Here is a 72,089-nt window from a genome sequence, read left to right as displayed (position 1 = left end):
TACCAATTACCAGGAGAATACATTATGGCAAATGGCCTGCAGCAACCTATAAAGAAATCCTACCTCTTATTTAAATAACCAATTCACTTACTTCTAAACAAAAGGTGGAAAAAGGATTATTAGCCAAACTTTCTACCACTTCCATATTCCATAATAACAAGTAAATATTAGGAATGCACCAAATCCTAGATGACACTGGGCACTAAACCAAGTGCTTGACAAAACCGAATCCGGACCCTTACAATCACGTGACTTTTGGTTGCACAAACAAGGAAACATTTTCCCACGCAAATGAATTTTTATTTGCAATATTTTATTCCTTCCTTGCCATAATTTGCATATTTAACTGCATCCTTCATAAAAGTATTGGGATTCAGCCGAATCTCTTTAGTGGATTTGGCAGATCCCTAATAAATGTACATTCAAATAAATGCTATTGTGAAGGAAAACTTGAGCGCTTATGTTTATTTGCATTTAAAGATTTGTAAAGTTTTTTTTTGTTGCATAAAAGTAAACTTTGCTTGCTGGAGATAGCAGAAGCTGCGGGAATGCAGTTGGTCTAGGTTTTAAAAATCCCACATGTTCCTTAGGACCCTTTCCCCTTCCTTCTCAAGCTGTTAATTTAGATGTTCAGTCACACACAAATGTAAGCTGTGCAGAGAGGGAAACACTTTTTTTAATAGAAATACTATTTACAAACCAAACTTTTTAAAGGAGGGGGCAGTATAGGCTTTTTTCAACAAAAGTTCAATGAACATGCTTCTTGTCAAACATTATAACCAGGAAAAACCTATAGTTTTTGTTATTTTTTGCAAGGTACTACTTAGGGTTGTCACCAACCGAACACATATGGAATCCACAGCCTGCTTGTCTAATTAGCAATTCATTCTAATACTACCCTTCCCTTCCACCTTTGTTGCAACGGTTTGTTAGCAGGGGAATTATCTGTGCCCTATTAATCTAATTATATTCCTCCCAAGGACCAAACATAGAGTAGCTTCAGTTTCCCCCATTTAGCTCAAGAGAAGATTTTTCATGATTAAAACAAGAGGCAAAAAAGTATGTTCACCATAAACCTTATTCTTTACACTTGTGTGAACAAGGGGGTGTACTGCCCCTTTAATTGTATTCTGGAGAGTTGCAATTTCTTTCGTAATGAAAAAAAAAAAAAACATTTATGAAGATAGAGTTCTTTATTATACAGGCAGGCCGAGTATTGTAATGGTTTAATGGCTAAGGAAGCCTTTAAAAACAGAAAACCTAAAAAAACTATTGCAAATGAGCTTTCATTCAGCAGTTTCCCAGCAGGGGCCACTCCGGCATTAAGGCTTTGCTTACACTGGTACATTCCGGACAAAAAGTGACACTGATGTCTGGAATAAGGGGGGAAAAATAGATTATTTCCTGCTCACCTTATGGGAGGTGTTAGAAATATATCTATATATCTATGGGGAAAATTTACTAACCTCCGAAAATTCACCAGCGACCAGCTTCGCTCACATTGCAACACTTCGTCAGGTGTAGATTCACCAGGAGAACACTAATTCACTGAAATCCGAAGTTGCGTCTGGGGCACTGAACGCTGGCAAAGCTGCGCTAGCGTTGCCTAATTTGCATACGGCGGGAAATTACAGTTTAATGGAGGTATATGTTGCAGCAAATACATTACATTACACAAACCTGGGAAACATTAATAAAATAAAATAGAGTTGTTATATTGCCCTACGCATGAGCCCAGTGTATAGTTTAGGTGCCATATGTTAGGAAATGTAGGGGGGAAGCTGGTTACCCCAAAAAAATTTTAGGCTCTTTTGCAGCCTATCACCCTGAAAAAAGGAAAAGACGCCAGTGTTTTTTGTGACTTAGAAAAATGTTCAACTACATTTTTAGGAACTTCTATCTACTCTATTGCACTTCACCTGATCTGAGCTGGCGAAGGCAAGTCAGGCGCAAGAGGTAACGTTCAGTAAAATCCGCATCTTAGTGAATTGGCGTAGTTACGTCCATTCGCCAGGCGTTAGGGAGCAAAAGTACCGCTAGAGTCTATCTCCTTCGCACATTTTCGCCAGTGTTAGTCACTTCGCCCTTTAGCAAATTTTCCCCTAAATCCTGTTCGTCCTCTTTGTGTGTGATGGGTCATTGGCAGAAAACACTTTCAGACTGGACAGTCAAAATGGTCAGTAAACATAAACAGCAGCACCCTGATTCACCAGCTTTTTAATTCCAGTGTTTAGGGCACAGATCAATTAAATCCATTGGAAGGCAGCTCGTGTCTTGGATGATGGATCACCTCTCTTAAATTTTTTTACAATTTTGAATTGCCATTTGTTTTAAAATAAATGCACACAGTGTTGCATAATTTAATTTCAGGAAAAAGGAAACGTCAGGACATAAGCAAAGCTATTTATAAACGTCTCAAGAATGAGGCCCCTGTAGAGCACTCTCTGTTTTATAACAGCATCCACAGACAAAGCATCCGAGGGCTGAACATACCAATGTAAGTTCAAGCATTTCCGTTGGCTATTTTTGTTGAATGAATAACATTTCAGATTTTTGACAGAATTATAGTAATTCAGAAATCTGGAAGAGCTTTGGAAGTAAAGTATGGAAATGCTCTATCCGTGGCCCAAACAGGTGCCTCTGCTCAGAAACTTCCCCTTCTTACATTTGTTTATTTTAACTTTTGTGTCCCCCTTCCTCTCTCTTAGCAGCTCTCTGTGTTCATAGTACATGTGTGAGTGCCACAGCTTAATACCTTGTTGGTTAATGGCAAATACAGTGGAGTTCAAAACCCAGGAACTCTCCATTTTATCCATTATAACAACTAAAACTTAGCTGATACTTAATTTAAAAGACTGCATTATTATAGAAGTTTCAGCACAAACAGTTTTGGATGACATTGATCTGATCAGACGAAATTCAAATGGTAGTACTTGCAACATCCCATTGTATATTGTTGGTCTTTAAAGGGGTGGTTCACAGTTACAGTAACTTTTTTACGATATGATTAAAAAAATGAAGAATTAACCATTCTAAGCAACTTTTATATTGGTCTGCATTTTTTCTTTTATATCGTATTATTTTCAGCCTTTTGACGCTTTTCAGCTTTCAAATGAGGGTCAGTTACCCCATCTTAAAACAAATGCTCTGTATGGCTACACATTGAGGGGCACATTTACTAAGCTCGAGTGAAGGATTCGAATGAAAAAAAAAAATTCGAATTTCGAAGTCATTTTTTGGGTACTTCGACCATCGAATAGGCTACTACGACCTTCAACTTCGATTCGAACTAAAAATCGTTCGACCATTCGATAGTCGAAGTACTATCTCTTTAAAAAATACTTTGATTACATACTTCACCAGTTTAAACCTACCGAGGTTCAATGTTAGCCTATGGGGACCTTCCCCAGCACTTTTCTAAGGTTTTTATGATCGAATAAAAATCCTTCGATCGATCGATTAAAAGCGTTCGAATCGTTTTTATTTGATCATACTAAAAGTTCATTTAAAGGGGCACAACCCCATTAAGCATCCGATACTGGAAAATGACTCAGTGTATGTAATTCATGTTCTATCTGCATTACGGGGGGGGGCTGAGCAAATTCATGCCCACATTTTTAGAATAATAAGGGATGTTGATCACACACAGCCCCCAACTTGACAAAGATAGAGTGCCCCCCTACAGTTCATGCCAGGCCCAACATGCCCCCTAAAATTTCATGACAGATACAGGACAGCCCCTGCTTCACATTTCATCAAGGATACAACATGGCCCCCAGCATGTCATAACAGACACAGCATGGCCCCAGCATTTTATGACGGATAAATGTCACCAATTTTCAGCGTCAGCACTGGTTTATACAATGTAAACTGGAGCAGATATACAGTAAGTGGTGTGAGTATGGCGCTTAGTGATGTCATCAGTTATAGTGGATGCATTTTCACTATAAATATACACAATTGTTCATCCTTTTTTTCTTCTTTATCCTCTCAAACTCTCACTGTCCCCTGATATCATACCCGTAATCTTTTAATTCAGCCCTCTCCACTTATACATAGGTTTTCAGTTTTTTTGCCTGTCCCCTTTACCTCTTGATTCTTTTCCTCTCTCCTGTCATCCTTCTCCTCCCAGGCTTGTCTTGCCGCACCTCTGTTTCAGACTGGATGGGTAACTGATGGGGGCCTGGGACTTGCAGATCTGACAGGACCTGTATAAAGAAGAATCACATATTCTTTATACAGGTCCACTGTTGGTCCTGAACCAGTGGTCAAGTTTCATGTGACACAAGGTCACACACTGGGTTAGGGGCCAGGACTGTGCACTGCTCTGCCTTATGGAGAGTATGTTTTTATGAAACTGGTGGTCACCTTTCCCTTTTCTGAATGGATGGCTGTATCTTTCTCTTGGGAATCTGCCATATATCACAGCAAGCAGGAGAGCAGAAGGTTGGTGGTATTAGCAGAGAGAGATACAGCCGTCCATCCACAGTGCCGTAATATGCAATTGTCACACTAAAGATCTACTAAAGTCCAAATTTATCCAAACTCCATTGCCCAATTTCAGATTATTTATTAATAAAAAAAAAATAGATTTAATCAGATCGCAGGAAAACTCGATACAATCGAGTGAAAAAATGTTTTCAAGCTTTTTTCCTGAATTGCTCTAATTTTTCACATTTTGCACAAAAACTGTGAACAAATCGGATTTTCAGGCTAAACCCAGCGCAAACCGTGGAAAGTTCAAATTGAGACAGGTGCCTTTCCTATTGACTTATACAGGACCTCGACAGGGCTCAGATGGTTGATTTTCGGATTCTGGCTTTTTTGCTGCATCAGGGTATAATAAATTTAAACATGTTGAGTTTTTTTTCCCTCTAAAAATTTGAGTTTTCTAGTGAAAAAACTGAATTTCTTTTTCTCAATTTGAGCATTCGAATTATAATATATAACCCCCTTAAACTTATGACCTCTTCAGCCCATTCTGTTCACTTGCCTTATACTAGCAGATTTTAATGCAGCTGCTAGTCTCCCAGCTTGCCACCTGATAAGGCCTCTCTTCTGCATCACTGCCTCCAGCACATGCACATCCACTCCATTTTAACGCTCCTACAGAAAAAAACTCCATAGTGGGTTACATGTGCGCAGACTTATTTTTAATATGTGTAAGGATGTATACTTTGTTGCCTCTAGAGTGCGCTACAACTTAGTGCAATGTTCTTGCAGCTTGAATGTCTAAATACTTTCATTACCCTTTTCCTTGTGATTATTTAGTGGTCCCTCCACTGTAGATTGATAATAAACAACTAAGTAATTGTTATTCCTCAGTTCATCAGTGCAAAGTATACAATTTCATTATTATTATGTCCATAGTATTGGTATCACAAAATCGAATTAGCTGGGCTCTCTTTAACGTCTTTATGGATTAGTATTTCTCAAATCGAATTTGTACACCTGGTGTATGCACCCTTCTATATGATGTATACACCCTGCAGAATATGTTGGTGCTTTATAAATATGAGTTAATAATACTAATAATGATTGACCAAGCCAAAGCCAGAAAACTCATTTCAACTAATACTTGTGGAATGTAACCCATTGGGGTCATTTCACATTCATTTTAAGGACAAGTTTCCTTGCAGAGATGATTCTTGTTCAACAATGCACACTGGTGAGTATCTGAGAGATTATAAGGAGCATGGGAGTGTACTTTGCTTCCCATGCAGGTGGATAAGTTGCAGTGTTTAAATCACAGCCACATGTTGCTTTCATCACTTTGATTTTTCCGTCTTTCTATTATTATTATGAGGTTGAAAGAGAACTAAACCCTAAAAATGAATATGGCTAAAAATGCCATATTTTATATACTGAACTTATTGCTCCAGCCTAAAGTTTCAGCTTGTCAATAGCAGCAATGATTCAGGACTTCAAACTTGTCACAGGGGGTCACCATCTTGGAAAATGTCTGCGACACTCACATGCTCAGTGGGCTCTGAGCAGCTGTTGAGAAGTGAAGCTTAGGGGTCGTCAATAATTATCAAGCAAAAATGAGGTTGGCCTGTAATATAAGATGATGCTACAGGGCAAATTCTGATGCTAATTGCACTGGTTTCTGTGCTGACATTTAGTAATTATCGGTATTAATTACTTATATTATATGACTTATATTATGACATTTATATTCTTTGTCTAGTGTATATTTTGAGTTGGTCCCTCAGCTCAGTAAGTGACAGCAGCACAGAGCATGTGCAGTGAATCAGCAGAAAAGAAGATGGGGAGCTACTGGGGCATCTTTGAAGACACAGATCCTCCCTGCTAAAGGGCTGTGGTTACCTTGGGCTGGTATAGAAGCCGAAAACATAATGTACAACCTTTCTGCCCTACTTCTTTAGTTACACTTTAGTTCTCCTTTGAAAGAGCTTTGAGAGCTTTTGAGTATCATTCCTTACCAGGGGGCATAATTACAGAAGAAGCAGACCCTGCAGTTGCAGACTCCAGTAGTGTAGAGGGCCCAGTGAAGCCCTAATTAATGATCAATCTTGGTAGAATAGGTCAAATTACTAATATTTTGTGGCCCTAAATTGAAGTTGCTGTGGAGCCCAGTAATTTTCAGTTATGCTAAAGTTCTTTATTGACCTTTAGTAAATGGACCCATTCACTGAGCTACTTTTAGCTTGGATTGCATCTTCTCCAATGGAGGCAATTACCTGCCCCCCAGAAAAAATTGAAACCAATTTTTAGCCAGGGCCATCTTGGTGTTGCTGCCAGCATCTCCAATGATGACTTCTTCAGCTGAGCAAGTGGGCTGCATCACTAGCACAAAAAGCAAAATAACAAGCCAAATTTCTGATAAACGTAAAAATGGAAAAAATTCAGCCTTTTAAGTTTACAGGTTAGAAAAGAGCTGCCTAAGGGTGGAACTCCATGGGCGATTTCGGCACTATCTGACGTAATGCGCAAAAACGCAGGAGTCTCATCGGATGCCACGGAAATAAGGTAAGCAACAGGAACGTCGGATAGTGACGCTTAGTTCGTCAGCCGCAACACAACTGTCGGATGCAGACGATGCGTCCGCATCCCACAGTCGCGTCGCGTCAGATGAATGCTTCGACTTCATCCGTCATTTCCATCTCTTACCTTATTTCCATTGCATCCGACGTAACGCCTGCGTTTTTGCACAGCGCGTCGGATCGTGCCAAAATCGCCATGGACTTCCTCCCTTTGTCAAGGTTCTCAATTTCTTTTGGCTGAAACAGCAATGGTTCTAGCCCAGGGCCATTTTAATAAATAAGCAATAGGGACATTTGTTCAGGGCCCACCACCACAGCAGAAAGTGTTATCCAGAAAGTTACAAATTACAAGACTGTAGGGAATTAGTGCAAAACCTTTGCACTTATCCCTGTAAGCAGAGATCAAGCACAGAGTCTGTGGGGTAAATTTATCAAAGAGTGAAGTTCCGCCACTAGAGTGAAATTCCGCAGCTCTCAATTAATTTCTATGGGATTTTGAAAGGTGTATTTATCAATGGGTGAAAGTGAAAGTTCACCCTTTGATAAATACGCCTATAAAAATCCCATAGAAATGAATAGAGAGTGGCGGAATTTCACTTTTTGATAAATATACCCCTGTGTCTGTGTACTGTAAGCTGTTACCTATCAACCAGCTGTTCAGTGCAGTAGGAAGTGACACAGCAGCTAAGGAGTGGCAGGCAGGAAAAGGAAGACGGGCAAAGGGAGCCACATGGTGGACAGAGAAAGAGGCTGCTGGTGGGCCCAGAGAGCTGCACCAAAATCATTCATTTGGATCAGGCTGGCACAGGGAAGCCAGATACTGTGCCTGGAGAGACATAGAGTGTGAAAGGAATACAGACTGGAGGAACAACCAGCAGGAGATTCCTATCTGAGTATCCAAAGGAGCTAGTAATCACACTTTATGACTGAATGTGCTGTACTCACCTGAAGAGAGCTCTAAAGTATCCGAAGAGGATTTGTGAGTATCCTGGTTAAAGGGACAGTATCCAAAAGAGGCGCTGAAGACATAGAGACTGTTTACTGTGTGTGTGTTATTACTGTATTCCTAGTGGGGCCACCCGTAGGTGCATTCCTGGATCCCACTCGGTGGAGGCACTGCGCTAGTAAGTACCAGGTACCCAGTCTCTCCCCACACCACTGTGGAGTGGCTCAGGTTTGTCCCATGTCATCAGGTAAGCGCCACACGTGGAGTGTAACACAAATAAAGGGGTGTCGAAAGGGTTACAGGAAGGTCATCTCCCAGAGACTCCATTTTAATCAAATAATGCTAAATTTTAAATTTCTTTAATAACAAACCAGTACCATGTACTTGATGCCAACTAAGATACAACTAATGCTTATTGGAGACAAAATAATCCTATTGGACTTATTTAAGTTTAAAATGATTTTAGCAGATTTATGGTATGGAGATCTAAATTACAGAAAAACCCCTCCAGAAAAACCACAGGACCCAAGCATTCTGGATAATGGTCCCATAACTGTATAACTTTTGAGCATCCCACAGATATGGCAGACCATAATCAACTGGAAGAATCTCTGCAGCATGGATATTTAATTTATATTTCTTCTTGTAGCATCTCTATTCTGTCATTTATCTGCTCCCATGGCTGGTGGTCCAGGCGGCACACCTGGGGATCATGTCTGCTCCAATAAGTTCTCATGCTTAATTTCTTGGGGCAGTGTTGTCTCACCAATCAAATATTTGCTCTGGGCTCACTGGTACCTTACAGTGACCCTGTTCTAGCAAACTATAAATGGCAGTTCATATGATATGTTTATAACAGAGCATGCATAAACGTTTAAACTAATGTCTCATAACAAATCTATGCATTTGGACTGATAAACAGTCTGATTAGATTGGCCGGAGAGCTTGCATGGGTTGATATCTAAACAGCTTGAGAATCTTGTGATTGCCTGGCAGGGCTGATACACAACTGCTTTTAAAATGCCGTGAGAGCATATCTTCTTTATATTTTGTGGGAAACTACCAGAGCTTGTAGGCTGCTAAGGCTTTATTATTTTAAATTACAAAATAATATACTCTGGATTGGCCAAGAAAACCCTTTGTTGGAACAACATCTGAAAGCTGCCAAGGTCATGTAAAAGTCAATGGGATTTGTCTTCTAGATAAACCGGCCAGAGCAAGTTTTCTGCCACAACTCTAGGCCATCAAAAAGTATCAATGACTTTCAATAAAGTGAGGATGGCAGCATTAACCATGGGAAGTTCAGGCCAAAAAGTGTAGAGGATGATGGATAACCTTCAATTCTCAAGTAAAAATGGAAGATGGGGAAAAATCTCCCAGTCTCTCAGGTGTGGGATCACACGAAACACGTTAGGAAGATTGTCTGGTAAATAAAACTGTTTTACTTCACCGCTGTCTACTGATCTGTTGAGTGCACGTCGTAAGGGTATCCTATCGGTTATCTTAAATTCTTACAAATGTATCAAAGTGCAGGTGCTAAGTGTTCTGGGCTCTCTGCCAAGAGCCTCTTTTTTAATTAAATTTCAAAAACGTATCTTTTTGTGGTTGTTCAGTGCAGGAGATCAAAGTGAAAGTCGGAACATATCACTTACAATCCAGAACTGCGGGCCGAGCTGTCAAAATTGGGACTGTCCCACAAAAAATTGGACAGTTGGGAGGTATGTATTTGGAGTGTCAGTACCCTCTTCCTCTAACTGTATAATGTATTGAGGGCAGTGCTGTCAAACTTATGTGGTACCAAGGGCCAGCGATTTTCAGGTGCAAAGCCAATAATGGAAGCCAGTGTTGACCACTCCCTGTTTTTAACCACACCCACTATAAACCACACCCATGTTACCACAAGAACTTTTAAGACCATATCCACATTAATGGTTGTTGCACATTATAAAATCAAATGGTTGGTGCTCACTGCATTGCAGGCAGAGTATGGTACACACAGGGAGCATAGGGCAGGCAGAGTATGGCACACACAATGAACATAGGACAAGCAGAGTATGGCACACACAGGGGGCATAGGGCTGGCAGAATACAGCAGGGGACGGGGAAACATATCAGGACCAAGATACATACTGTGTTACATACAGTGACACAATGTTGGTGCCATCCAGCAGTTTGTATGAGGTGTGAACAAGTGAACAGTGTGGACACTTTCAGTCTGGGTCTGAGGTGTGAACAGTGCAGGGCTTTACAAGTGTAAAGACTTTACAGACAATGCCCATTATGTTGGCATTTTCACTGCTTACATTCATCTTACACAAGAATTTCTTTAAATTTGAAAACCATTTCTGTATACAGTGCACAGGAACCGCTATGGGAGCAAAAGTATTACCTGGCTAATGCATATGAAAATGATAATATTTTCAGTCTCTGATTGGGGCTACATCAATGATGTATTATTTCTGTGGTTAGGTACTAAGGATAAATTAGATACCTTGGTGAGAAAATTAAATGAACTGAACAGTGCAATAGAATTAACAGTTAAATGTGATAGAAGTATTGAATTTTTCCATGTTAAACTCTACAAGGATAAGGGAAAACGACAGACATGCATCTATGTGAAACCTATAGATACAAATACATTAGTGCACTAAGTAATCATCCCAAACATCTATTAAATTCATTATTCAAGTCACATGTTAAGAGTTGTTCGTATACAAAGTGACTTATCTAAAAGAGAGGAATACGTAGCACAGATGAGCACAAAATTCATTCAGAGAGGATATCCAAGGCAGTTGGTTGAGGTGAGATTTGCACCTTGATAGAGGAGAGGTTTTATTTAACTAAGAAAAGGGTACTAAAAATAAGCACAATACTTTGGATACAAATATTTATTATTCATGCCAATACGGTCCAAATTCAACAGAGTGTTATAAATGCATTGGTCCATTGTATCAAGTGATGAGGCACTTTCTAAAAAACTCTTTGTGAAACCTAAGTTTGGATATAGAAGAGGAAAAAATTTAAATGAATACATAAGCCCCTCTGATCCTGTGGATAAATATAAAAAACTGCAGGTGCAACATTTTTTTAACGCAACAGCCGGGGGGTTTTAAATGTTCTGCTCCATTACGTGCAGTAGCTTTATCCAGAGCACTTATTTTACACATCCACATTCAGGTAAAAGATATGCTATAAAACAGAGGAAGGCATGTGAAACATCCATGTAATATATTTTAATGTCCATGTGGATTAATGCATTGTGGTAAGACTACAAGCTAAAAGAAAGGATTAATATGCACAGAGCTAGTATTTGGGCAGCGTTAGATCCGGATAAGACTGAGAGAAGCAAGGGCTACAAATGAGACATTGTATAACAATTGGTTGCCAAGCATTGGGCAGAGGCCAAGCACAGTCCCACCACTTATGACCATAGAACATGTGCCCAATAGGGCAAGGGGTGGTGACCAAGATAAGGTTTTATTAAAAAGGGAGGCCTTTTGGATCCATGAACAGGACTGTGTGGTACCTATGGGATTAAATGGACAGCTGGTTCTAAATAGATTTTTGACATAAATTAGGTATTTCTCCTGTATAGGCAGATGTATGTATGATTAAAGAGGAACTCCACAAAAACATAACGTAAGCTTTTTGAAAAGTAAACATAATTTCAAGCAACTTACAATATTGCAATATTCATCAATTCAAATTTTTCATTGATTAAGAATTTTCAGGATTTTTAATGGTTTCTGGCAGTTTCCTAAGCCTAGCCCCCTGCTCTTCTGCTGATCTGTCTGACTACTTTTCTGAGCTGGCTGACTACTGTTACAAATTTTGGTTTGGAAGCCAGAGTTCCCCTTTAATATGGAGTTGAAATTGTAACGTTTGTGACACCTAGTGCTGAGGTAAGACTTTTTTCCGCTTGTATAATAGATATGTGTTGTCATTAATTATGCAAATGAGGTTATGATGATGTCCTTTGGTGCCTTTTAGAGGGGTAGAGTGGTTATAAAACGTGTAACACTGTCACTAATAACTTATCCTTGACAAAGGCCCCAATGTTGGCCTAAATGTTTTTTAAAGGATACACTGTGATGCATTCTACTAAAAGATAATTTTGCACAGGAGCTGGTCCATCTTGCCATTATATATATATATATATATATATATATATATATATATATATATATATATATATAGATAGATAGATAGATAGATAGATAGATAGATAGATAGATAGGACCTGGGGACTTCTGGATTATGGATCTTTCTGTAATTTGGATCTTCGTACCTTAAATTTCCTATAAAAAATATTTAAACATTTTTTTTTTTAAATTTGGATTATTTGGATAAAATGGAATCTATGGGAGACAACTTTTTTGTAATTCAGAGCTTTCTGGATAACCGGTTTCCTGGATAACTGATCCCATAGCTGTAGTGTATTGCTGTCAGCCAGGTATTTATAGCCAAGTGCATATCTTTGCAATTAGTTGTGGTTGACAGCTCTTATTCAGAATCCATTTTTACCTGTAACTGCTATTCTTGCCCTAAACAAACTCTTTCCAGCTTTCAGATGGGGGTCGCTGATCCCATCAAAAAAACAAATGCTCTGTAAGGCTACAAATGTACAATGTGTTATTGCTACACTGCTCTTTCTATCCAGACATCTCCTATTCATATTTCAGTCTCTTATTCATGTCAATGCATGGTTGCTTGAGTAATTTGGACCCTGCAAAACTGGAGAGCTGCTGAATAAAAAGCTAAATGGAATGGTTTACATATAAAAGGATGTTCAACAAGCACACACATAAAGAGAAACAACTGAACAAACACATATTAAACAAAAATATTTATTTAATTATACTTCTTGAGCCGAACAGCACTGGACACAAACAAGGGCAGGGATGGTGCATTGTGGGCAAAACACATGGCAGACAATTTGCATTAGGTCTCCCTCATAATTAAAGAGGTTTTCACCTTCCAACACTTTTTTCAGTTCAGTTGGTTTCAGATTGTTGACCAGAAATAAAGACTTTTTCCAATTACTTTCTATTTTCTATTTGTGACAGTTTTTCTAATAACAAGATCGAGCGCCGATTTGAATCACACGATTGACGGTCAGAAAACCCGACTTTATCGAATTGTCGAGCAGCTAAATAAAAAGCTCAATATTTCAAAAACAATAAACTAAGTGTTCATATCAAAAGTTTGATATTAAATGTTAATTTAAAGGTGAAGTACCCCTTTAATGATATAATCATAAACCCGTTAAACCTGTTTTCTTATAATGTATCTGCTTGGCTAATTGTGGATACAACTTGTTGAATGGAATATGCATTGGTTTTTATATGGAAAATTGAAGATGAACATGGTGGGAGTGGGCTGGATCTGAAGGTTTAAATGGGGAGATCAGGGGCATAATTGTGCAGGGGGGAGGGGAAGGACAGGATATTTGCAAATTTCCCCTTTGGCAACAATAGATGACAATCAAAGCCTGCCTGCTTGATGACATGGTAAGTAAGCCGAGTTAAAACCCCACAAAGTCATCTAAAACATATAATCAAATCTTTCCTTTTGAGGGTTATGATATCCTCGGAAAATACATTGTGATATAAAAAATGTTCATGCTGGAGATATTTCTTTTAATCTTATTATTGTTTGATGTTGGATCAAAGATGAAAGTCTAACCCTAGAATGTGTTACAAGAACCAAAATTGATATAGCAGACTTTTAAACTGCCACCATATGTAACAAGATAATTCGACTATTCATACAAAATACATGAAGCATTTTTTTGTCTAAAAAATGGGTTATTTTTCAAGAGTGGATCTGATATTGAAGTACATAATCACTGACCTATTTATGTTCCTCCAACTTTGTCGTCAGCTTGCCATGTGATGAGTAATAATTTTGGCATGCACGGAGTTGAGGCTCCATTCATTAGGGCACATGCAGCTTTGTTGCACTTTAACCATAAGGCTGGTGATCTCAAGTTTTCACTATATTTTATTTTATGATTATCACATTTTAATAACATTATTCGTAGCAATGCTCATTGAAGTTCACAAAATGTAACATTAAAAATTGAATAGAATGTTTAATGCTACACCTTCCTTGAATGATACAAAAAACACATCAAACCCTATCCAGGTCTGACAATGGTAAAGGCCACATACTGTACAGGCCTATCTAGTCTGGAAGTTAAAAACCACATAGAGTTTTATAGAAGTCCTATCCATGCTGAAACTGAGATCTCAACTCCCCTTTCACTGTAGTTCAAAGGGGTGAGACCTGAATAGGGCTTCATGTGGCTTTATCATGGGCCTGCATGGATAGGACTTCTATAGAACTCTATGTGGTTTTTTAACTTCCAGAGTCTTGGATAGGCCTGTATGTGGCCTTTACTATTGTCAGACCTGGATAGGGTTTTATGTGTTTTTTTAATCATTCATGGAAGGTGTAACATTAAACATTCTATTCAATAATGGATTGAGTAAAGTGAAGTAGACCAAGACACAATATTATTTTTTTAATATTTATTTAAACTGGTAGAGTTTGGAGACATTGACTTAACACCATTCATTCTGTAGACCAAGGGGCTTTTGCATGCTAATTTTTGAACATACACTCAATCAGACCTCTGCCTGGTCTTCGAGAAGAAAGGAAGACAAAGGGTAAGTACCTTCGGGCACTCTCTGCCTGTCTGCCTACCCCTGCCCATTAACCTACTGCCTGCATAGTATCTACACAGCGTATTAGATGGGACATTCTCTGAAAAGCAATTACTACAGATATAAACAAAGGGCACGTTCAGTTCTCATCTCAGTCAGTCTCCACACTTACCGACAACAGGTTACAGTAAGAGATTACATCATTTGGGAAGAAATAAGGAGTTTAAAAAGAATTTGCTTGTAGGGTTGGACTGGGCTGGTAATAAAAAAAAAACCCTGGTGGACCTGGCCCTAGTGGACTCAGCCGACCAAGCCTCTTCCGAAACTAATGGTGATCTTCCTTGATATCCCCCCCCCCGGGGAGTGGTGTCAACTCATGACAGGGGGCCCTGAGGGGTGGCAGCCCCCAGAAAATAAGGGAGTGAATGTAAACTTTAGTCAAAATGCCTAGCAGAGAAGAAATACCTGGGAGTTAAACAGTAAATATGGATTTCAGTGCCTCTCAATCCATAATTAAGTTACACACTACTGGGCAGAGTTACAAAAAGTTGAATATCGTATTTATTTGGTTTCTGATATTTACAAACAAATATGTTACATTTTATTTTTTTACGGCTTTCATTTATTGAAGGAAGCAACCCAGTGGCACAGTCTGGAGATGACAATGTGCCTGATATTTAGACAAGAGTGCTCATTGAAGTGGAAGGTCCTGGACACACAGTGAAGAAGCAAAATCAATATTCGGCCAATGTGGTGCAGAGCAGGTAGTGGAATTAGTAACAGGTAAAATGTTCCATACATAGGCATGCGAACAACGGAGAGGGTTTAATCAAAGCACATTCCAAGGCCACCTGTTTAAATAATAATTTACTCTGTGAAATAGCGGTTTTTAGTTACAAGGTTATGATCATATTTTTGCTGTGCCGATTAAAGGTAAACCCCATATGGTGGCCCTTACTATTTACTTCTAGTCATATTTTTCATAGGCTGACACATGGTTGTGTTTCCTGACTTGATATAACAGGCTGATCCTCCCCTGCTGTAGCTTTTGTAGTAGAGGGATCTCCAAGACCAACATACAAACTTTAAATTCATAAGATACGGATGCATGTATAAAGTGCAAAGCTGCTGAAAGTATGGAGTACATCCCAAACAAGTGAGAAATAAAGGTGTGAGGGAAATACTGGCAAAATCATGAAGAATCATTTCTTTCCTGTCTACTGCAGTAGAGTGGGATAACCTGATGCTGGACTTTTTAGGTACTAAAGTTTTTCCTAACTGCCTTGGATCAATGAGCATCTCAACAGGAACTTTACAGGAAGTTAAAGTGGGTTCACTTGTTTTTATTGTTGGGGTTTCCTGAGTTGTGATGATGACTGTTGATGGTGTTAACACTCTACCACTGCATAGGATAGGTGTATGAGGGCTGGCTTGTGGGTAATTAGCTCTGCCTTACATTTTTTTCAAATAAATCTATCCATTGTAAAAAAAATGTGGACTTCAAGAGACCTTCACTACTTGTCTGACCAATTTAAAATCAAATTCTTTTGGAGGGAGAAAGACAGAATAAATAATGTACTTGGAAAAGCTCACAGAGTTTAAATATATTCACTTTTTCCAACTCAGGAAACTAAGGATATGAAGTTCTTGTGGTTTATGGTCTCAGACAAGTAGCCACGGATGCAGGAGGATCATTGTTCTAATTGAGCCCATAGCTCTCAACCATTGAGAAATCCTTATTCCTACAGGAGATTCAGAGAACACCAGACATTTCCTACTTTTACGTTGATGATGATTTGCAACCTGAGATTGAGGCATATATCACAAGGAACTGGGACGGGGAAAAGTGAGGTGTTGCTTTATCTCCTTGTACTTCACTTGTAAGTTGCCAGAGCAAATCTCAAAGACTTAGTGAAAGCCAAACAAAATATAATGGGAGAGACATAAAATCGACCTTTATATTTATCTCTACTATCTAATTCTAGATTTGAGCCACTTCCTAACATGCAGGTAGGTGCATGGCAAACATTGTCCTGACAATAATTCAAACTGCTGGAAATCCTTCCGAACAAGCAGGTTAAATATTTAAAAATTAAGCTTCATCTTCTGGGAACAAACAATGTCTGTGCATCTGTTCAAGCTAGAATAAGGTATCAGTGGCAACACCATGGAATTTGGTGACTCTTAATTCATGCCAACTACAGCAGCAAACACCCACGACTTGCCCTACATTGAGCTTTCCTGTTGTTAATGTGGGTGCAAATCAAGGCTTCTGTGTGACTCTTGCTGAAATCATCTGCATTTCATTAGGCTTTTGTAATATTTTCTGTATATGCGCAACACTCAATAAAAAACCTGGAAATAAGACATTCTCAAGTCAGTTGTCTATTCCAGTCTATTTTAAGGATAATATGTGTCCTATATTTGAATAAAGATCTACAGTTATTTTACAGTGCATGTTTGTAGGATTCTGTGAGTGCCAGCCCGAAATATTTTGCCTTGGTGCTTTCTCCCAGTGAGTTGCAGGTCTGGGGCATGTGCACCTGGACCCCATATTTAAACTGGCAAGCTTTACTGTTTGGTGAACACTAAGGGGGTTATTTATCAAGGTCCGAATTTATCTCAATATGGGCTGCTACAAACTCCAATCTAACCCGCTCGGATTTTTAACGCTTATTAATTATTACATTTTCCCGAAAATTTGCTTTGCAAGAAAAGATCAGATTTTCACAAATTTTTCATGAATTTTCCCCGAAATCTCCAAAACATTGCGAAATTGCCCAAAACCCCCGACACAACCAAAAATCAATAGGACTGTTCCCATTGACTTTTATGCAACCTTGACAGGTTTGAGATGCTGTGTTTTTATATTCGGGCTTTTTAGCCCTTGGGGCTTAATAAATTCCAAAAAATTCGCGATTTTTATAAAATTCCAATTTTATTTAAAAAAATCACAAATTTTTTCGGATTTCGGGGAATTTCGGGTATTCGGAGCTTAGTAAATAACCCCCTAAAAGCCCTTGTTTTGTGTTTTTTCTATTCCAGTTCTCCCTCACATCTGTGAGTCTTGCACTTTGAACCTAGTAAATTATTCCTAAAAGGAGAGTCAACTGGTTCTTTGAAGAAAGAGGCAAGTACACAAAAGTGGGTATTGATGCAGCTACCTACGTAAATAGCACTTGGATTGAGACCATTTTAGCACTAAGGGGTCGGATTTGGCCTGTGGGACACCGGGAAAAAACCCAGTGGGCCTTGGCCCTCATGGCCCCCCGCCAGCTCAGACCTGCTCATCTGATTGACTACCCCCTAAAAAAAAAAGAATTTAGAGGGAGGGGCCCCGGTGACTGCCAATAGGGCCCTTCATGTCGCAGCCTCAGTGGGCCGCCAATGCTCCAGTCCAACTCTGTCTGCCCCTTATTAATATAAACATATTACTAGTCACACATGTGATACCTATAGTACACTTTAGGGGTCCCCTTAGTGCTCATTATGGAATGCACTCTATGATCAGCATAGTGTCAGGACATACAGCTATCCTGTCTTATGGCAGGCAGTAAGGGCAAGTAAGTAAGTATTTACTAACTGCTAACTTCTTCATGCCCCCCAATAACTAATTTCCCCACAAATGCTGTGTGTATATAAGCAGTACATCTCAATATATGTTATTTATAGCTTTTATACATAATAATGTAGCGGGTGTTGAAAAAGTAATTATTGTACTTACAAGCTTAGCTAAATTATCTCCATCATGATATAAAGAAAAAGAAAAAAACTTGCCAAGCAGACTGAGGGGCAGATTTATCAAAGGTCGAGGGTCAAGCTATTTTTTGTGTACTTCGACTAGAGAATAGTCCAAATTCAATTTGAATTTGAAAAAAATTAGAAAACTCAAATATCGAAATTTATCATGTACTGTCTCTTTAAAAATTTGACTTCGACCATTCGCCATCTAAAACCTGGCAAATTGCTGTTTAAGCCTATGGGGGACCTCCTAGAACCTAGAATTGGTGGACTTGGGAAAAACTTTGAATTGAATTCGATCATATGCGCTATTCGTTCGATTGGAACGATTCGAATTCGGCCGAATACAGACCTATTCGATCAAAAACAGACCTATTCGACAAAAAAAAAACCTTGACTTAATTTCAGTTGGTCTTTCTGAATTCGAATTTTAAGCAAACAAAAAAATTGTTATCTGTAAATATAGAAACTCGCCAGAGAATTTATCAAATCAGAAAACACAGCACAGGCACCTAAATGCCAAGTAAAGTCATAGAGTAGATAATTAAAGCAATGCACTTCAATTGAGCACAGACATAAGGGACCAAGTAAATGAATCTATCACCAGGTGTGGCTAGAGCTACATATCACTGAATATTTATATATTCATGGTCAACATGCTGGCACTAAACAATACACTACTAGCTTTCAGTTCAGGATGTCCTTAAAGGGATACTGTCATGGGAAAAAAAAAAAGTTTTTCAAAACGCATCAGTTAAAAATGCTGCTCCAGCAGAATTCTGCACTGAAATCCATTTCTCAAAAGAGGAAACTGTTTTTTTTATATTCAATTTTGAAATCTGACATGGGGCTAGACATATTGTCAATTTCCCAGCTGCGCCAAGTCATGTGACTTGTGCTCTGATAAACTTCAATCACTCTTTACTGCTGTACTGCAAGTTGGAGTGATATCACCCCCTCCCTTCCCCCCCAGCAGCCAAACAAAAGAACAATGGTAAGGTAACCAGATAACAACTCCCTAACACAAGATAACAGCTGCCTGGTAGATCTAAGAACACCACTCAATAATAAAAACCCATGTCTCACTGAGACACATTCAGTTACATTGAGAAGGAAAAACAGCAGCCTGCCAGAAAGCATTTCTCTCCTAAAGTGCAGGCACAAGTCACATGACCTGGGGCAGCTGGGAAATTGACAAAATGTCTAGCCACATGTCAGATTTTAAAATTGAATATAAAAAAATCTGTCTTTTGCGAAATGGATTTCAGTGCAGAATTCTGCTGGAGTAGCACTATTAACTGATGCGTTTTGAAAAAACATGTTTTCCAATGAGAGGATCCCTTTAAAGAAAGGTCCCAGACTAAACAAGTCAAGTGTAAACAATAAAATATAGGTTTTTCATTCATATAAGGGGTTGTTCACATTTGAGATAACTTTTAGTATGATGTAGAGAGAGATGATATTCTGAGACTATTTGCAATTGGTTTTCATTTTTTACTATTGAAGGTTTTTGAGTTATTTAGCTTTTTATTCAGCTGCTCTTGGATCTTAACCAATCTGGTAAGTAGGGTCCAAATTACCCTAGCAACCATGCACTGATTTGAATAAGAGACTGGAACATTATTAGCTTTATTTGAAAGCTACAAAGCGTTATAAGAAAAAGGCAAATAACTGTAAACCTATAAAAAATAAATAATGAAAACCAATTGAAAAGTTGCTTAAAATTAGCGGTTCTATAACATAATAACAGTTACCTTCAAGGTGAACCACCCTTTAATGGTCATGATCTAAAGTACATTTAGGCGCCCATTTACTAACAATCGAATTTTGATTTTTTTTCAGGAATCTCTAAAAATTCCTGTTTTTCCTATTTTTTTAAAAGCTCTAAAAATTCGAGATTTATTAAGTGTAAAAACTACCAAAACCTCTAAAAAAAACCTATGCAAGGTAAAATTTGTTGAGGTCCTATAAAAGCTGCGATGATCTTATTGGACCATTTTTTTAAATCAATTTGGACTTTTAGAGGATTTCAGATCTTTTTTCTGTAGAATTTTTAGAGGTTTTGTATCTTTTTCTGATCCTTCAATGTTGTTTTCCTTTAGTGCTTTTTTAATTGGAGCTTTTAATTTAGTTGTGGTTTCAAAAACCTCTACAACCACTAAAATCACGACCTTTGATACATAGGGCTCCAAATGTGGCCAACTCTTGAACTTTTCTTATCTGTTTCTACCAAAATGAGTATAATGCTTACCCCTCAATTAGCAACTTGCATTTCAAAAACAATTTTGTTTCCAAAAGGAGTAAGACTGCGCCTAAATTGTCTAAGGAAATAGAAAACTATCTATTTATGGTTATGGCTTCAGCAGCATTTTTCAACTCTGGTTTTGAGGATAAGGTTCCATACTTAGAGAATATTTTGTTCCATTTACATCATTTTTCCCTACAAGAGACTGTTAGGTATAGAACTGGCACCCAAAAAAATTAGAAAATATTTCATGGACATCTGCCATGGATAGCCAAATAATACATAAGTATATGAGTAATCATTTGTATAATGTTAGTGCCCTCTTCTCAAATGATCCTCTATTCACTTTTCATTTCAGACCAATTTATCTAGAACAATATTTCTGCTCTAGGAAAGGAAGCCCCCCTATAAGATATATTGGATCCAACTATCAATGAATATCTGACACCCAACTGTTGCATGATGGTATAATGAAGAGAAACAGAAGCTGAGAGAGGAATAGTGAAGATAAATGTGATTATTTCAGGAACAATGCAAAATATTTAATTTATTGTGTTTACAAAGTTTCTTATTTCAGTATGCTGAAGGTTATATCAATTTTTGTTTTCGAAATAGTTCCCCTTTAGTTCCCCTACGCATATTGGGCATTACACTGTTCAGTAGACCCCTGTGGTTCATATTTAGGGGCAGATTTATCAAGGGTCGAATTTCGAAGTGAAAAAAACTTCGAAATTCGACCAATGAATAGGCTAGTTCGACATTCGAATTCGAAGGATTTTTAAGATCGTACAATTGTACTATGATCATACTACGATCGTACGATCGTACTTTGAATCGAACGAATCGAACAATTTAATCGTACGATTTTACAAAAAAATCCTTTGACTTCTACGCCAAATACTGGCTATAGGTTCTAGTAGGTCCCCATTGGCTAACACAGCAATTCAGCAGGTACTTCGATTATCGAATGGTCGAATAGTCAAAGCATTCTCACTATGAATCGAAGTCAAATTTGGCCTATTTGATGGTCGAAGTACCCAAAAATTACTTTGAAATTCGAATTTTTGAATTTGAACCCTTAGTAAATGTGCCCCCTAATGTGATTTTTCTTTGTACATAAAACATAGTGTGAGACAAATACGACTAATTGCAACATTTTTTGTGATTTTCAGAAATGTGATGAAGAATACTAAGTTTAGGAAGGATTTGCAGTTTGGTAGTTTGTTGTAGAAAGAAGTCTTTACACATGCTGGATTTGTCAGAACGTGTACTTTCCAAAAATATATGGTTTTCTGGAGTCACTGTACATTTTTGCTTTTACCACACATAAAATGGGCGATGTGTTTTTGAAATTATTTAGGGTGATTTATCTTGATAATGATATGTGAGAGATAGGATGCTGCAAAGTGGAAGCTTTGAGGTGATTTTCTGAAATTTCATCAACTTCATCAAATTTAGGAAAGACTTGTGGTTTGATACTTTAAAGTAGAAAGACATATTTACCCATTTTAAATTCAGGGGGAATAAGTATGTCCCAAAAATATATGACTTTATGGGGTTACCACACTTTTTTGCAGCTGTACCCCACATAAAATGCAGTAAATGTGTTGCTTTTGAAGTAGCCGGAATGACTATAGAGATTATAGAGCATATGGGGAGTCTTCCTTTTAGGGGCCCTAGAGGCCACATACTTAGGTATGCACTTTAGGCATCAAACTGTAAATGTGTTGCTTTTGCAGTGGCTGGAATGTCAGAGGATGATAGATCATATGGGGTGTCTTCCTTTTTGGGCTCCTTACTTAGGTAACCTATGCATATTGGGCATCAAACTGTTCAGTGGACCCCTGGCCTTCATATTTAGAGTGATTTATCCTGATACCTAATAGTACGTGGGAGATAAGATGCTGCAAAGTGGAAGCTTTGAGGTCAGCAAATGTTATAAAAACTGGAAAGTTTAGGAAAGTGTTGTGGAATTTGGAATAGAAAGACATTTTTAATTATTTTGGATTCCTTAGAATTTGTTATTTCCAAAAATATATCTTTTTTAGGGTAAAACCACTGTTAGTGGAGTTTTTGGCTTGAAATAAGTATTCAGGTTTCCAGAGGAGAGCTTAAGAAACGTGGTAGTGTCCCTGAGTTTTTGACTCAGAAATTAGAAATCTCCATAAAACGATACATATTTGGCATTGGCGTGTTCTGGAGACATGGGTCTTTCCCATGTAATTTTAGTTGTAATTTAATTTCATGCATTTAATAAACTATGTTTCTGCTATATCTGTTTATATAATGGAAAATATATTTTTTTGACAGAACAGAAGCTTATACAGAAATGGATTTACATCAACATTCTCAAATATTGTGAAAGTTTAGTTGTTTTGAAAAAAAAAGTTATATAGTTTTCCAGGGTAAATCTTAAGTCCCCTCCATGAAAGGTCCCTAAAGTGAAAGAGCACAAAATGTTCAAAAACTATCTGGCAATAAAAGTTTGCAAGTGACCAAATCGACCAGCAGTGAAAAGGTGAGTGTGAGAGGGACGTTTTTTCTGCATGTTGCACATTGCTTAGGAGGTCACAAATAAATCTTTAAAGTCTAAAATAGAATAAGGCTAGAAATGCTGTATTTTGTATACTAAATATAAACATAAACTTACTGCACCACAAGCCTAATCAAACAAATATTTTATGCTTTCAAAGTTGGCTACAGGGGGGTCACCATCTTATAACTTTGTTAAACATCTTTGCAAGGCTAAGACTGTGCACATGCTCAGTGTGGTCTGGGCTGCTTAGGGATTGTCATAAACAAAGCTGCTTGAGTTCTGCATGGCTGGTAAGTAAGGTGGGGGCTCCCCCTGCTGTTCATAAGTATGATTGTTTCCCTGCTCAGCAGTTAGGGTCCATCTGACAATTCCTATCCACAGCAGTAAATGAAGGGAGAATTTCACTGCATACAGTCACGTTTCTTATAAAAACGGTACACATTTTTTAATTAAAGTATATTGGAGATAGGTTTCTTTTTCATTAATGTAAAAATGTGATTCTATTTTTTTGCCTTTACATGCCCTTTAAGTGTTCATATTTTCATTTAGACGAGCAGAAACACTGAAGGAAACATACAATAAAATCACTAATAATCACATAAAGAAATTAGTGCTTAAAAATGACTGAGCCTCTAATCACGCTACAACATAAATATACTGTATAATACATGAGCTGGTTGTATGTGAGCAAATAGTTCACCTGATGGCAGGCGAGGCAGATCTGGTAGCCAAAGTCAGAGTAAAGCTGCAGGCAGCAGCAGGAAGGCTCCAATCTACTTTACAGGCAGCACAGCAGTTAGTGGTGGCCCTTGGGGCTGCATTTAAATACCAAACCAGCAGATACATGGTCTGAGAAGGGTTGTCCTGTGGTCCAAGTTTAGTGAATATATTCACAGGGGGAGGGGGTTCCTAACAGATTGGCACCACTAGTGAATAACATTTTATTTGCCCTTACTCCTTTAAGAGTTTAGGGAACCACTGCCTTAAAACAGCCCTTGGTTCATGGGCCTCCAGGTGATTGTAAAAGGTTACGACTATCCTTAGATGACATTATCATCATTTTCATGTTATTTTTTTCTCACAATACATAATTGTCACACATAATATGGATCAAGGTATCCAGTCTATGAAGACACACCTTAGATCATAATAAAGTAACTTAACTTCCTTGTAAGATTTATTCTTGTTGTACGTTGTTGTATGGTATATTCTGCCAGCTCATATATATATTCTTTGTCAAGTATAAAAACAGGTAGCAGCAGATCAGCTGCTATTGTTCTTACCTATTAATACATTGTTTCTATTCAATCATGCAAGTACACTTGGCTAGACTAATTGGATTAAAGGGATTGTTCACCTTTGAGTTAACTTTTAGTATGATGTAGATAGTGATATTCTGAGACAATCTGAAATTGGTTTTCCTTTTTTATTATTTATGGTTTTAGAGTTATTTAGTTTTTTATTCAGCAGCTCTCCGGTTTTCAATGTCAGCAATATGTTGTTAGGGTCCAAATTAGGGTCCAGCCTAGGAGTAAGTGCCCACCCTTGGAACGAAACACGTCAGGCTTATTTATGTTCTAATAAAGAATTTCTACTTTTTATACATCATCTAGGCTCCTCTTTTTCACATAACAGTAAGGGGCCGATTCACTAACTTCGAGTGAAGGATTCGAAGGTAAAAAACTATGAATTTCGAAGTTTTTTTTTGGTTACTTCGACCTTCGACTACGACTACGACTTCGAATCGAAAGATTCAAACTAAAAATCGTTCGAATATTCGACCATTCGATAGTCGAAGTACTGTCTCTTTAAAAAAAACTTCGACCCCCTAGTTCGGCAGCTAAAAGCTACCGAAGTCAATGTTAGCCTATGGGGAAGGTCCCCATAGGCTTTCCTAAGTTTTTTTGATCGAAGGATATTCCTTCGATCGTTGGATTAAAATCCTTCGAATCGATCGTACCATCGCAGTATTTGTGCTAAATCGCAAATTTTAATTCCTAGTCGAATATCGAGGGTTAATTAACCCTCGATATTCGACCCTTAGTGAATCAGCCCCTAAGTCTCTCCATACTTTAGTTTTTGGTTGACTAGGGTCCAAATTACCCTAGTAACCATGCATTCATTTGAATAAGAGACTGGAATATAAATAGGAGAGGGACTGAATAGAAAGATAAGTAATAAAAGGTAGCAATAACTAAACCTATATGTCTAAGGTCACTTTACCGCTTTTATTATAGTTGCTAATATATTGTCGAAATATGGAACATATTCTGGTTTAAAGGTAATTTGAAATCAAGCCATTATAATGTCTATTAATGGCATACACCACTGAGACCATGCATGCACCATAGCCCTAAGAACTAATTAATGGTGTAAATACCAGTTGTTTACACAATGACCATGCTGCTAACTACAGAACAAGTAGACTCCCTTCAAAACCATCTAGAGAGCCAAGGGTTGCTAACTTATTGCACATAAACAATTATCTGTTGCCTGTTTGACATAGAGCTGTTACAGTGATGAGACAATGCCGTTGTATAGGGTGGCAATACAATAACAGGTTCCACTTTCAAAGTGAAACCAGAGATACTATAGCTTATAATGTAATGGCATTGTCATCTTTGTTTATTGTAGGTGTAGAAAAAAAGAACCGAATTCTCTTATGAGTATTTTTCACCTTGCAAACATGGGATATTGAAATCTACAAATATATAAGGGTTGAATTTAGTGACAGTTTTGTGCAAAGGTCTGAGCAATACATTTTCTGGAAGAGTTTTTCCTGATGGTGTATTCCCATGTATTCTTTTAGCTGGAGGACATTCATTCCCAGAACTGCTTTCACAGCAGTCTCAGTATCAAACTCTACAGCAGGGATCCCCAAACTTTAGAACCTGTGAGCAACATTCAGAAGTAAAAGGAGTTGGGGAGCAACACTAGCATGGAAAATGTTCCTAAGAAGCCAAATAAGGGCTGTGATTGGCCATTTAGTAGCCCCTATGTGGATTGTAAACCTACTTTGAGGCTCTGTTAGGCAGTGTACTTGGTTTTTGTGCAGCCAAAACTTGCCTCCAAGCCTGGATTTTAAAAAGAAGCACCTGCTTTGAGGCCACTGGGAGCAACACCCAAGGGGTTGGAGTGCAACATGTTGCTCATGAGCTACTGTTTGGGGATCACTGATCTACAGCATTGATCCCCAACCAAGGGCTCATGAGCAACCCCTTGGATGTTGCTCCCCGTTGCCTGAAAGCAGGAGCTTCTTTTTCAATTTATGGCTTGGAAGAAACATTTGGTTGCATATAAACCAGGTGTATTACTGAACAAAGCATGCTGCAGGCTGAGAGTCCACATAGGGGCTACCAAATAGCCAATCACAGCCCTTATTTGGCACCCCCCTGAACTTTTAACATGCGTGTGTTGCTCCCCAACTCTTTTTATATTGGAATGTTACTTACAGGCAAAAAGGGTTGGGGTTTGGTACCCCCACAGCTTCATCTCCTTCCTGAAGTTCAGTTTCTTCAGGTCTATCAGGCAAACCAGTTATGTAGGTCACCTTACCAGATCCCATCTTGATATCCCCAAAATGCATTCCGCAACAACAATCTGATTAATGAACTATTTACCAATCTTTGACACATGGCTGCAGTGGCATGACATCAACCAAATATCATTGCATCACTCAAGGGCACGCCACTGACTCTCAGATGATTACTGTAATATTTGGGCTTAGACATATCAATATTTTAATTAGACACCCTGCCCATGCTTAGTGATTTGGATGTTATCTACCTACAGGCAATGATGATGACACTGTAGTGTTTTAATTTATGGTACAGGTATGGGACCTGTTATCCAGAATGCTCGGGACCTGGAGTATTCCAGATAATGGATCTTTCTGTAATTTGGATCTTCATACCTTAAGTCTACTAGGAAATCATTTAAACATTAAATAAACCCAATAGGCTAGTTTTGCTTCCAATAAGGATTAATTATATCTTAGTTGGGATCAAGCACAAGTTACTGTTTTATTATAACAGAGAAAAAGGAAATCACTTTTAAAAATTTGGATTGTTTGATTATAATGGAGTCTATGGGAGACGGCCTTTCCGTAATTCAGAACTTTCTGGAAACCGGGTTTCCGGATATCAGATCCCATACCTGTACCAATATATTTACACACATTTTGTTCCACTGCTTTTCTAGAAAAGTGGTGACACCTGACCGCCTATATGTTAGTTCTCCTGCCGGTGTTTCCGTCTGGGGCATCTGCTGTTTACTCACCTTGAACTTTGTTGGCAGGGGTCTCCTGTCCAAACCAATCCACCAGCAACTCACTTTCTTCAGGTACGCAATAGCCTTACTAGCTCTTCTCTGTACCTGAGGAAGGGGCTTATTCCACCCAAAATGTTGCACAGAAGCCTGCAAGTAAATGTTGCTCTACAGAACTGAGCTGTCAAGAAAGTCAACTCACACTTTACTAATTGGTGTGGATGGGTAATTTATTCAGACTTTTAAAATAGCAGAAGTGAAGAAATTGTTTAGGCAGATGTTTTGAATACAAATCAGAATGCAATTTAATATGAATGCATAATTGTATAGAGTTATGGTGGGTCCATTTGGAAAACATTGATTTAGAATAAAACCGATTCCTTAAAATCCAAAGGCTCTCTCTTGCTATAGTGCTGTAAAGGAAAGGATGGATTTTTCTTACAGAGAGAACTGTCTAGCCTGCTTGCCCTGTACTTCTGGCTGACTCTGTCTCTGTAGAGTGAGATTTTTCTTATATCGAGGTTTTGGACTGGCTTCGGTTATGTATCAGAATCACATGAGATCAAAAAGACTTTATAAAGAAGGGGAAGTAAAAATAAGATAATAGCTGCAATAATCATTTTTAAATCATTTGATTTATTTGCTTATGATTCACTATATATGTAACTTCCGGCTTTGGTTAAAAAAGAATCTATCACAATAACCAAGTCCAGCACATATTTTCTAAGCAAAACTGCATCATCTGTGAAATAGAATGTCACCTTTGGTGTCCATTGATTAAAGGGGTGGATATAATTTAGTATATTATAGAATGGCCAGTTCTAAGCAACTTTTCAATTGGTCTTCATTATTTTTTGTATGTTTTTTTCTGACTCTTTCCAACTTTCAAATAAAAACAAACGTTCTGTAAGTCTACAAATGTATTATTATTTGTACTTTTTATGTACTTATATTCAGGCCTCTCCTATTTATATTCCAGTCTCTTATTCAAATCAATGCATGGTTGCTAGGGTTATTTGGACCCTAGCAACCAATTACTGCTGAATTAAAAGCTAAATGACTCAAAAGCCACAAATAACAAAAAATGAAAACCATTTGCAAATTGTCTCAGAATATCACTCTCTACATCATACAAAAAGTTAACTCAAAGGTGACCAACCCCTTTAAGAGTAACATGACATTCACAAAAGATTTGAATTACATTTTGGATTAAACTTCCCACTAACTGCTGTCTGAAGGGGTTCACTAAAATTTCCAACTGGAAAGACTGTTTGTAATTGTGTATATAATATAGGACAGAGTCCATGCTCCGATCTTAATGTTGCACTTAATCTGCAAGTGCAAAAGATCCTGCCAATTCAGCTGAAAGGTTGGGAGGTATAAAAAGAAAGCATTTACTGAATTCATCCTTCGGTTTTGGATTCAAGCTTTATTTGCAAAATTTGGATTTGGCCAACCCTTCAGTGTTTATTTATGTTGCAATGTGACCTTACAGCTGTCAACAACTAAATGTGACATTTTTTGTTCGCAGTTGATGCAATTTAACAAATGTTAACATCCAAATAAGGAGTTTGACTTGGTTCTGTTTTTGGCCACATCCAAGAAGGATGGAGTCATTAAAGAATTGTCCTACATTATCTTTAGTGTGATCTACAGTGATAATAATTGTATAGAGAAGAGAGTCCTGACACTGTAGAACTTACAAACGTTGTTTTGATTCCATGTTCTCTAGCAGATTTAGTGACTTGCCCAGTCACACAGTGAGTTGATATAGGATCCCAGTTGTCACCAGTGAGCCATTCCTCCATTCCCATGCTGGGATTATCTAATCATCTCTCTGCACAGTGTAAAGGGCCTGGCAAACCATAATACCTAATGCTTTTTGTCTACTACTATACACTGGAACCTTGTAGAAATTATCCTGCTACAAACTGCACCTCAGTTGAAAAATTGCTGCTTAACATTTTTTATTAAAAAGTGTTTACATTATATTTGTCGTACAAAATATGATGTAAAATTCTTTAATAAAAATGTGTGCCTTTGTGAATTTGTGATTCCTTTAGCTGGAGGTTTGGAGCATGTGCAGCCAGACCAGTGTCGGACTAGGCTGGCGGGACACCACGAAAAAATTCAGTGGGCCCCTGATCTCCGTAGGCCTAGACTGGTCCCCTTGTCCAGACCATCCCCTCTCCCCAGTTGGACCAGACCAGACACTGGAATAACTAGATGTAACTGGGCCCCACAGCAAATAAATTTTAGGGCCCCCAAAATATCCAGAGATTGTCCTGTTTTAACAATATATGTTGAAATCTGTCATTATTTGGGTCTCATGGAGCCCCCTATACCTCCTGGGCTTCCCTGCAGCCGAAGGGTCTGCTTCATCTGTTTTTATGCCCCTGAGATCAGGGTAAAATGGAAGTACATGCTACCCCTGTCACAGGGGCTGGCCTGGAAGCAATGGGAGGTTCGGTTAAAGGAACAGTTCAGTGTAAAAATAAAAACTGGGTAAATAGATAGGCTGTGCAAAATAAAAAATGTTTTCAATATAATTAGTTAGCCATAAATGTAATGTATAAAGACTGGAGTGACTGGATGTCTAACATAATAACCAGAACACTACTTCCTGCTTTGCAGCTCTCTTGGTTTCCACTGATTGGTTACCAGGGAGTAACCAAGCAGTGACTTGAGGGGGGGGGCCACATGGGTCATAACTGTTGCTTTTAAATCTGAGCTAAATGCTGAGCATCAAGTGTAAACTCACTGAACAGTTATGTCCCATGTGACCCTCCTTAAAGTCGCTGACTAAGAGCTGAAAAGCAGGAAGTTGTGTTCTGTTATGTTAGACATCCAGTCACGCCAGCCTTTATACATACTTTCTTTATTTTGCACAGCCTATCTATTTACCCAGTTTTTATTTTTACACTGAACTGTTCCTGTAAGTTTACATGGAGAGCCCTGACAGTTGAACTCCTGGTGGGCCCTGGACGCACCCATCCGACCCACCCCCCATGTGGTGTGTTCACCTTTAAACCAGGATTATTTCTTATTTTCATGTCTTTAGTACCATCCACTGTCTGACAAGATCTATACTGTTACAGACAAGGAGTGTTGTGAGCTTAGAGTAAAACTGTATTTCTAGTAAAAACGTCTGTCAATGACAATGTGCAAGGTCACTGTATCTAGACAAAAAAATATTCCCCCTTGCAGAGGCCCCTTACACAACCAGAGAAAATAATCAGAGTTTTACTTTCACTTTCTAACTTGTACTAGACTGTCCAGAGCTAATTGCCAACGGGTTGCTAGTGGCAACTCTGCTTCTGCAATTTAACCTTTGTGTTAGTAAATGCAAGACGCAAAGATTTGAGTGTACGAATCTTCATTTCGTACGATTTTCGGACCGTGTGTGGAGTAGTCTCCCAACATTTTTCGTGCCATGGCGATTGGTCGTTTAGTCGATCAGACAGGTTAGAAGATTTCTGCCAGCCCCATTTGCCACCACCCTTAGGGGCAGAACATTGTCTGATCTGTTCTTTTACTAATTTATTTGATCTGAATGGTTAGTGGTAGATCAGGAGATTGCACCGCACGATCGTTCGTCTAATATTGAAGGTATATCTGCATGTCTATGGCCAGCTTCAGTGCTAAGGCAATAAACAAATATGTTAGCCAATGAATAAATAGTCCATAAACAGCCTCAACTAATCAGCTAATTACGCTGCAGATTAATAGAATGCATTTATGACTCAAATCATATAATTAATCAATCTATTAATCTCTCTGCAAGAACGTAATCATTAAGGAAATGGTGAGAATCTAAAGGGCATTTCCAGATGAATACAAACCGGCTGCTACTTTCTGGCAGAAAGTCTTGGCAGTGGAATTGCTGAGAGCATTTCTGCTACATTTCTGATGCAGCTGTGGTACTTTATCCTCCCATTGCAAGTACTGGAGCAGAGTGTTGATGTTGCTTGCTCCTATTTTGATACATTATAAAGGGCCATACTCAGGCCCAAATGGGCAATCTGTGGGTTCTGGCACATGCCAGAGGGGCTGCTGTAAAATGCCATAGTCAGTCACTGTTTAGTTTGCTAGTGGGGGCTGTTTGGGCCTATTTTGTCTAGACCTGGCACACTGCATGGCCCCAGCCTAAAATGATAGTGTATGGAAGGGGCTACCCCTGACGTGCAAAAATTCCGATTCACTTTGCAATTCAGCTAAGTGAAGTGACTCAAGCTGAAGATTTGTGCCCAAAGCTAGAGAATTTCTGATATCTAGTTAAGTTAGAGACAGACAGTCAGGTCCAGATTTGCAATCTGTGGGTTCTGGCAAATGTCGGAGGGGCTGCTATAAGATGCCGTAGACCAGTTATACCCAACCAATGGCTCGCGAGCGACATTTTGCTCAAAAACTCCTTGGCTGTTACTCCCAATGGCCTCAAAGCAGGTGCTTATTTTTGAATTCCTGGCTTGGAGGCAAGTTGTGGTTGCATAATACTAGGGATGCACCGAATCCACTATTTTGGATTCGGCCGAACCCACAAATCCTTGGTGAATACCGGACCAAATCTGAATCCAAATTTGCATATGTAAATTAGGGATGGGAAGGGGAACACGGTTTTGACTTCCTTGTTTTGTGACAAAATTCACGTGATTTCCCTCCTGCATATGCAAATTAGGATTCGGATTCGGTTCAGCCGAATCTGAATCCTGCTGAAAAAGGCTGAATCCTGGCAGAACCGAATCCTGGATTCGGTGCATCGTTACATAATACCAGATGTACTGCCAAACAGAGCCTCACATAGACTGCCTGTCCACATAGGGGCTATAAAATAAAAGGGATGCACTGAATCCAGTATTCGGTTTGGGATTCTAGCTTTTTCAGCAGGATTCGGCCGAATCCTTCTGCCTTGTCAACTAAATCCGAATCTTAATTTGCATACGCAAATTATGGGCAGGGAGGGATATTGCGTGACTTTTTGGCACAAAACAAGGAAGTAAAAAATGTTTTTTCCATCCCATCCCTAATTTTCATATGCAAATTAGGATTCAGATTTGGTTTAGTATTCGGCTGAATCTTTCGCAAAGGATATTTTGAATGTAAGACCAGCAGGCAGTTTTTCCAGGTCTGGATTTGTGGAGAGGACACACAGGCCTACGGTGGCAGGATTTTAGGGGGCCGCATGCTGCCCAACCACACCCACATTGGTTCAGAAACACTAGGGAGGTGCAGGATATATGATAGTTTTTAACATTTCCTGTACTCTAATCCCCATAGCTCTGGTTCTGATGATGAAAATGTGATTAAATAAAAGGGATGGAACGGGGCGACGAATGACTGTGGGCTTAGGGGTGCCTGCTATGTTAATCCGGCCCTGAGTTTTTCTATATTGAGATCAGCTGACTGAAGGACACTACATATTTTATTAGCTGGGTTGTGCTCTTTGGGAATGCATGGCACAGGATGGTATGGATTCTGTTGGCTGTATTCAGGACATTCAGTGTTGGACTGGCCCACCAGGATACCAGGAAAGTCCCTGTGGGCCCAGGTGCTGGTGCTGCCCTATTTTATGTAACGTAACTAGAGGGGTGCAGCCGGACCCCCCGCCCCCCTCCGTACGCGTATTTTAGGCCCGCATTTCAGTGGTGCGGGCTGCCGGGGGGCCCCGAGGGGGTGTGGGCCCTGGCACGCTCGCACCACCTGCTCCTCCAGTAGTTCCGCCACTGGTCATTCCTTATTTCTAGGAGAACAAAGAGACTAAATAGATGGAATAATAGATTATAGTATATAAAGAATAGAGACTAGAGAATAGAGGTTGAGTGAGAAGAGGAAAGAATGGTACTGAGAGCGGCCCCTGATCTAAGATTACTTGGTTGGCCCCTGGTCAAAGGTATTTGGGGGACCCTGGCGTCCCAGTCCACACTGAGTACATTACTATATTTAATTATGGCTTAGTGTGATCCAGAGTCCTACAGTGATAGAGATTTGATACGTGATGCAGAATAGAATACTGTTCATGTTCCCTGGCATCAGAGAGCGGGGCTTGTGGGAAGAGTCGCTGATCTGCTGCTGGAGATTTAGGAAGGAGCCGCACATCTGCACAGAAGCAGCCAGCTGTGCGCATGTCCAAGCGCTGCCAGTCAGCTCGGGGAGTGGTTACAGAGATAGAGGGGAGAGCAGCGGCGGCGGCTGCACAGAGTGAGGGAGAGAAGAGATGACATGTAGAGGAGCAACAGCATCACTGCTCAAGGTAAGGGAGCAGCAGCCACACACTGGGCTAATGGGCTGGGCCTCTAACGGGACAGCGCTGGGTGCAGGAATGCAGAATACAGAATACACGGGGCTTGTTATGGTGGGGGGTGGCACCTGTTATAGGCAGCGGGGAGTGAGATCTGCTTTATGGGTGAAATAGCAATACGACACCCTTATTATTGTTATTATTATTATTATTAGAGGGGTCGCGGGAGATGGGAGTCAGTGGCAGACGCAATACTAACGATTAGTCTGTAGAATGGAGTGAGTGTCTGGCATCTCAGCCTGGGGGGGGGGGGTCTGGAATGAGCTGCCCCAGTGTCAGTTCTACAGCGATGTCTCTCTAGTCTCCAAAAATTATATTGTCTCTTGTGCATGAACTTCCAACGTCTCCATCACTGGGGATTCCTTTACTTTACACATGTAATAAAGTGACTCGTGTAAGTGCAGGGGCTGCTGAGTTGCAGTTTATCAGAAGAGCGGAATTCGGGTTTTTCCGCCCCGGAGAACTTCGTGCAGTTTCAGTCACTTCTCCCCGGAGACCCCGCAGTCTCAGGAAGTCGCAGCACATTGTAACGGGCGCATAACGAGTAGTTTCTCTTTCACTAGTGTCACTTCACTAGTCACTTCACTAGTCACACCCAGCATCACCAGCAACATCTCGGATCTCTCCTTCTACAGCAACATTCACTTTCCAACACTTTTTTTCAGTTCCGTTGGTTTCAGAAGTTCAACAGTAATAAAGACTTTTTCCCAATTACTTCTTATTTTTTATGTGTGATTGTTTTTCTAATATTGAAGTATAAAGTTGTTGTTTTTTAAGCAGCGTTAGGGAGGGGGGTCGCCGACCCTGTAAACTGTTCTAAATTGATACATTTATTTTATATATTTCTTATCTTTGTACCTGCTGTGCAGAGTCCCTGAGATATATTAAAGGAGAACTAAACCCTAAAGTAGAAAAATCCCTACCCCCTACCCTACATAAACCCCTTAGCTCCTCCCCCCCAGTCTTGCTGCCCCTCAGACAAATGCCCCCTAATAACTCTTTACTTACCCCTTCGTGCAGATTCTGCCCAGCGGAGTTCACGGGCAACATCTTCAGACGCTTCATTAATCTTTGGAATGAGACCGGTGCTTCAGCAATTTTCGTGAGTTTCAGCGCATGCGCAGTTGCCGTGAAACAGAAAATTGCTCCAACTGCGCATGTGGCGCTACGCCAGTCTCATTCCAAAAATCATTCCGAAGCGGCTGAAGATGGTGCCCGTTAGTGATGTGCGGGCCGACCCGATACCTGCAGGACCCGCGGGTCGGGCGGGTTCAGGTTGACCTCACACTGCTCCTCACGGGTGGCCACCTTCAAATGCCGGCTTCCAGGTTCCGGTTTTATAGTCTCGCGTCTGCTCGCCCCACCCCTTTTGTGACGTCATGGTGACGTCCTCGGCGGGGCGGGTCGGCGCGGGTCTATAAAAGGACCCCGGAAGTGCAGGTGCCGGCGGGCGCGGGTTGGAGCAGGGCGGGTTATGGTTGGGTGCGGTTCAGGAAAACCCTGACCCGCACATCACTAGTGCCCGTGAACTCTGCTGGACAGAATCTGCACGAAGGGGTAAGTAAAGAGTTAGGGGCATTTGCCTGGGGGGGGAGGGGTCTATGTAGGGTAGGGGGTAGGGTTTTTTTAAGTTTTGGGTTGAATTCTCCTTTAAAGGCAGCTGTTAAAATTGATACAATAGTTGCTAATATTACCACAGATGCTGCTGAGAAATGTATCAACTAATGCAGCAAATTGTAGCAGTTCTGAATCTGCACCTGAATTACAGAGTTGCCAGACTGAGGGAGGAAGAGTAAACTTCGATTTTGGAAAAACAGTAAAAAATAAATGATGGGAAGCAATTGAGAAAAGTCTTTATTTCTAGTTAACAATCTGAAAACAACTGAAACAAATGTTTGGAAGGTGAACTAGCCCTTTAAGGTTAATGTGCCCAGATGCATTTTATTCTGTGGTTGTAATGCAGCACATTCCAGTCTGTTTCAACACAGACTGCAGGCCCGGATTTGTGGCGAGGCCACATAGGCCTAGGGCGGCAAATTTTCATGCCCAGCCGCATTCTCCTTTAGCAATGGGGAGCCGCGGCTAAGCATCCGCATGCACATGTACACGCTCGCGCTGGGTCTTTGCTTCCATAAAACCACTGCTGAGCCATCTCTTTTAGAAATGTATTGATAAGGGTAACTAAAGCCAGTTTTTGTTTTTCAATTTGGAACTGTAAAAAATGCAGTATATGAAGAAATGCTGATTCATTTATCCTCTGGCCAATGATTCAGAGCCCATGCTTAGTTGGGGGATCTATAAAAATGTGAAATGGCGGCACCACTGCATTCCAGGAAATGTTGTGAACTGCCTCCTTCTAATCTCTATATAATCTCTTATAATTATGATAAATATGCCTCGTGGCAACGTCAGTCATCCAGAACACTCTGTTCATAAATGAAAACAGGGTGAGAGAGGGGGGTGGAAGCAACTTGTTTTGCCGCAGCGGGTGAACTGCAGTCAGGGGCGTTTTTGGGGTTTGTGTATTAAAATTCTCATTTATCATTAATTCAATTGAATGTTTTGGTTTTCTAAAACATTGTTTTACTCGCAAGAAAGGAGAACAAACTGCCAGTCACCCAACTGGTGGGAAAAAATGCTCTTTTGCTTTTACATAGTAACATAGTAAGTTAGGTTGAAGAAAGACACACGTCCATCAAGTTCAACCTTAGGTCTGTATATAACCTGCCTAACTGCTAGTTGATCCAGAGGAAGGCAAAAAAGAAACCCATGAAGCCTCTCCAATTTGACTCAGAGGGGGAAAAAAACCTTCCTGACTCCAAGATGGCAATCGGACTAGTCCCTGGATCAACTTGTACTATGAGCATTCATTCACTTATAACCCTGTATTCCCTCATTTTTGTGAAGATTCTCATTCATCCAGGTAATGGTATATCTGTATAAATAAGTCAAATCAACTGGACTTGCTGTGCTTTTCTTGAAGACGTTTTACCAGTCATCTGACTGACTTTCTCAATTCAAAATACAATTGATATCAATACATGGTTGCTAGGATAATATGGACCCTAGCAACCAGATTGCTGAAATTGCAAACTGGAGAGCTGCTTCATAAAAAAAGCTTAATAATTTAAGAATAATAAAAAATGAAAACCAATTTCAAATTGTATCAGAATATCACTCTCTATATCAGTGATCCCCAACCAGAAGATCATGAGCAACATGTTGCTCTCCAACCCTTTGGATGTTGCTCCCAGTGGCCTCAAAGCAGGTGATTATTTTTGAATTCCAGGCTTGGAGGCAAGTTTTGGTTGTATAAAAACCAGGTGCACTGCCAAACAGAGCCTCAATGTAGGTTGACAATCCACATAGGGGCTGCCAAATGGCCAATCACAGCCCTTATTTGGCACCCTCAAGAACATTTTTCATGCTAGTATTGCTCCCCAACTCCTTTCACGTCTGAATGTTGCTCTCGGGTTCAAAAGTTTGAGGATCCCTGCTCTACATCATACTTAAAGTTAATTTAAAGGTAAATTACCCCTTAGTGGGGGGCAGTTTATCCAGCAGGATTGCTCCTGCACTTTCTAGTCAAGTTGTGATCAGATACCACCAAAATGTGATAGTTGGTGCCCAAAGTTTTCCAGCAGAAGGAGAGCAAAACTTCTGTAGTGTCCAACCAAGCTGAGGTCAGGTATCACCAAGCATGAGTCAGTGCTCCTAAGTATCCACAGTTTCTCCAGCAGAAGGAGGGGGAACTCCTGTATTTTTACAACCAAGTTGTGATCAGATACCACCAAACATGTGACAGGTGCCCACAGTTTCTCCAGCAGTAGGAGATCAAAACTTCTCTATATCCCATTCAAATGCAGGTCAGATACCACCAAGCACTTGCCAGTGATCCTAAGTGTCCATGGTTTCTCCAGCAAGAGGAGGACGTAACACCGGTATATTCTAGCCAAATTTGGGTCAGAAACCACCAAACATGATAAAATGCTCCTAGGTATCCAAAGTTTCTCCAGCAGAAGAAGGGGGTTAATCCTGTATTTTCCAGCAAAGCTGGGTGCAGATACCACTGAACATGTGACCGTGATCGTAAATGTCCCTAGTTTCTCTAGAACGAGAGGAAACACCTGTATCTTTCAGCCAAGCTGACATAAATTAGTTTCTAGCCTCTATAGCATTGTTATATAGACTGAAAAATGATGAGACATGCTGTTTCATACTGAAGCCAAACCTACCTTTATGTGTATCCAAATTGGTTGATTTTGTAAGCTGGCTAACTTTATCGTATTCATTCCTTTGCCAAGATGCCCTAATCTGACCATGGTATCTACTGGACCAGGGCACCTGACAGCTGGGCAAACACCAGAGACATTTGTATGTACCCAAGGAAATGAAGATAACTTTTAGTGACAAATGCTGTGTTAGAGACCCAATGAAATCACTGGGAGGGTTGACGGATAATATTTGACAAATGAAACTGCCACTACTGAGTGTATACATCTAAATTGGATGTGAGAAATATTTAATGGTTAGTGTGCTTTATACATATATTTATGTATCAAAACTGTTCTAGATCAGCAGCAGAACATGGATTCTCTAAAATTCTGAACCTTTTTAACCCATTGCACTCTGTAAACGTGCACATAATATACTCACCATTCTACACCCAGCCACCCATCTTGTATTGCATATACAGAGTAATAATGCAGGGCTGGCAGACATTTACTAAATCGATGTACAATGAATGTATGTAGTTTCTGGATTTTGTTCTCTTCGGTACTACCAGAGATAAAATGAAAAACATTACAGGAATGAGCTTTCTTACGTTATCAGGCAAATATTGCAAGACTGTTGGCTCAGACTGTTGCTATGTTACCGTACAATAGTAATAGTTATTGGTGTAGGGCGTTTGTATACCGGATATCGGACCTGAACAAATGATTTCATTATATATAATTATACGATTAAAGCTGCAATTAGAGGTGCATTGAGGGACATATCCTTTGTCTATAGCAATGTTGTTTGTTTTATTTTAGTGGTTATACAAATCCCTGTACTACAATTGCCAGAATGACATAGAATCTGGGCACGCTGGAATTTGTAGTTTGGGGATCCAAGTTGAAGAAATAGGGGTGTACAGAGGAAAATGGTTACTGTAATGTTACCAGTACAGTTAAGGCGTGCAGTTTTCTGATTTTGTATTACCCCAGTTTTATAAAATGTTGTATTACCCCAGTTTTATATGAAACAGGAAATATCAAATTCCGAGGACAACTCTGAATTTGCTATTTCTTGTTTTATATAATTGGGACCGTCATATACTTTATTGTGTTTTTGCATTATGTTATTGATTTATTGTGTACGTTTACAATGTATCTATATAGTATGTATGTTTCAATGAGCCATCAGAGATAACGACATTTGGAAGCATATGGGCTGGCTTTGCAAACTCCGCCTAAACAACCTCTGATTGGCTCCTTCTCCTTTAAATAGTCTTTGTGTGTCTAAAGCAAGTTAGCCTATGATTAGTGTCTCTTGATGACACAAACGCGTAAGGCTTTTATCCTTTATACATAATGTAAATATAAATATTTTTGTACTATTTAAACATTGGGCTTCTGGGTTCTACTCTTGGATGTTCCGGTTTGGTGCCTGCCTACAACTAGAATTTTTTATGTTTGACCCCCCTATGCTGAAGGTCTGGGGCATGAGCACCCGCACCCAACATTGACAGTGGTAAGCTTATACATTTATCCAGGATTTCAGCTTCAAATGTTTCAGAAATAGATATGTTACCCCAGCTTTAAGCAAATAAACTAGGTTTCAGATGTGCTTTCTATGAGTAGCAACAGAGTTAGCTGCTTCCTCAATTTGGGCTGTAAATTATTCGTTATGAGTTGAATTTTTATAATTTTATTGTTGCTGACCTTGTTTTAGTCATTCTGTATAAAATATAACATAGCCTTGCAGTACCTTAGACTACTTGGAAATAATCTGGTAGTTGTGCCAGCCGGGTTACTGCCTACTACAGCTCCCAGGCTCTTTATTGGAAAATATGTAAAAGAGCAGGTGTGCTGTGTTTCAGCCTGAAAATGCCTACCTGAAAATTTCTGTGCCCAAAAGCACAGTTGCTGTTCAGGCTCATTTCATTCAAGCATGGATCTTTTATACAAGACTTGTCAAGATGATGAGAATGATATTCTGAGACAATTTGCAATTGCTTTTCATTTTTTTTTATTATTTGTGGTTTTTGAGTTATTTAGGGTTTTATTCAGCAGCTCTCCAGTTTGCAGTTTCAGCAATCTGGTAACTAGGGTTCAAATTACCCTAGCAACCATACATTGATTTGAATAAGAGACTGGAATATGAATAGGAGGTGGAATAAATAGAAGGATAAGTATTAAAAAGTAGCAATGGCAATCGAAGGGTTATTTACTAAAATTCAAATCTATCTCATTTTTTAAATAAAACAGCCATGACCAAACTCGTATTTATTATTAAAAAAAGCTCGATTTAGTCGATTCTGGTAAAAACTTTATAAAATCGAGCAGTCACATATAGAAAATAGAAAGTAATTGGAAAAAGTCTTTATTTCTGGTGAACTGTCTAAAACCAACTGAACTAAGGTGAACAACCCCTTTAACACTTGGTTGACAATAAAAACATTTTATAGCGGGTTTTTTAATGACATTTCCAGCACTTCGTTTTCTATAAAAACTATTATTTCCATCCAACCTCTGACCTTCATTGAATTTATGATGAGTTCTGTCATGTGTAGCTTTTTGTGGAGGAAAGGTGGAGAGCAGTAGGTAAATGGAACCCGGCTGTTTTCAAGAACAAGGTTTGAATCCTTTTCACTTCCAATACAATAAGTCAATAACAATGTGTACCATGCTTTGCCTGCCCTATGCTCCCTGTGTGTCCCATACTCTGACTGCCCTATGCTCCCTGTGTGTCCCATACTCTGACTGCCCTATGCTCCCTGTGTGTCCGATATTCTGACTGCCCTATACTCCCTATGTGTGCCATACTCTACCTCCCCTATGCTACTAAAGGTGTTTAATCATGTGCCGGGGGTTGCTGTGTTATCCACAGGGGACGAGAAGGATTATGAATTTAGGGGTACACATAGTGATATCATAGAGATATCCCTGCAGTCAGCACCAACCATTTGGTTTTTTGGTGTGCTACCACCATTATTGTGGACATGATCTTTAAAGTCATTGTGGTAACATGGGTGTGGTTTAAAGTGGCTGTGGTTTAAAAACTGGAAGTGGTCAACACCGACTTCCATTACCAGCCCTCCACCACATACAGTTAGGTCCATAAATATTTGGACAGACAACTTTTTTTTCTAATTTTGGTTCTGTACATTACCACAATGAATTTTAAATGAAACAAATCAGATGCAGTTGAACTTAAGACTTTCAGCTTTAATTCAATTGAACTCCTGGTCCAATTACTTTTGAGCCCCTGAAATATGTCACATATTAGGTGTGTGGACACTTGTACTTATTCCATTATTTATAGTGTTTTTTTTTTTTTAATTCAAAGGTTTTTATTGTTTTAACATTTTCATAAACAGCCTCACAGTAGACACCAGTCAAGCATTGGTGTAACAGAGGAAACAGTTATTAGAGTTGACTTGTTGCTGGACTAACGTCCAACTAGAGGCTGTTAGGATAGAAGAGCAAAGAGTAGAAGAAAGGTGAGAGAAGAAGGGAAAAAAGATTGGGGAGGGAAGGGGGGGGCAATCAAATCTGAATAGGGCCATCCTACAGAAATGAGGCCAGTTGGTCGTCAATTCTTCCTTCTTTCTTTGCAGGGTATGGGTCTATGCCCGTCTGTATATTATCTTGCTGGCAGGGATAGTCTCATGTCTGGTCTTGGAAGAAATAGGCACCTTTCCATCTCTTCCACATTTGCATGGAGGTTGAGCTGAGTTGTAATCGTCTGTTGGATCTGAGCGCCATTTGTTCATATGTAAGATTTGAGTCTATTAGTATCATTAGTTCCCTTTTGCTAGGTACTGCTGTCGTTTTCCAATATCTAGGGATCAGGAGCCTGGTCGCTGTCAATATGTGAAAGATCAGGTGCTGTATTAGTTTCGGAGTAACGGAGTTTATAATTTAGCAACTTATTTTTAGTGTTTTAGTCATAGCAAAGCATAGCATGTATTCTGCTGCCTGCAGCAACATTTATATATACAGTTTGTGACAAGTGTGTTTGGAAAACACCCATCTGTCCTAAAAATATACAGGGAAGTGTATTTTGTGGCCTGGCTGAAAGAGATAAGTTAACATCTCTGATGATCTATGAGTAAAATGGGGTTAACTAGAGCTAGCCAGAGGAGGCCCTGGGCTAGTCAGGAAGATTACATTATCTCTGATGCCGTGTGAAGACAAACGCCAATGTGTTTTGAGTGAATAAAGTAAAGGCAAAGTTCTATTTTTCTGTATTTTTGTGTCCCCCGTCTCCTCTCTACATAGGAAACCTGCTTGCCTACCATACAAAAAAAGCTAATGTTCCTACAAGTATAATAAATGTTATTGTGTTGCACAATAATAAATTCTTGGTGAGATGACTGTATTCTGCTTTAAACAGAGTCCCATGCTTTTGTTTTTTTCTTCCACATCCCTTACCCCAAATACCTGGTTTCTTTCAGTGTCATAGACTCCTGCCTTCCTACCAATGCCTATACCGCAGAACACTGTAGGTCTCTAATTCAACCATTTTCATAAAAATATAATTTTTTTACCAGTATAGTGATTTCTCAGGATTTCACGTGCTTTCCTTCCATCATAAGCTGCTTCTCTCATAATCGGAAACAGATTTTTATCATTCAAAAATTGAATTACCTCAGCATAAGCCTCCTCTTTCTTACTTCTGTCCTCATCCAAGTCTGTGTCCTCTGTGGGTTCATGCAGGATGGTTTCTTTAAGATTCATCAGGTGCAATATCAGCCTGCTCCATCGGTTTCCTCCCTCTCTCCTGGGCCAAAAACCTGTTGCCATTCTGCTTAAAGGAGAAATATACCCCCAAAATGAACACTTAAGCAACAGATAGTTCATATCATATTAAGTGGCATATTAAAGAATCTTACCAAACTGGAATATATATTTAAGTAAATATTGCCCTTTTACATCTCTTGCCTTGAGCCACCATTTCATGATGGTCTGTGTGCTGCCTCAGAGATCACCTGACCAGAAATACTTCAACTCTAACTGTAACAGGAAGAAGTGTGGAAGCAAAAGACACAGCACTGTCTGTTAATTGGCTCATGATGTGACCTAACATGTATGGTTTGTTGGTATGTTTGCGTGCACAGTGAATCCTACGATCCCAGGGGGCAGCCCTTATTTTTTTAAAATGGCAATTTTCTATTTATGATTACCCAATGGCACATACTACTAGAAAAGTATATTATTATGAAAATGGTTTATTTACATGAAGCAGGATTTTACATATGAGCTGTTTTATGCAATATCTTTTTATAGAGACCTACATTGTTTGGTGGGTATAGTTTTCCTTTAAGAGTTCAATCTCACGTGAGCCTGCAGCTTTCTTTTAGACAGAGGACAAACTGCACACAGACACAATGCTTCTCTTGCTTCAAGAAGACATAACTTTATTAACACTTCTGCATTAGCAGACAAAGATACATGTTACATGACACTGTATCAGTATCAGATTAGTATAGGATCTGTATGAGAGCACACACATATTAATACATGTAACACCCTCTTTGCGACCCCCCTGGTGCCAAGGTTGTACCAGCTTACCAACTTGGGTCCTGAGTTCCCTTTGCAAGGTGAAAGGTATTGGGAAACTCTTCTCTGGCAGTGCCTCCACCTAATGGGGTCCTGGAATACACCTGAGGATAGTCCCATTAGGAAACAAATCACTCACACACTTTATTATGTAACAAACCACAACTTTATATAAGGAAAGTGTAAAGGGGAAATAAAACACATTTACATCATATCATTTGTAACCCACTCCCCTGGGAACCTGTGGCAGTCCATTTCCTGATCATCCATGCCAGGCAAAGTCCCACAACGCCTTTGGCAGACAAAGAGTCTCAGTCCCTTTTCCCCAAAGAGCACGTGTCCCCAGGTAGCGCTACCTGCCCCAAATACCTTTCCCACTGGACAAGATATTGGCTCCCACGTGGCAGGCACACAAACAGCCTGTCTCACAAACAAGAGATACGCTGGATCCTTATTCTTTTTCTACCCTCCCTTAGGTACAACTCACCCTTGGGATTTACACAGATGGGTAGGCTCCTCCCGAGCTGGAACAGACATCCACAGCGATGAAATATTTAGAAGCTCCAGACTCTCCTAGCCGAGCACACAACAAGGCTTTAAATCCTTCAGGGTATTGCTCCCAGCACTGTCTATAGCACGAGCACAGTAAACCCCCTTTACTCCTTACATCCAGCTCCCAACGTTGTCTATAACATGAGCACACAGAATTCCTCTGCAGAACTACAGCTCCCAGCACCATCCATAGAGAGAGCACCAAAGATGTCCATCCAAGCTCCAAACCGGCATGGTTTAGCTTTCCTGGCTTTTGGAGTACCCTGCATCAGCCCACAGGGCTATCGAACTCTTTTTAGCCCCCTACATCTTTGCATAAGTTCTGGTCACCTTCCTACATGAAAGGGAAAGTAGGAATCCTCCAGCAGTAATCTGACTGAGCACATGGCATCCCCTTTTATATGGTTGCACAGCACCACCTTGTGGCTGCTTTTGGGATCAGCCATGCTACACCAATCCAGAAACCCTGTATACACCATGAGGCTCCAAATGACAAGTGGAACTTACACCTCAGGGTCCCTACACATATCTTAACAGTCACAGTATTTTGTGGACTGAATCACATTTCACAGCTATTAGATCTCAAAGGTTTCAGTTGCCAAACACTCCAAAGCAACTGCAGGCCAATACCCTGAAGCATGAAACTCATTTATTTCAGTTCTTCTGCTTCACTTGAAAGAAGAAGTCTGCCCTTTGACATGGCACAGTAAGTGAAAGTGCAGAAAGCTAAATGAAATACTTGGCACAACTGCTGTTTGAAATTGAGGCTCAATATTTGACGATCATTAACGAGTGAAAACTGTCTAGCACATGATGTCATCCTGGGCTGGGCCAGTAGGTATTTGAATGGTAATGCCATGGTGTAACTAATGAAATAAGCATTCATGCATGAAAGGGTTCTGATAAAAGAAGCTGAAATAAAACCTTAACCTTTAAGGAACAATAACACCAAAATATAAAAGCATTTTAAAGTAATTAAAATATCATGGACTGTTGTCCTGCTTTGGTAAAAGTTATGTGTTTGCTTTAGAAGGACTACTATCTTTATAAGAATAAGCTGCTGTGTAGTCATGGGGTTTAAAACAATAAAAAACAAACGTAGGATTAGTTAGCTCTTTAGGGTTAGTTCACACGAACTGCCTCCTCGAATTTTCCCATCCACTAGAGTCCCCGAAGTTTCCTCGTGAGGCAACTCACATTTGTTTGCATGAGTTTTAGTCACATATAGGTAAGTCTTTAGCAGGTGTCACCGGTTGGAATTCAACGTGGTGTCCCTCGTGGTGACGTCACTTCCACCTGACGCGTTTCACCGACCCAATTGGCTTCCTCAGAGGCATGAAGTGTGTGTAACAAAGCGTCCTTAAAAACTAGTCGCGTGGTGTGTTTGCTTCAGAAACACTACTACAGTTGATATAAAGAAACTCCTGTGTAGTCATGGGGTCAGCCATTCAAGCTGAGAAAGGAGAAAAGGCACGTTTACTTAGCAGATAACAAATAAGCTGTATAATAGAATACAATGGTATTTTATAGTGTGCATCTGTTATCTGCTGTGTAACCTGTGTTTTGAATGGTTGCCCCCAGTTTCTTTATATCAACTGTAGTAGTGTTTCTAAATAAAAACACACCAATTTTACTAGTGCAGGAAAAATTCTAAAAGCGTCTTAGCATTGTTACAAAATACCAGCTTAAGAATTCCAGCCTCAGACCATTTCTTTAGGGAGATATGTGGTATAATTTGTTTGATTGTTGTTCTCGGTAGTAGGGGTGAGGGGAAAGGTCCAAACTTATGCTTTGTTGATGATGTGTCCCATATTTTTAATGATAGTTTTGTGGTGGGCAATACATTTTCAGTTGATGATCTGTTTGGTTTGGTAACCAAAAACTTTTTGTGAGAGTCTTGTGCCCTATCTGCCTCCATATCTACCCATATTTACTGGTGCTATCTGTCCCTTGTCTTTTTAATATTAAACCAATCAATCATTTTTGATTATGGAAGGCAGCACCAGGTTAAGTATTTCAGTCAATAACAGAGTAAATTATAAGGTCTGTATTGAGGAGTGTAATAGGTCTAAAATTTTGACATGATCTTGATTTTCCCCCAGTTTAGGCAAGATTATAATATGGGCTTGGAGGTATTCTGGATTAATTTGTCCCATGTCCATAAAAATTTTAATATAATTTTACTAAACGTGGAGCTAGATGATTCATAAAAGTTTTGTAATACTGATTAGTGAAGCCATCTGGACCTGGTGCTTTTTCTGGTTTCAGATCTTTTATTGCTGATTGGATTTCTTCTATTGTGATCAGTTTACTTAATGTCTCCAGTTGTTGTGCTGAAGGTGTTGGGAGGGTTATTTTATTTAGGTATATATTCATTTTAGCTACTAGAGGTTTCAGTGTTTCCGAACTAGATCTGAGATTGTATAATGATTCGTAGTATTGTGCAAATTTATTTGTGATTTGTTTTATTTTTTTGTGATCTTTGTCTGCGCTGATGTTAAGTATTGGATTCAGGCTTGCGCTTGTTTTTGTCTAAGTAGGTTTGCCAGTAATCTGTCAGCTTTATTCCCTTTAGTGTAATATAAAGGGCAGATTTAGCAAAGATCGAAGTGAATTTTCGAATGAAAAAAATTAGAATTTCGAGCTATTTTTTGTTTTGTGTACTTTAACTAGAGAATAGTCCAAATTCGATTTGAATTTGAAATAAAAATGTGAAAATTTGAATATCGAACTATATCATGTACTGACTCTTTAAAAATTCGACTTCGACCATTCACCATCTAAAACCTGCCGAATTGCTGTTTTAGCCTATGGGGAACCTCCTAGAACCTATTTGGAGTCAATTGGTGGACTTTGAAAAATCAAAGTTTTTTTTTGGAAAAACTTTGAATCGAATTTGATCGAATGCGCTATTCCTTAGATTCGTACGATTTGAATTAGCCGAATATGGACCTATTAGATCGAAAACTGACCTATTCCACCAAAAAAAAACTTTGACTTAATTTCGGTTGGTTTTTTTGAATTTCAAAGTTTTTCAATTCGTAATTCGACTCTTGATAAATATGCCCATAACTGTTTTAAACGCTGTAATCTATATGCAGTTTTGGCTGCTATTATTTTGTTTCGCTTAGCTCATTCTTTCGTTATCTGGTTGGCTATGTTTGTATTGAGTTTTGAATTCGTTTTTTTCTCTAATTCTGTTAGTTGTGCTTCTAGTTGCATTTCTCCTTTTTTTTTTTTTTAGCTGTTTTACCTTTGAAATCAGTTCACCTGTAATGACTGCTTTATGTGCCAGCCATGCCATTTGCAAGTTTGTATCTGCTGGGTCGTTATTCCTGAAGTATTGTGTTTGTTCAATGTGTTGTTTGCAAAATAATGTTTGCAGTATCCTATAATTGAGCCTCCAGGGCAATTTCTCTGTGTTCGAACTATATGGAAGTTCTATGCCTATAGGGGCATGGCCTGCCCACGTTCTTAGCCCTATCCATGCTTTGTTAACCTATGAAGTAGTTTGGGGGTCTGTAAGAAATAGGTCAATTCTAGTATGAGTAAAACCTTGGTGAAAAATAGGTGTAGTCTTTTGAGGTTGGGAACTTTGCCCCCCATATATCTATTAATGTGAAGTTGTGCAACAGGTTCCTATAGCTCTTTGCTTGATTCAGTGGTATTTTATAGTTTGTTCTTACTGTAAGTGGGGGTTCAGAGTCATATTGAAGTCCCCAGCTACTATGCAATTCACTTTTTTTAAATTAGTAATCTGGGAAGATTACGTGAAAGAAAATGTACCTTTTTTTTGTTTGGGTCATATATGTTCTCTAATGTATAATTAGTATTTCCCAATACACATATGAACATTAAGAATCTGCCTGCGGGGGCCGCAATGGTCTGTTTCACTTGGAATGTTATTTTGGAACTTATTACTATAGAAACCCCCTTCGGTTTGTTTTGAGAATTTGCGTGATAATTGTGGGGGTAATGTCTGTTTAGGTTTTTTTTTTAACTAAAAGGGTGTTTCTTGGTAAGGTCTATCAGCCTTTGCTTTATACGAATCTCCCAGAGCTTGGTTTGGTTTTTGAGGAGAGTTTAGTCCCCTCGCGTTTAGGGAGTAAAATCGGATATTTTCTGGATGTCAGACCTCTAATTTGCCCACAGCAGTTTATTCACCTTTCAAACACTTTTTCAGTTCAGCCATTTTCAGATTGTTCCTCAGAAATAAAGACTTTTTCTAATTACTTTCCATTATTTATTTTTTACTGTTTTTCCAAAATCTAAGTTTAAAGTTGAATGTCCCTGTCTCTAGTGTTTAGTAATTCAGGTGCAGACTGTAAACTGCAATTTTGCAACATTTACTTGATACATTTCTTAGAAGCATCTCTGGAATATCTATCTGAAAACAACTAGTTGTGTAAAGGTGAACAACCACTTTAAAGATATTTTTATAGACAGAGTTGCACAATGACCTTTAGCATCACAATATAGTTCCATATATAACTGAATGAGTGTATAAAACACCAAACCAGGAAAAGAAAAGTAGGACAAGTATGGCAACATTGTATAAAACTTTAAACATTAACTGCAATTTATGCATGTGGTAAATATATGTGAAATACCACTAGTCAACTCCTTGCTTACGTATGTTGGAGCCAGTGGGGGCTCTGGAGTCCTGTACTCAGGGGAATTTCTCCATGTGTCGTATTGCCCTATTAGTGTTGCTGCTCCAGGGGTAAAAGGCACCTTTAATATATTTGTATTGTTGTATTCATCTCTATACCGTGAGCCATTCTTTCCTCAGCTTTTTTGGTGAAGCTGGCACTGTATGCTTTGAAGAGGAAGCTCTTTCTTTGTCTCTTGGGTTGATGTTCCATCAGGTTAGTGCTTTTTTTTTTTGCCTCTTCCGCTGTAAGTAAGGCGGCAGGCATGCCATTTTCTTTGGACTATTAATTTAACTGGATATCCCCAGCGATAGTGTATGTTGTGTTGATGCAGTAGCTTTGCTATATCTGTAAAGGCCTTTCTTTTTCGTAGAGTTGCTGGTGATCTATGTAAACTTCCAGCTGCTGGGCCGGCCAACCCTCTTTCTTCCAGGAGAGTGCCCGGAGTTTGACTTTAGTTTTATAAAAAACAAATCTGCCACTACATCTGTTCAGTTTCTGGAGCTGATTTTGCTTTGGGCACCAAATGAATTTGGTCAATCCCCAAGAAGAACTAATAAATTGTGCACTAAACAAAGCTTCTCTAGCAGAAATAACCCAAACTCAAAGGGACATGCTAAATGCACCCATAACGAATACAGAAGTAACATCCACAATAAAAACATTAGCCAGCAACAAATCACCAGGCCCAGATGGCTACACAGCGGAATATTACAAAATATTAAAGGGATACTGTCATGGGAAAAACATGTTTTTTTCAAAATGAATCAGTTAATAGTGCTACTCCAGCAGAATTCTGCACTGAAATCCATTTCTCAAAAGAGCAAACAGATTTTTTTATATTCCATTTTGAAATCTGACATGGGGCTAGACATTTTGTCAATTTCCCAGCTGCCCCTGGTCATGTGACGTGTGCCTGCACTTTAGGAGAGAAATGCTTTCTGGCAGGCTGCTGTTTTTCCTTCTCAATGTAACTCAATGTGTCTCAGTGGGACATGGGTTTTTACTATTGAGTCTTGTTCTTAGATCTACCGGGCAGCTGTTATCTTGTGTTAGGGAGCTGCTATCTGGTTACCTTCCCATTGTTCTTTTGTTTGGCTGCAGGGGAGGAAAAGGGAGGGGGTGATATCAGTCCAACTTGCAGTACAGCAGTAAAGAGTGATTGAAGTTTATCAGAGCACAAGTCACATGACTTGGGGCAGCTGGGAAATTGACAATATGTCTAGCCCCATGTCAGATTTCAAAATTGAATATAAAAAAATCTGTTGGCTCTTTTGAGAAATGGATTTCAGTGCAGAATTCTGCTGGAGCAGCACTATTAACTGGTTTATTTTGAAAAAAATTTTTTTCCCATGACAGTATCCCTTTAAGTCCATACACTACAGAACTGTGAACAAATGTACACAACACTATCTTTCAGAAAGGCGACATCATCAAAGAACAGATAGAAGCATACACCACATTAATCCCCAAAGCACACAAGGATCTGACTCAATTAACGTCTTACCGTTCCATCTCCCTGTTGAATGTTGACCTTAAAATACTTTCCAAAATAATAGCCCAAAGACTCCAAACTGGGCTTTGTGCGCAATTGTCATTCAACACGGGGTATTTGAACGGCAATACTGGCAACAATAATTTTGACCAAACAACAGGAATGTCCTTTTAAGCCTTGACGCAGAAAAGGCATTTGATAAAATACTATGGCCCTTCCAATTACAACACTGACAGTTTATCAGGATTGGAGGAAATAAGGGGCGACAACAATGCGCCAACTAACAAATGTCAAAGACCACAAACCCCTTACACTAACACAGCTACAGGATAGCTCCCCCCCCCCAGCCAACAATATATACTGTATGTCTTCTTACAGGCCCAGACGTATACCAGCAGAACCATCCGACTACTATCAGATAAAGACTGGGACAATACCCTAGATAGTTTTCTCCTAAAAACTATCTCCGCCAAGGGAGCTATATCTCACAATTACAGGTTCCTATGGAAAACTTAGATTATGACTACCCTCAGGATCAAGACAGTGGACTATAGACATACCAGAATTAGACATGGAAGCGATAGTAAAATCGTATAGGCAACTTTGGTGCACCCTACTCTCTAGCATTTATAGAGAAATGTTTCAGAATCTATTGCACAGAACCTACTTAAAGGGTAAGGAAACCTAGTTGGCGCAAAAACCCTCCCCCCCTCCCGTGTGTTGCCCAACCTCCCTCCTCCCCCCTGGCCTACCCATCCCGCTGGGCAAATGCCACTAACTTGTTACTTACCCTTCTGCGCAGGTCCAGTCCAGGGAGTTCACAGACAACATCTTCTTCCACGCGATCTTCTTCCTGCTTTGACCGGCGTTTTGGCGCATGCGCAGTAGGAGCATTTCTCGGGTACGGATCTACTGCGCATGTGCCAAAAGTCACGCAGTACTTTTGGCGCATGCGAAGTAGATCGTAAAGGTGAAATGCTCCTACTGCGCATGCGCCGGTCAAAGCAGGAAGAAGATCGCGTGGAAGAAGATGTCATCTGTGAACTCCCTGGACTGGACCTGCGCAGAAGGTAAGTAACAAGTTAGGGGCATTTGCCCAGTGGGACGGGTAGGCCAGGGGGGAGGAGGGAGGGTGGGCAACACACGGGAGGGGCGGGAGTGTTTTTGCGCCAACTAGGTTTCCTTCCCCTTTAACACCAGAAATACTGTTCAAAAATGTGGACAGACAAAGGCAGATCTAATACACTGTCTGTGAACTTGCCCAGAAATAAAAGGTTCTGGAACCAGGTGCGAGAATATGCAACCAGACACCTGGTTAACTATGTCCCACTGTCATCCACATGGGTACTCTCGTGCATAACCCCCAGCACCCACACCAAAATGACGCAGGGGAGCGAAAAGTCTATTGCTAATCCTAATGAATGTGTCAAAAAAAAAAAAACGATACAAGTCTGGATCCCTAGATTTCTGATGTTAGGAATGTATAGCCTCAGTCACATTGTAAATATGACATTTCACCATCATGGAGATGGCAAGATCTTGTATGAATATTGCTCAAACAAAAATAATGTAGTGCACAAAAACCCTCCATCTAATTACATCCAACGAACATCATATCTCTCAGATTAGCTCAGTATGTACCTGGGGAGAGACAATTCCTGAGAGACCTCTGTGCAGAGGATCAGATAGGGGCCCCTCTTCCATAGGGATAGGGGTCTTCACTTCTCAACCGCCGTTTTGCTACCCAGCGTAGCTTTGTCAAGAGACCAAAAGTGACAATAAGTGAACAAAGTGACAATTACTTAAAGAGGAAGCACTGTTATGTCATATTGGTTACTGTGGTAAGCCAAATTAGATTGGGTAAATCAGATAAAGGTCAAATAAACCACATTACTTTATTCTATTCTACAGAAAGTCTCGTAACAAAATAACAATCATATTACTAAATAATCCAATGAAACACAACTAAAGTAGAATATAATATATCATATCATATATACAGTGCTTAAATTGGTTGCAATGATATAACCCGATTATAGTAATTATATCCAGATTCTATTAGATAACGCAATGGTAGTTAATTTAACAATTGTTATTTTTGGACCATTGTAACTAACTAAGTAATTTCCGTGCAATTAAATTTAGATCTTTAATTGTTAAAGAGTGATTAGTTGATTTAGAGGGCACAAAAGAAAAACCCCCTTTTTAAAAGAAAACTATACCCCCAAAATGAATACTTGATCAACAGATAGTTGATATCAAATTAAGTGGCATATTAAAGAATCTTACCAAACTGGTATATATATTTAAAGGGATCCTGTCATCGGAAAACGTGTTTTTTTCAAAACGCATCAGTTAATAGTGCTACTCCAGCAGAATTTTGCACTGAAATCCATTTCTCAAAAGAGCAAACAGATTTTTTTATATTCCATTTTGAAATCTGACATGGGGCTAGACATTTTGTCAATTTCCCAGCTGCCCCTGGTCATGTGACGTGTGCCTGCACTTTAGGAGAGAAATGCTTTCTGGCAGGCTGCTGTTTTTCCTTCTCAATGTAACTGAATGTGTCTCAGTGGGACATGGGTTTTACTATTGAGTGTTGTTCTTAGATCTACCAGGCAGCTGTTATCTTGTGTTAGGGAGCTGTTATCTGGTTACCTTCCCATTGTTCTTTTGTTTGGCTGCTGGGGGGGAAAAGGGAGGGGGGTGATATCACTCCAAGTTGCAGGACAGCAGTAAAGAGTAATTTAAGTTTATCAGAGCACAAGTCACATGACTTGGGGCAGCTGGGAAATTGACAATATGTCTGGCCCCATGTCAGATTTCAGAATTGAATATAAAAAAATCTGTTTGCTCCTTTGAGAAATGGATTTCAGTGCAGAATTCTGCTGGAGCAGCACTATTAACTGATTCATTTTGAAAAAATTTTTTTTTCCCATGACAGTATCCCTTTAAGTAAATATTGACCGTTTACATCTCTTGCCTTGAACCACCATTTTGTGATGGTCTGTGTGCTGCCTCAGAGATCACCTGACCAGAAATACTGCAGCTCTAACTGTAACAGAAAGAAGTGTGGAAGCAAAAGACAGAACTCTGACTGTTAATTGGCTCATGAGACCTAACATGTATAGTTTGTTTGGTTTGTTTGTGTGCACTGTGAATCGTAGGATCCCAGGGGCGGCCCTTATTTTTTAAAATGGCAATTTTCTATTTATGATTACCCAATGGCGCATACTACTTAAAAAGTATAATATTATGGAAATGGTTTATTTACATGAAGCTGGGTTTTACACAAGAGCTGTTTTATGCAATATCTTTTTATAGAGACCTACATTGTTCTCGGGGTATAGTTCTCTGTTAATCGATAATTGACACGCGAGCAAGGATTCGAGAAACACTTATACAATATATCTTGTACAAATAGGAGACCAATTTTGGTATAAAAGACACTATTCGTGACTTATACTGAATACTACTTTAGAGGAAGCAAGCTTAATCACAATGGGGCATACATAATTAGTCTATGGATGTATCTCTCCTTGAAATCTTTTCAATATACATAGATCAAGCTTACAAGTAGGAGTGACAATATTTTGCGTACATTGGGGGTCATTTATCAACACTGGGCAAGTTTGACCATGGGCAGTAACCCATTGCAACCAATCAGATTGCTGCATTCATTTTTCTACTTGCAGCTGACTTTAAAAAGCTAATCATTGATTGGTTGCTATAGGTAACTGCCCATAGGCAAATTTGCCCAGTGTTGATAAATGAGCCCCATGGTGTACATTTTTGGTGGACTTTTTGATCAAAATTGACAGTAGTTGTTATTTTCAGTATAGTGATACGGTTACCATTATTACCCTGCAATAAAATCGCTTGTGTCACAGAAGGGAGGGGTCCCTCCTCTTACAGGAGTAAGATGGTGTGTAATGTGTTTTTAAACACCCCCATTTTAATTATATTCAATATTACCAATGAAGTATCTTATTATCTGGCTTTTGTTTTATATCACGCTGTCACACCATATTCTCCATTTACTACTATATGATATATCCATCTTATGAACTTTTTGAATTAACAACATGGTAGCTAATTTTTTTTAAGGTTTTTATTGTGCATTTTTTTAAACAACACAACAAAAAAATATAAACAAAAACATATTACAGTTACAGAATGAGGGTCATTAACATCACAACATTACAACAAGTCATAAGTAGCAGGACACAGTTAGTATTATCAGACCTGGGGGTCTGCCTCTGGGTTGGCCTCCAACCATGGGTCCCTTACCTTCTCAAATTTTGGGGGGCAACGTCTGGCTATGTAGGTTAACTTAATAATGGCCAGCTTGCTGTTTATTAGTTGCACCCATTGTTGAGTAGTCTGCGGTTGGGGCTTATCCACTTCATTACAATTCAACATAATGTTCTGAGTAGGGTTCTAGTTTTGTTCAAGAGCACTATGTCATCTATTAGGCCTAATAAATATGCTTATGGAGTTAGCTTTCCAAGTAATAGGATTTGTTCATTGAGGTATTTTACCACTTTGGACCAATATTATATACTACAGAACATGCCCATAATAAGTGGAAGAACCCAGCATCTGGAGATTGACATCTGGAGATCCCCATTGGCATTGGGATTCTTACCTATAGCTTGCAGTCTCAATGAGGTGATCTACGTCCTATGCATTATCCTATACTGTATCATTCTGTCTGTAATAGAAATCAGGTAGTCATATACCCTGCTTGTTATCTATTCCCACATATCATCATCCATGTGGGGTATGTCGTTGACCCATTTATTCTTGGCTCTTTCCAAAGGTTTCCCTAGGCTGGGGAGCAGGGATTTATAGAGGTCAGATATTAGTTTTTAAGGGTTGGAATCCCATAGTCTGCTTTCATAGGATGGGATCATGGTGCTAACTACCTGAGAATCAAATCGAGTTATAAATGCATGGTGCTTGAATCGTAGGTTGGATTAGCTTTTCTCTAAGCCGGCCATAGACGCAAAGATCCGATCGTACGAATCGAGGATTCGTACAATTTTCGGACCGTGTGTGGAGAGTCCCGTCATTTTTCGTCCCACGGAGATCGGTCGTTTGGTCGATCGGACAGGTTAAAAAATTTCTGTCAGCTGCCGATAATATCTCTGCGTGTATTGCCGAGTGTACGATTTTCAGTGGGAGACTGTCACCAGCTTTGTCAGACATAACTTTCGTACGATTGCTGTCAGGGGCAGAACATTGGCTGATCTGTTCTTTTACTACTTTATTTGATCTGAATAGTTAGTGGCAGGTTGGGAGATGGGGAATCTATGCCATCTTAAGTGGATCAGGGTGGGGTAAGTGTCTTCCACTAGCAAATCTTCTAAATGTCTGATCCCTAATCTAGGCCAGTGGTGGAAGTGTTGGAAATTAGAGTTCATGGTAGCTAATAATTAATTGAAAGAGAGTTTAGGGTTTTGAGATTTGAATACCACTCCTTGTACATTCCCAACTGACTTTTTATCCTTTTTAAATGAATTGTTCTTTCATATGTTTGATATAGTGAAACCTCAATTCTGCATACCCTGATGTTATGTTTTCCTGCATTTTACACCATTATTTTGTGGTCCTACCTGTGTAACATGCATAATACATTTCCCTGATTTTACATTTTCCCTGCAGTTTTTACACAATTTTTTTCTGGTTCCCTGGAAAACTTAAAATGGGGGTTCTACTGTATTTGATATGAGTTTATGGTGTTTTAAAATGCTGTGATGAGTAGGCTGGCTGTCCACTTTTTTTAATGAGAATTGATCAATTAATTATTTAGAACCCAGCACTTATTTTATTTGTATTATATATTATTCTCTCATTGATATATGTGTTGCTAACTGGTCCCTAGCTATGATGGGTTCTTTAGAATGCTGTATCACCCCTGCTTTTATTATTGTGATTAGACTAACCTTTGCACTTTCTGTGTTTCTCATGAACAGGAATAATATTTTATACAGAAAAAAATGATTTGGCATCCATGCCAAATTGACCAAATAATGACCCTTCTGTCTTCCTAAAATAATCCATTCAACTCCCTACACTACAGGGGATAATGTGAAGATCAAAAGTAATTAAGTAGGCTTCAAAAGTCAGGTCAAGCAGCCTGTACTTGCAAATAATGGGTCAAGCATAATGCTCACTGTTACAATAATATAATTAAATGCTTGCAAAGGTTAAAAAAAAACAGGAATGGAAACTGCTTGCAAAGGCATTTGGAAATGACCTAGGGATATTTCAACAGTTCAAACATTTTATCATATATTAGTAAAGAGAAGTTGTTTAACTGGACAACAAGTGTCTGGACATCTGCTCCTTAACAGATGACGTTGTGTATCAAAAACCAATAAATGATAACCATCAAATACGTATGTGATTAACTAACCTATGAATATGATTTCGGGCTCTTACTCACTGGCGTTCTGACCTGCGCTCCCCTGTGTTCCGTTTTTTGGCGTTCAGCCGCCGGGGAGCGCAGGAATAGACGCATGTCATTATTTCAAATGGGGCTGTACTCACTCAGGCGCGTGTAGGCGCCGAACGCAGGTTGAGACGCAACATGCTGCATTTTTCCTGCGTTCGGCGCCTACACGCGCCTGAGTGAGTACAGCCCCATTTGAAATAATGACATGCGTCTATTCCTGCGCTCCCCTGCGGCTGAACGCCAAAAAACAGAACGCAGGGGAGCGCAGGTCAGAACGCCAGTGAGTAAGAGCCCTTAGAGTGTGATAATGCTAATGATGTTTTGATCAAGGTATAAAAATAAACGTTATATCTTTGTTCGGACCTGTGTGATTGCTGTATTACTAATCTGCAGTTTGGCGCACCTTACCAATAAACCTTATCTTCTTTTTGAGCATTATCAGTGTGTCCAGATCTGGTGATTACCTAGGGAAACAAATCTGAACTTCTCAATAAGATTTATTTAGAAGTATATCAGCCCTCATAATATAACTGCAGTCCCTAATTACAGAGTAGAGGGCTACTCAAAGGCTAAAGTAAATGGATACAGCACAAAGCAGACAAGACATACTTTCTGACACCACTTCATTACAATGAATTTGGCTACAGGCCATGGCTGCCACTGCATGTGGGTTCCTGGAATGGCATGTTTGCATGTTAAGTCTGGGTATGCAAGACAATGAACAGAACAGCCTTTCAGCAAGACCTAATTCTTCTATCACTTGTTTTCAGTGTCTTTGTTGCAGAGAAAAGAAACAACTTTTATGGCCATCATATGAGGTAGAGCAAACACCAATATAAGCAGAACCACAGTCACATGAAAATGGAAAAGCTGCTCTGTAATTAGACAAAGGGACAGATACATAGTTTTCTAGATGCATAGGTTTTTTGGGTTAAAAAAAGAAAATAGTTGAACTTGATGGACTGTTGTTTTTACTAAGCCATTAACTATATGATTGTAGATCTAGTTTCAGTTTGCTTGCAAAATTGCAATTGGTCTTGACCACTTTTCCTGGAGGTTCTCTTATCTAACGGTATTTCTGATGTAAAATCATGACATTTTAGCAACCGTTTTTATCTGACATACTGACCCTATACGTCCCATTCACTTACATCAGTTTTTATTCTGGTATGTTTGTAATTATTTTAATTATACAGGTAAGGGTTCCATTATCGGTAATCCCGTTATCCAGAAAGCTCTGACGTGCCGGAAGGCTCTCTCTCATAGACTATTTTATCCATCCTCACGGGCCCCCACTGGCCCAGACCTGCTCCCCCGATCGGCTGCCCCCTAAAGAAAAGATCTTGTGCCGCGTTCATGCATGCACGCAGTCAGGGTCGGACTGGGGGGACTGCTGTCTAGGGCCCCCTGCAAATGTTTTTGTTTTAGGACCAGGAGATCGGGAGAGGGGGTCTGGCCCGGCGGGTAGAAGTGTTGGAAATTAGAGTTCATGGTAGCTAATAATTAATTGAAAGAGAGTTTAGGGTTTTGAGATTTGAATACCACTCCTTGTACATTCCCAACTGACTTTTTAGCCTTTTTAAATGAGTTGTTCTTTGATATGTTTGATATAGTGAAACCTCAATTCTACATACCCTGATGTTAAGTTTTCCTGCATTTTACACCATTATTTTGTGGTCCTACCTGTGTAACATGCATAATACATTTTCCCTGCAGTTTTTACACAATTTTTTTCTGGTTCCCTGGAAAACTTAAAATGGGGGTTCTACCAGGGCCGCTCCGGCCATGAGGCAAGGTGAGAATCTTGCCTCAGGCGGCACGGAGCGGCCAGTTACCAGGGGCGGCAAAAAGCCGCCTCTGGTAACTTTAAGAGCCGAATTTCCATTTTTTAAAACGGAAATTCGGCTCTTCTAGCGCAGCGAGCGCAATAGCGCTCACTGCACTAGCGATGCGGCTCCTCCACCCGCTCCGACGCTGGTAGTTAGAAGAGCGGAGCAGGAGGAGGGGCGGCATAGGGGCTGCTGCCTCAGGCGGCAGCAGCCCCTGAAACGTGCCTGGGTTCTACTGTATTTGATATGAGTTTATGGTGTTTTAAAATGCTGTGATGAGTAGGCTGGCTGTCCACTTTTTTTTAATGAGAATTGATCAATTAATTATTTAGAAACCAACACTTATTTTATTTGTATTATATATTATTCTCTCATTGGATATATTTGTTGCTAACTGGTCCCTAGCTATGATGGGTTCTCTAGAACGCTGTATCACCCCTGCTTTTATTATTGTGATTAGACTAACCTTTGCACTTTCTGTGTTTCTCATGAACAGGAATAATATTTTATACAGAAAAAAATTATTTGGCATCCATGCCAAATTGACCAAATAATGACCCTTCTGTCTTCCTAAAATAATCCATTCAACTCCCTACACTACAGGGGATAATGTGAAGATCAAAAGTAATTAAGTAGGCCTCAAAAGTCAGGTCAAGCAGCCTGTACTTGCAAATAATGGGTCAAGCATAATGCTCACTGTTACAATAATATAATTAAATGCTTGCAAAGGTTAAAAAAAAAACAGGAATGGAAACTGCTTGCAAAGACATTTGGAAATGACCTAGGGATATTTTAACAGTTCAAACATTTTATCATATATTAGTAAAGAGAAGTTGTTTAACTGGACAACAAGTGTCTGGACATCTGCTCCTTAACAGATGACGTTGTGTATCAAAAACCAATAAATGATAACCATCAAATACGTATGTGATTAACGGACCTGTGTGATTGCTGTATTACTAATCTGCAGTTTGGCGCACCTTACCAATAAACCTTATCTTCTTTTTGAGCATTATCAGTGTGTCCAGATCTGGTGATTACCTAGGGAAACAAATCTGAACTTCTCAATAAGATTTATTTAGAAGTATATCAGCCCTCATAATATAACTGCAGTCCCTAATTAGAGAGTAGAGGGCTACTCAAAGGCTAAACTAAATGGATACAGCACAAAGCAGACAAGACATACTTTCTGACACCACTTCATTACAATGAATTTGGCTACAGGCCAAGGCTGCCACTGCATGTGGGTTCCTGGAAACATAGTTTTCTAGATGCATAGGTTTTTTGGGTTAAAAAAAGACAATAGTTGAACTTGATGGACTGTTGTTTTTACTAAGCCATTAACTATATGATTGTAGATCTAGTTTCAGTTTGCTTGCAAAATTGCAATTGGTCTTGTCCACTTTTGCTGGAGGTTCTCTTATCTAACGGTATTTCTAATGTAAAATCATGACATTTTAGCAACCGTCTTTATGTGACATACTGACCCTATACGTCCCATTCACTTACATCCATTTTTATTCTGGTATGTTTGTTATTATTTTAATTATACAGGTATGGGATCCATTATCAGTAAACCCCTTATCCAGAAAGCTCTGATGTACCGGAAAGCTCTCTCACATAGACTATTTTATCCATCCTCACGGGCCCCCACTGGCCCAGACCTGCTCCCCCGATCGGCTGCCCCCTAAAGAAAAGATCTTGTGCCGCGTTCATGCATGCACGCAGTCTGTCCAGGGCCCCCTGCAAATGTTTTTTTTTTCAGGGCCAGGAGATCAGGAGAGGGGTGTGGCCCGGGGGGGGCCCATGAGGGCCGGGGCCCATCGGGCCAGTCCGACCCTGCACGCAGCATGGTGTGTTTGCACGTGCACACGGCAGGTGGCATGGGCTTAGAATTTGGAAGGGGGCCCCTTGAAGGAGGGCCCTTCATGTTGTAGCCCCGGTGGGCCTCCAGTGCTCCAATCCGACCCTGATTGTATCCAAATAATCCAATTTTTATAAAAAAATATATATATTTTTCTCTGTAATAATAAAACAGTACCTTGTATTTGATCCAAGCTAAGATATAATTAACCCTTATTGGAAGCAAAACCAGCCAATTGGGTTTATTTAATAGTTACATGACTTATGGTATGAAAGATCTACTGTATTATCCAGAAAACCCCAGGTCCAGTGCATTCTGGATAACAATTCCCATTCCTGTAATGCTATAAATAGAGGCGACTCTCTCAGTCCCAAATGATTCAACCCCATATTTGGGAATTACAGGAGGACTCACTGTTTCTGGCCCCTATTGGAAAGCAATGCTAAGGAACACATTTAAGCCTGATATCGTTTGCAAACTGCAAAGAAGCCTTATTACTATTTTATTCTTTTGTTTATACATCCCACAGACTTTATATGCCTCCACTTCCTGCATAAACATTTCTAAATATTTAGGGAGGATATAAACCAGTCACTACATCTATCTCAAAACTAAACAATATGGCGGAGTTTTCACAGCTGTTCTGTATTTCACATTCTCCTTCATGCTATCTTGGGAGCAGCTGTTATAAGCAGTGATCAGAAGGGAAGGCATTTGTTACCCCACCCGTGGCTCAGAATACCAGCTTGCTCTCTGAGTCTTTGAACTTCTGCTTCTGCTGTCAAGTGAAAGTAGTTGTTTACTCGTACTGCGCAGCACTCGGGTGCCCTGGAAAGAATCAGCATCTCATAACGATGGACAAAGATCAGCTCCTGTCTCCCTTTACATAATCTAGTAAATACCCAAGCAGATATTCATTGCTGCATTTGACAAACCCAAATCAATTTTTAGCTTAAAGGGGGGTTCATCCTTAAGTTAACTTTTACCATGTTAAAGAATGGCCAATTTTAAGCAACTTTTTAATTGGTCTTCATTATTTATATTTTAAATATATTTTTTATATGCTCTGTAAGGCTACACATTTATTGTAATTGCTACTTTTTATTACTCATCTTTCTATTCAGGCCTCTCCTATTCATATTCCACTCTCTTATTCAAATCAATTCATGGTTGCTAGTGTAATTTGGACCCTAGCAACCAGAATTTTGAAATTGCAAACTGAAAGTTAATTGAAACATGAACAACCCCCTTTATTACAGGGCAATATCCTACCTCCCTGTACCATTTTTCACTGGACAGTCCTGATTTTGACAGCTAACTAAAATGCCTCAATTTTCTCTTTCATCTCCTGCACTAATGCCAGAAAAAGATACACTGTTTCTGAAATGTAATTAAATAAGAGGCTTTTGGCAGAAAGCTCAGAATACTTGGCAGTTGCACTTAGACCCATTTGTAACAATTTAAGGTAAGCAAAGATACAATTGTAACTATTTAAGTCTCTTGAGGAAACTATGGGGCACATTATTAAAGGGCATGTTTAGAGAAAATTTGCCAAAAAGACAATTCACCACAACTATATACTAAATGTCAAAACAAATCCACATGTGAAACCCCTTAGTGCTAGAGAACTTTCGCACCATTCCACCAGTGGATTTTCGACCAGCGAAAATTCTCTAGTGAAAATTCCTTAATTTATCATTGTGCGAACGCTACCCTTTTCGCTAAAATCTATTTCACCAGGTTTAGGCTGGTTAACTCCCATTTTATATATTATTTCGAGAGATTAGTTCCCCATCAATAAATCGCTTCTTCTTCGGACAACTAATCTCCCCGAATTGCCTTTCTGCCGGCTAGAATTTAAATCGCCGACGGGATGGCACTTGAATTGCTTTGGTTTCCGAAGTTTCTGGCGACTTTGGAAAACGAAGCACTCCGAGTGCTTCTGTGGGAGATTAGTCACTCGAAGAAGAGGCGCTTTGTCACCGGGCGACTAAATCTCCCCAAATTTTAGAGTGTGCCCTAATCACAATGAACATTGCCCTTTCCATGCTACTTTTCACCATGACGAAAATTCATCTAAAGTTCTCTGAAGAACTTTTCCCTACTGGTGAATTTTTACAGAGAATTTTTTGCCAGGAGAAAATTCATCACAATTCTCTTGAAAAAGTGAGCTTATACTTCACTTATACTTCTCTTCTGTATAAATCAGCCTGCCTAGGTAGGGTTTTTTTACACAGCAACATCTGTCACAGATATCAGGGGTTATTCTGAGAGCTCATTCAAAAAGTCTATATGACCAACTAGTAGCAGAGTAAAAGAGAAATATGGTCAAGGACTTTATTTGGATGCCAAAACTGCTCCACGGCTATGCAGTGTTCATGCACCAGTGGTGATGCAATCTCAATGTCTTTTAACTGTTACAACTAAATCCTGGAGCTCAGTTACTATAGACTTTATTTCTGAGCAGTGTCTCAAGGGTACAACATTAAGATGAGCCACTTTGTCCCTTTCTGTAGTTTACCATCTGCTACTTAGACTAATTAAATGGTCATGAAATTATAGAGGGTGTTTCTAATGAGAGGAACACTTTACTTTGAAATTCTGACGGAGCCTTCGTAAATCAATGTTTTCTTTCTTCTGCGTGCCAAACCCAAAGCCAAGGAGTAAATCATATTTTAAAACAATACGGCACAGTTTTTCCTGTTTCCTGAAATATGGCTTGTATTAATATGTCCCATTTCCTGAGTTTCCTAAAATAACATATTCCTAATGTAATGTAATGTAACATTGTCTTTAAAGTGGACTCATTCATTTGCTAAAATGCTGGTTACATTCCTGCTATGTTCCAGTGTTCAACCACAATTTTCTGTCCTTTCTATCTAAAAATCTCTTTCTATGACAAAGCTCAAAAGAAATGTTAAGGGGCGTTCACCTTTAGATTAACTAAAACTAGATATTTTGAGACAATTTGAAGTTGGTTTTCATTTTTTTGGGTTTATAATTAAATAACTTTTTTTCAGCCGCTATCTGGTTGCTAGGCTCCAAGATAACCTAGCAACCAGGCAGTCACTTGAATGAAGAGAGAGCAATAGTTTTTGAGTGCTAGGCTCAGTGAACCCTATTTGAAAGATAACACATAATTAAAACAATATGAAAATTGAAGACAAGTTGCAAATTTATTGAGAATAGTTACAGGTGAACTACCCTGTAAGTAGGGTTGCCACATGGCCGCTGTTTTACCGGCCTGGCCGGTAAAAATGATGGCTGATCCCAATATTAGAAATAGGGAAAAAAAGATAAATATATAGTAAGCCCGGTTTTTATTTTTTCCCAGAATAGGTGGCAACCCTAACTGTAAGGTATTTGCATATATGAAGATCAACCCTAATTTGGGTTTAAAACGTGTGTTATATGTTCTTGTGCGTATAATAATTCTTAAATTACTGTGAAAAAAATAGAAAAAATATGTGCGGTTTCTTTTGCTGTCAGATTAATCTAGTGGCTTTGAATTTAGACTTATTACATCCAACTATGTTTCCTACCAGTTTATTAAAGCTTTATATATATATATATATATATATATATATATATATATATATATATATATATATATATATATATATATATATATAGTTTTATAATACCCCACGGGAACCTGAGATCAGTGTGCTTCATTTATGATTTGGGCATTTCATTATAGCAGGGCCGGGCCCCCTAGGCAACTCGGCCGGCTAGCCCCACCCCCTGGCCGGCAAGTCCCCCCGGCATGCGCGAGCGACGGAGAGAGAAGAGACGGATGGAGAGGGAGGGGTGAGTGAAGGAGGGAGGGGACAGCAATGGAGGGGAGAAAGGGAGAACAATGTGAGGGTAGGGTGTTAAGAGGGAAAAAGTAGGACAGAGGTATGGACTAGGGGTAGGCAGAAGATAGTTTTAGGTAGGTAGCAGCCCAGCGACATTACTGCGTCCTAGGCAGCTGCTTCTTCTGCCTACCCCTAGTTACAGCCCACACACATGGCAGCAGCAGCCGGCAGGGCCAGAGGGGAAGCCGGAGGCGGCGGAATGGGGGGAAGCCCTGAGGCAGCAGCCCCGGTGGGCCCTGGGCCCCCCAGTCCGACTCTGAATGTAGTAACCTCCATATGTAATAAAAGGCACACAGTTTGCCCAGTAGCAGTAACCCATAGCAACCATAAGCTGTTTGCTTATAAACAGGCAACAAGTAAATAATACCTGCTGATTGTTTGCTATGGGTTACTGTTCCTGGACAATCTTAGTGCCTTTTATAATTAAAATCGCAAGCAATGTTTAAAATAACATTTTAACGCTGCTCTCATGTAAAATAATTCACTGGCGAATGTTACATGCTCTGGTATTTCATTAAATATTTTGGAGCAAAAAATGCTTTGCAATTGTGACATTTTACTACATATACTGCATTTGTTTGCAAACAATTTAAATGAAACACATTACATTCCTCCATAATATCTAAGCCCTCCAAAATGAATTGATGTAAACGTATTCATTTGGTCATCTGAGCACTTTTACAATTACATTTATATTCTGTTTATTGTGGTTTCTATTAAATTATTGTCAGTTTTAGACATTTTAGACTTCGAATGTCAATGACCCTAGCTATCAATGTGCTTTTTAAAACACCATGTATTCAGCTTTCAGCTGGCGAGTAAATGGTAACTGCTGACTGGTAGCTATGGGTCACCAAACAAGTAGCAAATTTAAGATTATTTATTATATTATCCCTAAAGATTTAAAAATAGTTGCTGTGTGTTTCCATGGATTGATTTAAAACAAAAAAAATATTTTGTTAATTTTAGTGTTGTAGTATATTTTGCTTAAATGTGTTTATCTCTTTCTGGAAAAAACACTTTGCTTTGTACAGAAGGGTTCGCTACCTAATTTACATGGAAAAATAACTCTGTAGATACTGAATGTTGGTTTAGTCATTACAGGGGGGGTTGGCATTTTCCATTGTTACAGGTCAGATGAAAAAAGCTATAAATACAACCATACCCATTAGGCCTTGCATGCTTATGCAGTAGAATTCAGCAGGAGGACTAGCAAGAATTGGATTCCTTGGCATGACCTTCAAACAAAGAAATATATGGATTTGTTTCATCTTATTTACAGATAAACAGCAGTTTTAACTGAGGCAATGGTATCATGCCTACAAGACAATGAAGAGAAAATAGGGAACACTGTTCCCCATGTTGCTGTACACACATACAATTTGGGCTCTGAATGGGGATTGTTCTCTTTTTGTGTTTACAGGTGTGTCTGAGTGGGGAGAGGCTGCAATGGCTCAGGCCATGGAAGGAAACCCTTAAAGTTATTGTTCAGTGTAAAACAATACTGGGTAAATAGACAGGCTGTGGGAAATAAAAAAATGTTTTCAATATAGTAAGTTAGCTCTCAATCTTGCTCACTAACCAATCAGTGACTTGAACATGGGCATATGGGACTGAATCTGACCTGTATGCTAAGCAGGGACACTCCGCCAATGAGGCGAGCTGAGACACTCGCCTCAGGCGGCAGCGCCAGAGAGGTTTCCAGGGGCGACAAAAAGCTGCTCCGGTACCTTTAAGAGCCAAATTTCCGGTTTTCCAACTGGAAATTCGGCTGTACTATTAATTGCGCTCTCTGCACTAGTGTTCCTGCCTCCCCTCCTGACAGGTAAGCCGACGAGGGGGGGCGGCATTGCAGGAGCCTCAGGCGGCTCCTTCTACAGAATCGGCAGTGATGCTAAGGATAAAGAGCAAACTAACAGAACAGTTCTGTCCCATGTGGCCCTCCTTCAGATCACTGACTAACTAAAGGCCCCCATACACGGGCCGATAAAAGCTGCCGACAGACCGAATCGGCGTCCCGTGTGTGGGGCCATCCGGCGGGCTTCCCCCGATCGATATCTGGCAGAAAGTCGGCCAGATCTCAATCGAGCAGGTTAAAAAATCCCGTTGGATTGTGGCCGCATCTGTGCTTTTATGCGCCCCCCAATCCGACTACTCGTATCGGATGCATTATGATCCAAACTAACTGTATTAGAAACATTTTTATTTCACACAGCCTATCTTTTTACCCAGTTTTTGTTCCTTTAAGGAATGCGTCTTAAAAAATTCACACAATTACTTACAGGTATGGAATCCATTATCTGAAAAACTGTTATCCAGAAAGCTCCAAATTATGAGAAGTCCATCTCCAATAGACTCCATTTTATCCAAATGATTAAAATTTTTAAAAAATTATTCCTTTTTTCTCTGTCATAATAAAACAGTACTTTGCACTTGGTCCCAACTAGGATCTAATTGGAGGCAAAGCAATCTTATTGGGTGTAATTCATATTTTTTTAGTAGACTTTTGGGGGCCCATTTACTTAGCTCGAGTGAAGGAATAGAATAAAAAAAACTTCGAATTTCAAATGATTTTTTTGGCTACTTCGGCCATCGAATTGGCTACTTCGACCTTCGACTTTGAATCGAAAGATGTTAGCCGATGGGGAAGGTCCCCATAGGCTTTCTATTGTTTTTTTGGTCGAAGAAAAATCGTTTGATCGATGGATTAAAATCCTTCGAATCAAAGGTTTTAATCATTCGATCGAATGATTTTTCGTTCGATCGTACTATTCGTTCGATGGTACTATTTAACCCTCGATATTCGCCCCTATGTAAATCTGCCCCAAGGTGTAGGGATCCAAATTACTGAACAATCCCTTATCCAGAAAACCCCAGGACCCAAGCATTCTGGGTAACATGTTCCATGCCTTAGTTTTTTTTTTTCTTAACTTTCTTTTCAACATAAAAGTTTATCAACACATGTGGACATTATACTGTTCAGTACATTTATACTGTACATTGATTAAACTGATATTAATGACAGATATGTTGCTGGGTTTATCAATAATTTCCATATATAAACATATACACATGGATATGTGTATATGTTTATATATGGAAAGCAGGGCTTGGGGCATAAGTCAACATACCAACACCATGAAATTGGAATGCCACAACAGATTGGCCTTGGCTGGAGTACATGGTGAATCCTTTCTTGGGTGCCCTTATAGTGCATGAATGCCATATACAGAAGGTTATACAAAACAAATATAAATCTCTGCCTACTCCCTTCATGGAGCTATTAACATGTGAAAATGATGAAAAGATAGGAACAAGAACATTTCTTAACTCCTATAAAATCAGGGGGTGTCCATATGTGTCTAGAATGATACACCAGACTAGAAGTTGGAATGGACTGTTTAAAATATGAAATTAAGCAATAGCATAAACATAAAACTGCTGATCACTGCAACTGACTCTTTCTTGTATCATTTCCGGGTTTTTTTAGTAGAGGAAAAGTAAACATTTGTAGAATGCAGCAGCCAATATTCCCATATGAAAATCCTCTAGATGCCCCAGTAGACACCAACTAAAAAACTAACAGGATTTTCACATATCATTTAAACTGGCCCAAATTATAGGGAAGGTTGAGGAGTATAATAGATCTTTATTGTTTTAGGGATCCTATTATTACAGCCATTTTACATGGGCAGGGTTTTCGGTGTTTATTAAGTGATATTGGCTTATTATTTTATTATTATGTGCTTTAAACAAGATTGAAAAATAAATTGTGCCAGCATCCTCTGAATGAAATCCAATAAACAACCAACTGGCTTTCCTATGAATGATAACTCAAGTTTGAAGCTAAATGGTAGCTACTAATACATGTCTCACAATCTGCCCTACCCAAACCAATTAAAACTCACTGCTTTCTGAGATCCAGGCTGTTCCACCTAAGGGACCACTAGAGATATACGTATAGCATCTAAAACTGCCTTACATATATTAGGTACCACGTTGGCCTCACATGACTGGATTGGTAGTTTATATGCCAATGTATGGAACCTACGAAATAAATTTGGTTTTATGGGATAGGATCACAAGTATCAACTTTCTAAAGCGAATTTATTTAGCTGTGTGCCAATCTGTGCACTCGTCTGAACACTGGCATAACTAAAACTTACTGGACCACACCCAATCCATAAAACAGCAGGAAGAGCATATGCTTTGCTGTCTTTTTTAGCCTCTCCCTAGCCTCTGGATCTTAACACCCCTAAATCTGAATTTATTTTTTCATCAATCCAGTATCATTATTTTATATTAACCTGAGCATATCAAACATGTCGGGGCACATTGTCCCTGGTGTGGGAAATGGTGTGCTCTCTTTATGTCTAGCCCTCTTTATTCATATGCTGCTTTGCCATCACATTCCTTATTACGTTCAACATTCCGTGTTGTAACCCCACCTGCTTATAAAAAGCCAGGGGGAGGCTTGTGCCATAAGACATGGCTGATGATTAAATTCTCCAGGCATATTATTAGTGGGAACTAGTTCCTACATTAGCATAAGAAACTCCCTTGCACTAAGTATAAGTCAGTGGAAACAATTAGTGAGCATTAGTCCTTTAATATCAGCATGAATGTCCTGATACGAATGGGAACATTGTTGATGTGTGGAATTGGTGCCAGGGCAGTGTCATGTTTTTACAGATCTTGTTTTTTTCTTACTGATCCATGAAAATGTGACCTGATTTCTACTGGCTGTCAGTAACATTACTGAAGATTGGAATGGCGACACAGGGAATAGCGTTTTTTTTTGTGCAGTGGATAGTGAAATGATTCATTATCTCAGGGATGGGGTTAGGGCCAGATGGGGGAAGGGATGCAAATATGATTGGGGAAGTGGATTTAAGCATTCAGATATTTACAAAAGCATATTTATGTCAGACAACAGGCAACCAGCTAATCGGTGCCTTGAGACTGTAAGGGGGCAGTGTACAGGCATGTGTAGCGACTGGCATTTTGCTTGTATTTCCAGAGGAATTTCCAGAGGTAATACTACAGTTTCTTTCTATAAAGTGTGTGTTTGTTTACTTTCTAAACTGGTGGTTTTGCACAAATAAGTTAGACAGACAGGCAGAGGACTGCAGGCAAGACGGCTACAGCAGCAGAATTACACAGCAGAAAGTGTGTGGGCAGTGCTAGAGATGCCAGTGAAGTGCATTCAAGTATGTGGCAAAAAACACAGCTCCTTTTCCCCTAGAACTTCAAATCCTTGTCTGCCAGCGTGAAAGAACTACATGCTTGATAGTTCCTACCTGCCAGCAGACAGTGGTTTAATGATAATAAATAAGCATATCTAAAGAATAACGCAGTGCCAAATAGTAGTTATTTATGAAATCAAAAAGATGATTTTTGGCATTCAATTATTCAAGTTAACCTCCCATTAGCAAACTGGTTGTTAAATTGTTAGTTACCCCTTCCCCACTACATGCTTAATACATTAATTGAGTCTATCTTGGTTGTTTGAGTCACCTCCATTTATTTGAATGGGAATGGCCCGGTGCACTTTCATGGCAGGGAATTATATCTATTGCTGCACCCTCTGGCAATTTCTATTTAAATGAAAGCAGAGGTGATTGAGCATTAAGTCCCCTGCCCACCAAGCTACACTGCAGTGACAAAAAGCTCACCCTGTGTGTGCCATCGCCCCAAATGAGGCAACTATCCCTGCCCAAAATTGCAAAAGTTAATCCTTATGTGTTAGAAGCACCTTGAAAAAACATAATAATGTTTCTATTTTTCAGGCAGAGAGATTGCGAATAAGGCAAGTGCTGCGTGGATTATAACTAAAGGAAGCCTAGGAATAAATATTTGTGTGCACTTCAGATCTGGACAGTATTAGCATGTCATCCTGGAGAAGACGTCACTGCTTCCCTCTCGGGTGGAACTGGCATACCAATCGCTTCTTGTTCCACTGCTTTGTATTACTGTTCCTTCTGTTTTTTATGTTTCTTTTGTTTAATAATAATCGATGGCTTCCGAGGCAGATAATATACAGAGGAATCGTTGAGGTGGATAATACTTATAGTTTCCAGTCAAAGGTAAGTGAATCAATACCAAAGGTGTTCCAGAAGTTGGTTGTCTCACGCTCAAAGAACAATCAATCCAATCACAGAAAGGTCCAATATCGAAGATTGCCTACTGTGGAAATTACGTCTAATGGGGCATCTCAGAATACACCACATTATGGTTATATAATTAACGAGGCTAAGAAATGCCAGAAAAGCACCCCATTCCTCCTTCTGCTAATCTCAGTGGAACCACAACAGCTTAATGCTCGTGAAGCTATAAGGCAAACTTGGGGAAAGGAAGACCTTTTCCCAGGAATTCAGATTGTTACTTTGTTTTTGCTTGGCAGAGATGCTAAAGGAACAGGCACAACCGACCAGACTATTATAAATGAAAGCAGCCAATATCATGACATCATCCAACAGAATTATTTAGACACCTACAACAATCTGACAGTTAAAACCCTGATGGGAATGCACTGGATAACCACTTTTTGTCCAAAAGTTGCATATGTCATGAAAACAGACAGTGATATGTTTGTGAACACTGAACATTTAATATATGGCCTTCTGAAGCCAGAAATAGCGCCGCAGACAAATTATTTCACAGGATATTTCATGAAAGGGTATGCACCCAATCGTAATAAAAAGAGCAAATGGTACATGTCCCAAGAACTTTACCCCGGAGATCTGTATCCCCCTTTTTGTTCTGGAACTGGTTATGTTTTCTCTGGAGACCTAGCAGAGAAGATATATAAAGTCTCCTTAAGTATCCCACGATTGCATTTAGAGGATGTATACATTGGTGTTTGTCTTGCGAAATTAGGTATAAAGCCAGTGCCCCCACCCAAAGAATCTGATTTTAATATTTGGAGGGTTTATTATTCTGATTGTGTGTATAACCAAATAGTCACCTCCCATCAGTTCCAGCCTACAGAATTATTGAAATACTGGAATCAGTTGCAGCAAAACAAGCATGCCTGTAGCAAAACTCACAAGTGAAGAACTGCTCTGATCAGTGTTGTGGTACTGTCTGTGGAGCAGCCTTTTCTCTTCAGCGAGATGCACTTGCGAGTGAAATGTTATTTGCCAAATAAGACATAAAGAGATTTATTTTTGCATATTTTGATATGTTTAGCCTATTACAGTTCAAACTTTGATATTTTTATTTGTCTGCTTTAGAAGTGTGAAAAAAGGAAGTTGTAAGGTAATTATCACAGAGGTAGGGTTGGCAACTATTTAAAATCTTAAAAAATCAAACATCTTTTAAAAATCTTTAAAACTGTTAAAAATCTATCCTGGGAGCAATTGGGAGCACCAGGGGCAGAACATTGGCAATTGGAATTTTACCTGCTTCGTTCATTGAAATACCAGGCAGACCAATGCAAAGGATTACATAGGTTTTTTCCCCTATATCAGATAACTGATCTATTACAGGTATGGGATCCATTATTCGGAATCCATTATCAAGAAAGTTCCAAATTTGTAAAAAAGATCTCCATTTTCTCTGTAATAACAAAACAGTACCTTATACTTGATCCAAACTAAGATATAATTAATCCTTATTGGAAGCAAAACCAGCTTATTGGGTTTATTTAATATTTACATGATTTTCTAGTGATTTAAGGTATGAAGATCCAAATAACAGAAAGACCCATTATCCGGAAAGCCCCAGGTCAAAAGCTTTCTGGATAATAGGTCCCATACCTGTACTGGGTAGAAGCTGGATAGTGCCGTTCTAGAGTAACTCAGTAGTAGAAGTTTACAGCTGTCCCTATTTTGCATGGACAGGCCCTGGTTTTGTGGTCGCTACATTTTAAAACTGACCAACATACAGAAAAGAATTTTAA

General features: G+C 39.4%; 1 protein-coding gene across 2 annotated transcripts; it reads left to right on the top strand.

The window, feature by feature from the left end:
- Nucleotides 1–33,558: 33,558 nt before the first annotated feature.
- LOC108714456 (beta-1,3-galactosyltransferase 2) lies at nt 33,559–71,386 on the top strand. 2 transcript variants are annotated; one of them, XM_041590636.1, is made up of 2 exons: nt 33,559–33,656; nt 69,976–71,386. In XM_041590636.1, exon 2 carries the CDS (start codon nt 70,075–70,077, stop codon nt 71,239–71,241), a length of 1,167 nt encoding a protein of 388 aa, XP_041446570.1. In that variant the 5' UTR covers nt 33,559–33,656; nt 69,976–70,074; the 3' UTR covers nt 71,242–71,386. The 2 variants fall into 2 exon arrangements, with proteins under 2 accessions (XP_041446570.1, XP_041446571.1); XM_041590637.1 differs by lacking the exon at nt 33,559–33,656 and adding an exon at nt 68,441–69,220.
- Nucleotides 71,387–72,089: the final 703 nt, after the last annotated feature.

Source organism: Xenopus laevis, chromosome 4L (assembly GCF_017654675.1).
Source record: "Xenopus laevis strain J_2021 chromosome 4L, Xenopus_laevis_v10.1, whole genome shotgun sequence".
Taxonomy (NCBI): Eukaryota; Metazoa; Chordata; class Amphibia; order Anura; family Pipidae; genus Xenopus; species Xenopus laevis.
Note: the sequence above shows the minus strand (reverse complement) of the source record. Positions and strands in the feature narration are given on the sequence as shown.

What these genes read in the sequence shown, in the direction of transcription:
- LOC108714456 (XM_041590636.1), top strand. Translation starts at nt 70,075, where the DNA reads ATGTCATCCTGGAGAAGACGTCACTGCTTCCCTCTCGGGTGGAACTGG.